This window comes from Lycium barbarum, chromosome 9 (genome assembly GCF_019175385.1).
Source record: "Lycium barbarum isolate Lr01 chromosome 9, ASM1917538v2, whole genome shotgun sequence".
In the NCBI taxonomy this organism is placed as follows: Eukaryota; Viridiplantae; Streptophyta; class Magnoliopsida; order Solanales; family Solanaceae; genus Lycium; species Lycium barbarum.
The window spans coordinates 124,880,316-124,952,404 of NC_083345.1; the positions used below are offsets into that span (position 1 = coordinate 124,880,316).

General features: G+C 34.7%; 4 protein-coding genes, 1 long non-coding RNA gene and 2 other non-coding genes across 8 annotated transcripts in view; 2 read left to right on the top strand and 5 right to left on the bottom strand.

Annotated features, from left to right (window-relative positions):
* Positions 1-12,627: 12,627 nt before the first annotated feature.
* On the bottom strand, positions 12,628-15,125 carry LOC132609893 (uncharacterized). The gene is made up of 2 exons (XR_009570961.1): positions 14,853-15,125; positions 12,628-14,129 (listed from the first exon to the last, which is right to left on the bottom strand). It is a non-coding gene; the product is annotated as an uncharacterized LOC132609893 (long non-coding RNA).
* An 8,832-nt stretch (positions 15,126-23,957) lies between these two features.
* LOC132612503 (small nucleolar RNA snoR114) lies at positions 23,958-24,042 on the bottom strand. Its single transcript, XR_009571857.1, has one exon. It is a non-coding gene; the product is annotated as a small nucleolar RNA snoR114 (small nucleolar RNA).
* Positions 24,043-24,048: 6 nt separating this feature from the next.
* TRNAG-GCC (transfer RNA glycine (anticodon GCC)) lies at positions 24,049-24,119 on the bottom strand. Its single transcript has one exon. It is a non-coding gene; the product is annotated as a tRNA-Gly (tRNA).
* A 5,190-nt stretch (positions 24,120-29,309) lies between these two features.
* LOC132609894 (multiple C2 domain and transmembrane region protein 7) lies at positions 29,310-35,363 on the top strand. 2 transcript variants are annotated; one of them, XM_060324089.1, is made up of 3 exons: positions 29,310-29,573; positions 31,404-31,446; positions 32,165-35,363. In XM_060324089.1, exon 3 carries the CDS (start codon positions 32,209-32,211, stop codon positions 35,215-35,217), a length of 3,009 nt encoding a protein of 1,002 aa, XP_060180072.1. In that variant the 5' UTR covers positions 29,310-29,573; positions 31,404-31,446; positions 32,165-32,208; the 3' UTR covers positions 35,218-35,363. The 2 variants fall into 2 exon arrangements, with proteins under 2 accessions (XP_060180072.1, XP_060180073.1); XM_060324090.1 differs by lacking the exon at positions 29,310-29,573 and adding an exon at positions 30,414-31,169.
* Positions 35,364-54,453: 19,090 nt separating this feature from the next.
* LOC132612326 (alpha-farnesene synthase-like) lies at positions 54,454-56,147 on the bottom strand. The gene is made up of 4 exons (XM_060326615.1): positions 55,992-56,147; positions 55,600-55,885; positions 54,844-55,237; positions 54,454-54,676 (listed from the first exon to the last, which is right to left on the bottom strand). Exons 1-4 carry the CDS (start codon positions 56,145-56,147, stop codon positions 54,454-54,456), a joined length of 1,059 nt encoding a protein of 352 aa, XP_060182598.1.
* A 6,987-nt stretch (positions 56,148-63,134) lies between these two features.
* On the top strand, positions 63,135-68,157 carry LOC132609895 (glutathione S-transferase T1-like). Its single transcript, XM_060324091.1, has 7 exons — positions 63,135-63,340; positions 64,049-64,122; positions 64,224-64,284; positions 65,066-65,119; positions 65,987-66,066; positions 66,868-67,073; positions 67,643-68,157. Exons 1-7 carry the CDS (start codon positions 63,276-63,278, stop codon positions 67,811-67,813), a joined length of 711 nt encoding a protein of 236 aa, XP_060180074.1. The 5' UTR covers positions 63,135-63,275; the 3' UTR covers positions 67,814-68,157.
* Positions 68,158-68,942: 785 nt separating this feature from the next.
* The window catches only part of LOC132609897 (AT-hook motif nuclear-localized protein 5-like), a 12,259-nt gene continuing 9,112 nt past the window's right edge, over positions 68,943-72,089 (bottom strand). Inside the window, exons 4-5 of the mRNA XM_060324092.1 lie at positions 69,567-69,728; positions 68,943-69,460 (exon numbers count right to left, since the gene is read on the bottom strand). Coding sequence (XP_060180075.1) covers positions 69,236-69,460; positions 69,567-69,728 — 387 coding nt within the window. The 3' untranslated portion in view covers positions 68,943-69,235. The remainder of the gene's footprint in view (positions 69,461-69,566; positions 69,729-72,089) is intronic.

The window sequence follows — 72,089 nt, forward strand, 5'->3', positions numbered from 1 at the left end:
GATGCGAACTACTTGATTCACCCAAATTTAGTGCTAAACAAAGGAAATCAACGATTTTTAGTGATGAATATATATATCTACTGACATCCTTAATGGATTAGATAGTAATTTCATGTAATTTCATGGATTAGATGGGCAATTCTAAGTGTATTCTTCCTAAATCGAGTGTTCATTAGAGTGATTTGATGTAAAGTACTTAATTCAACCATATTTAGTGATAAACAATGAATTTAATGTTATTCAGTATAAAAAAAAAAGTTCAATGTGATCAGTATCATGAATATGTTGCAACAATGGAGGAGTTGTTGCAACATATGAGATACCTGCTGCAACATATGAGTAAGTTGTTGCAGCATATGAGATACTTGCTGCAACATATGAGTAAGTTGTTGCAATAATTCAAACAAGGTGATTAATCTGTTGCAACAACTAAGCAACTTGCTTAAACATCTGATCCATCTATTGAAACAGATTAGTAACTTGTTGCAACCTTTTCAACAAGTGTATGATTTGTTGCAACAATTAACTCATCTGTTGCGACATATTTTTTAATTTTTGCAATAATTTAGGCAATTGTTTGATTTTTGTTTTCCAACATGGTGAGTAATTTGCTGCAACAACTAAGTAACTTGTTTAAAAAGATAAGTAACTTGTTAAAACAGATTACTAACTTGTTGAAACAAATTAGTAACTTGTTGTAACTTCTTCAACAGTGTATGCATCTGTTGCATACAACCACCTTAGCTCCAAATACCATAACTAATCAAAATAAATAAGTTCATAAACATCATTCACAAATTTGTAGTTGTTGCAACTGATTGTCTACTTGTTGCAATAAGTGTAGAATTTGTTGCAACAATTACAAATATGTAGGATACCTTCTACAAACAAAACCAAATAACTGAAGCTATATCCAACAGATTTGTAGTTGTTGCAACAAATTGTCTACTTGTTACAATAAATGTAGAACTTGTTGCAACAACTACAAATTTGTTAGATATCTTCTACAAACAGCAGCAAATAACTGAAGCTATGTCCAACAGATTAGTGAGTCGTTGCAACAGATTGTCTACTTGTTGCAAAAAGTGTAGAACTTGTTGCAATAACTACAAATCTGTTGGTTATCTTCTACAAACATAACCAAATAATTGACGCTATGTCCAACAGATTTGTAGTTGTTGCAATAGATTGTCTACTTGTTACAACAAGTGTAGAACTTGTTGCAACAACTACAAATCTATTAGATATCTTCTACAAACAGAAGCAAATAACTGAAGCTATGTCCAACAGATTAGTGAGTCGTCGCAACAGATTGTCTACTTGTTGCAAAAAGTGTAGAACTTGTTGTAATAACTACAAATCTGTTAGATATCTTCTACAAACAAAAGCAAATAACTGAAGTTATGTCCAACAGATTAGTGAGTCGTTGCAACATATTGTCTACTTGTTGCAAAAAGTGTAAAACTTGTTGCAATAACTACAAATCTGTTGGTTATCTTCTACAAACAGAACCAAATAATTGACGCTATGTCCAACAGATTTGTAGTTATTGCAATAGATTGTCTACTTGTTGCAACAAGTGTAGAACTTGTTGCAACAATTAAAAATCTGTAGGATACCTTCTACAAACAGAACCAAATAACTGAAGCTATGTCCAACAGATTTGTAGTTGTTGCAATAGATTGTCTACTTGTTGAAAAAGTGTAGAACTTATTGCAATAACTACAAATCTGTTAGATATCTTCTACAAATAGAAGCAAATAACTGAAGCTATGTCCAACAGATTAGTGAGTCGTCGCAACAGATTGTCTACTTGTTGCAAAAAGTGTAGAACTTGTTGCAATAACTACAAATCTGTTGGTTATCTTTTTACAACCAGAACCAGATAAATACCAGGACAAGAACAAAAAAACTATCTGTTGGATATATTTTTCTAAACCCTAAACCATACTAGGATAGCAGCAGAAAAATCATCTATTTCACTACAAACACACAACAACAACAACAACAACAACAACCTGGATTTTATCCAAACTTTTCCTAAATAAAAAAAAAAAGTCAAAACTTCCCTTCAAGATTTTAAACTTTTTTTTAAAACAAAATTATTTTTTTTGAGGTAGGTGGGGGAAGTAAGAAACAAAAAAAAAAGTCAAAACTTCTTTTCAAGAAAAATCTTTTTTAGGGGGGGGGGGGGGGGGGGTGCAAAAAAATAAAAACTTTTAAAAACTTCTTTTTTTAAAACAATTTTTTTTGGAAGGGTGGGGGCGCAAAAAAACAAAAAGAAAAACTTTTCAATTTTTTTTTGGGGGGATGGAGGGGGGTGGGAGGAGGAAGAGGAGGAGGAGTGGGGACTGATAAAAAATTAAAAAAAAATTGGGGGTTGGGGAAGGGGGTGAGGGGTGGTAGATGGAGGAGTGGGGACTGGTAAAAAAAAATTAATTCTTTTTTTTGGGCGAGGGGGGGTGGGAAGAAGAGGAGGGGGGCTGGCTGATGGAAAAGCAAATAAAAAAACTAAAACTTAAAAAAAAAAAATGGGGAAGAGGAGGAGTTATCGCCTTGGAGGAAAAATCGGACTATTCGGGGGAGCTAGAGTGGGTAAAACAATACTCATTATGGAATTGATTAACAATATTGCTAAAGCTCAAGGGGGCGTATTCGTATTTGGCGGAGTGGGTGAACGTACTCGGGAAGGAAATGATCTTTACATGGAAATGAAAGAATCTAGAGTGATTAATGAAGAAAATTTTGAAATCAAAGGTGGCCCTAGTTTACGGTCAGATGAATGAACAGCCGGGAGCTCGTATGAGAGTTGGTTTGACTGCCCTAACTATGGCGGAATATTTCCGAGTCCACATGGGTGGATATATATATATATATATATATATATATATATGAATCCAAATCTACTGAATCATTCATGTTATGATCGTCTACATCCTGGGTCTTCCCGTTCCGTCATCTGGCTTATGTTCTTCATGTAGCATTCAGACCGAATGACTCTATGAAATTACGTTGATACTTCCACATATTGAATTTTTTTCGAAATATTGGATATTTTGATAGCAAAGGAGTTCTTTCGTCTTAATTAATTGTTTCCGATTCACCGGATCTTACCTCTTTTGAAAGGCGTCAATAAAAAGTAAAAATATGGACTAACTTAAACTAATTTAAAACTTAAATCGAATTTTCTATTCTTACTTATTCCGAGTCTTTGCTAAATACTTCAACTATTGAAATCAAGAAGTTACAATGGGTCAAATGATATGAAAGGGAATAATTACTGGTCTCCTTTGAAATAGGCCCATTTTTCCCCAGGTTTTACCAGTAAATTGAACGGGGATTCCGATTTTTCATTTCCTGAAGTAAAAATGGGGTTCTTATCTTTAAACCTCTCGAGGTATTTTATTGCATGTAAATGAAATGTGGAACCATAAATAGAAATCGAGTATTTTTTGGATTCTTTATTTTATTTTTTATTAAGTTCAACTAATTTCATTTCTTCATTTCTACAGAACAGCCAATTAGCAAATAAAAAATATCAAAACTTTTTTTGAAAAAAAAATTAGGGGGTGGGGGTTTGTGGGGCAGGGGTAGTGGTGGGAGGAGGAGGGGAGGGGCTAGTGAAAAAATAAATAAAAAATATCAAAACTTTTTTTAAAAAAAAAAATTGGGGGGGGGGGGGGGTGGAGGGCGGGGGGACAGGGTTGGGAGGAGGAGGGGGGCTAGTGAAAAAGTAAAAAAAAAAAATCAAAACTTAAAAAAAAAAATTGGGGGGGGGGGGGGGGGAGGGGGTGGTAGGAGGAGAGGGGGTTGGTGAAAAAGCAAATAAAAAATATCAAAAAAAAAATTGAGGGCGGGGGGGTGTGGGGCGGTGGGGAGGGGGGAGGAGGAGAAGGGGGCTAGTGGGTTTTTTGGATTAAATTGGGATTTTTTTGTATTTTGTAAAAGATTAAGAAGTTTGAAAAATTGCATTTTGGACCTCAATCTTCTTAATACCAACTTTAATTGGGTTTTGCTTTTAAGTGGTCTCCATGAGTCACCTATGATAATTTCAAAACTAAAATGTCACCAATAGCTAATTCTTCAAAGAAACTTGTCTTGTCTTGGTGTTAGTAAAGAGCCTGTTTGGATGCACTTATAAGTTATAAATTTAAGAGCCTGTTTGGATTGGCTTATTTTAGGTGTTTTTAAGCACTTTCATAATGTTTAGGTAAAATAAGAAAAGTATTTTTCAGTACTTATTTGTAAGCCAAAACAACAAAAATAAGTCAAAAGTCATAAGCTAGAATTCCTAACTTATGGCTTTTGGCTTATAAGACAAAAGCAATAAGTCCATCCAAACGGGCTCTTAACTTATTGACAACCAGATGACTCAAGAAGCTTAAAAGATATTTTTTAGCCTTTTTAAAATAATTCTATTTTTAGTATTTTTTTCAATTAATTTCAGGTATATAAATTGTATAATTGTTGTATAGACAAAATCTATCATATGTATATAAATTGTATCATTATTGTATAGAATACGTATTCCTACAGTATGCGTTTAGAAAATGTGACATTGTTGTGTAATTTATTTTTAATAAATGTATAATCAACGTATAATTACTAATTATATACATATTTTTAGATATTTCTTGAACGCTCAATCAATGTATACTTACTAATTAAACACACATTATACATGCTTTGGGATATTTTTTGAAGGCTCAATATGAATTTTTTCATCGACCTTTAGTGGCAACTTTTTGATCTTTCATGGCGACTTTAGTCGCCTCAAAAAGTCTAATCTTTTTGTAGTGAACCTTTAGTGGCGACTTCTTGATCATAAAGTAAACACAAAAAAGTCTTGATTTTTTTTTTTTTGGTAGTCAGTAGGTTGATGGGCTAGCGCCTGGGAATGTTTGGGCTGAAAGGTCAACTCGTGGTATTAAGTCCAAACATGGGCCAAACAAATTCCTAATGACTAGGTAGTGTCATTTCCCGAAAATTTATGGATCGTTTGGTCGGCGAGATAAAGTTGAAAATCTTAGAATATTTCATGCGATTATTTTATTGACATAATATATAAACAAGCTCTCAAATTTGGCATCAACCGGCAAGTATGCTCTCTAATTTTTGGTGTGCATAAGTAGACACCTCAACTTGTATAAAGTTGAACACATGAACACAAATGCTGACGTGGCAAATGAATATTGGAAGTATCAAGATGATCATTTCACAAGTTGGAGTGTTCAAGTGACAAAATGGATACAAGTTGAGGTGCCTACTTGTACACACCTAAAGTTGGAGGACATACTTGCCAGCTGAGACCAAGTTTGAGAGCTTCTATACGTATTATTCCTTATTTTATTCTGTGTTTGCTAATGGGTATTATTTAGTCCCACAATTATTTTATTCCACTATTCTTATACTCCTATAATATTAAGCTAGGCATACACAAGGTGATGTGACACATCTCTTGATCACCATTTCTATTTATTTTTTGGCATCTCTTTTATTTTTCTTCACCTATGTACTATTAAAAAAATGTTAAAAAGACACCTCTTAAAGTAATTCTTACGCTACGTTACTCACATTTGCAATTACTCAATATTAAAATCATTTATTTTGTTCCACTATCTTCAGTAGCCTTTAAGACCATCACTATCATTTGAAGTTGAGGCAAATATTAAGACATACGCTTTTCATTGTATTAAATTATTTTGCTATTATGGTCGAGAACATAAAGAGGAAGAGTTGGCAAGTTATGGAACATTTTTCAATTGAAAATCTAGTCAATGCTTTAGTGTAGTTAAACATCAAGAGGATTTTTACGATACATTGATTCAAATGGTAGCTTTAGTCATTACGTGAGTAGCATTACTTCAATAATGTCCTAATTTTTCCTTTTGTTTGGTAATCACCAGGTGATATTTTATTACCTTTCTTAATTTTTTTTCCTTCTTGTTGGGGTTGTAACTTTTTGGAATTTCAGTTTTTCAATCTAGATGGTGCTTTCAATTAAAGGTTCGAGTCTAATAACCACATGTTATATCCTTACGGTTGATGATCAAATGTAGAGCAGCTCGTTACACAAAGTATTGTGTTAGTGGGGTCCGGAAAAAGGCATCTCATGTAAAATTTCTCATTCCCGTTCTATGTAATGCCTTTATAAATGTGGCAACCGGTTTGGCCTTACCGGTTTTAACCGGTAACCGGACCGGTTAAACCGGAACCGGAACCGGTAGAACCGGTTAACCGGTTCCGTTTAACCGTGTAATGGTTTACCGGTCCGGTTCCAATATTTTGGAAACCGGAACCGGTTAAACCGGTAAAATCGGAACCGGACCGGTTAAACCGGTTTAACCGGTAAAAATTTAAAAAAAAAAAAAACGAAAGAGTCGTTGGGCTTAATGGACCGTTGGCAACGGTCCATTTGCAAAAATGGCCGTTGCCAAACGGTCAGTTTTTTAATTTTTGGCCTCCATTTTTTTTTTTTTTAACACTTTAACCCATCCCCACCCCTATATAAACCCTTCTTTATTTTCATTTTGATGCACATCAATTCACTCTTCTTCATCTTTCTCTCAAATCGCAATCTCTCAATTATAGTTACTTTGCAATAATTAGCCACAAAGTCTTATTATAGTTTCAACTTTCAATTATTAATTTTGCAATTATAATATTGTTGGTGGAGTTGGTGATTTTGCAATAATCCGAAGTAGCTTTGGTGGATTTGCAATTCTAGCTGCCTTCACTTTGTTGGAAATTAATCCGGCAATTTGGTACCTTCGTTCCAACTCTATCTTTATTTTTCGCAATTTAATTCTAGCAATTTAATTTGTTGTAATTTATTTTCTTGTGATTTATTTGATTGTGATTTAAATTAATTCTATTTAATAATGTCAAAGAGATTAAGACGTGGTGCCGGTAGTAGTAATCGTATTGTTAGGGGTGCGCTTAATGAGGAAACATTTGTGGAAGAAACACCTAATTTAGGTATTGATGTTGGTGGAAATAATCCACTTTTAGGTCATGAGGCAATGCAACAACATTTTACCGACACTTTTAATGAAGACTTAGATGATGATGATGATGAAACACAACCCCCCGAAAATCCCATAGGAGATACATGTCCTGCACAATCACATACACAAGACAAACCGCCTAGAACTCGTAAGCCAACAGCTAAAGTTTGGAAATTTATGACTACGAATAGGGAAAACCAAACAGCTACGTGTACCCTATGTGGACAAGTATTTAGTTTTAAGCAAGGAACTGGTAAGGATGGTGGAACGGGTACACTAAATGGTCATATGAGAACCAAACATATGGATATTTGGGGAGAACAAACGGGTTCAAATGTGGGGGGGGGGATTCAAATGACGATAGACCCACGAACCGGTAGAAATTTTAAGTATGACAAGAAAAAAGAACGCGTAGAAATAGCTAAAATGGTAGCTTATGATTGTTTACCATTTTCCTTTCCCTCGGGTTTGAGATTTGTTACTTACATTCAACGTTGTTTTAACCCGTTATTTGAGGGTATTCCTAGAAGTACTTGTAGAGCCGATGTTTTAGATTTGTTTAAAAAATATAGATTTTATTTACGCCATGTATTTAATTCTTTAAATTGTAATGTTTGTCTTACCGCTGATTTGGGTCTTAGTATTAACCATTTAGATTTTTTTGCTATTACATGTCATTGGGTTAATGACAACTGGGTTATGCAAAAAAGAATTATAGCTTTTTTATATGACGAAGGAAAAGGTCATCACGATGGAAATTTTTTAGCCGATTCAATGTCTACTATAATGAGATTTTTTAACATTTATAGAAAAACACTTTGTATTGCTTTAGATAATGCTTCTAATAATACAAAGGCAATTGGTCTTTTAAAAAGAGAAATAAACCCTCCTCTAAGAAATATTTTTCATGTAAGATGTAGTTGTCACATTTTAAATTTAATTGTTAAAGATGGTCTTGTGCATTTTGATGATTCTGTTCAAAAAGTTAGAAATGCTGTTGCGTTTCTTTTTTGTAATGCTAATAGGGGAAGAATTAAAGATTTTAAGAATGCTTGTGTGGAAAATAACCTTAGACCTAGGAAAATTCAAGTAGAAATTGAGACTAGGTGGAACTACACTTACATTATGCTACAACAAGCATATGAGTATAGGATTCCCATACAACAAGTTCACAACAAATATAATACTGATAGTGAGAATTGGTTAACTTTTAGGCATTGGGAAGATGTTAAAGAATGTATTGAACTCTTAGAAAATTTTTATAATGCAACTTTTGCTTTTTCTAGACAATTTTATCCCACGGTAACCGGAATTTTAGCCTACTTAGCGGAAATAGCTAGAGTTTTACAAGAGTATAAATATAAACCCGATTATCAAGTGGCTATTTTTGAAATGATAATCAAATTTAAGAAGTATTTTTTCCCATCCCAACTTTATTTATATTGAGTTCCCTTTTAAATCCTTGTTTAAAAGTGTCTTATACTAAAAATTTGGTTAGTCAAATTTATACATTTTTAGAAATTGAAGAGGGAGTTCAACCATCTTTAGCTGAAGCCGATCTCGCTATTGATGATAAGTTTAGAAGAGTTTTTACTCATTATTCTAGTTTGGAAGAACGTGCTACACTCGTTGCTCCACGCCCTACTACTTCTCAGAGTAGCAAAAAGGGCTTGTCGGGTTTAAAAGTTTTACATTCACAGCCAACTTCTTCTTCTACTGTAAACTTTGATGAATTTAACTTTTATTTGATGCAGCCAAATGTGGATATCAGCCAACTGGATGAGGTGGACGTCTTAGCATGGTGGAAGAATTACAAGGCAAACTATCCGGTACTTTCAAGAATGGCTCGAGATATCCTTACGGTTCAAGTATCAACCGTGGCTTCGGAGAGCGCATTTAGCCACGGAAGACAGCAAATTGGAGACCATAGACATTCATTATCCAGCTTTAGCTTGCAAGTACTAGTGTGCATTCGAGATTGGATTAGATCGGAGCGATGCAACCAAAACTCAAAGGCGGAGCAAGGCGAAGAGGAAGAAATTGAAGATTTGATAGCTAGTGGACCGGACCAAATGGAAGACTTTGAAGATATTTCCATGAACGAATATGATGTGGGGGGAATTAACGAAATGGTTCAAAATTGGTGATTTTATTATTGTACTATTTTTGTATAACTCATGTATTATTTGCAAGTTAAAAAAAATACAACTTGCAAATAAATGTTATCAAAGAATGAATAAAATATATGGCTCATTGAGCTTTCTTCTATTTACTTGTGTTCATATTTTTACTTTTATTAAGTTATGAATATACCTAAAATATATTAAGAATATACTTATAAGTATATTAAGTTATATAGTATACTTAAACATATATAAGTATATATAGTATATAAAGAAAAAATAGTATATAAGTATATATAGTATATATAGTATTAAGTTATACACATATATAAGTATATATAGTATATATATTAAGTATATATAGTATATATAGTAGATATGTATATATAGTACATATATTAAGTTATACCTATATATAGTAGATATGTATATATAGTACATATATTAAGTTATACCTATATATAAGTATATATAGTATATAGTACATATATATACATATATATAGTATATATATTAAGTTATACATATATTTAGTATATATATTAAGTTATATAGAGTAATATATATTAAGTTGTACATATATTTAGTATATATATTAAGTTATATAGAGTAATATATATTAAGTTGTACATATATTATATTAAGTTATACATATATATAAGTATATGTAAGTTATACATATATATGTATACGAAAAGCACTATTCTGTATTGCTGACTTGCTGTTAGGCTGTTAGTCAGTAAATATTTAAACTTTAATTATAAAGTTGTATAACATATGAAAATATAGCTACAATATACAAATAAATACTATAATATATATATAATACAAAAAATAAAAAATAAAAAATTAAGCAATCCAAACCGGACCGGTTCCGGTTTGGACTTTAAAACCGGTAAACCGGAACCGGTTAGGCGGTTCCGGTTTTGGAACCGGAACCGGTTAGGCGGTTCCGGTTTTGGAACCGGAACCGGTTAGGCGGTTCCGGTTTTGGAACCGGAACCGGCCGGTTTCCTAACCGGTTCCGGTTGGAACCGGTTAACATGCATATGCCTTTATATGGTTAATTATCACGAAAACACATCACACTTGTTTAGTGAATGCAATTTGTCTTTATATTCAGCTTTATTCTCTCCCTCCCTCTCTCTCTCTTGGTTTGTTTGTTTGTTTTTTTTTTTTTTTTTTTTTTTGTTTCTTCATTGCCAAAGAACTAAACTAAGATTTCAATGATGATTTGAAGGGTACTGAAAGTTATTGGAATAACAATAGCCCGACGATTTGCAATTAAGATTATCGATGATGTAATTTCAGTCATAATTTTTTATGATAATTAACGAGTCCAAAATGCTATGTTCTTATAAATGATGATAAAATTACACTTTTAGTTATGGGAAAAGGTCAAAAATACCCCTCTACTTTGAAAAAAAGGCTAAAAATATCATCCGAACTTATTTTGGATAAAAAATACCCTCTTATCCTTAAAGTTTTCAAATATACCCCTGTCTTGGCGGAAATTATCCCCCCAAATAACCCGAAATCCTTTTTTAAACCCGCTCAATCATTTAAACCCGACCCAACTAAATAATAACTCATAAGATCCCCTTATTCATGCTGGTGGGGGGTGGATGAAATGAAGGTCGCTTTCGAAGTCTTGTGTGATAAGAAGGTGTCACCAAAACTTAAAGGCAAGTTCTACAGAGTGATGGTTAGACCAATTATCTTGTATGAGGTGGAGTGATGGCCAATCAAGAACTCTCACGTTCAGAAGATGAAAGTACAAAAATGAGGATGTTGCAATAGATGTGTGGGCATAATAAGAGAGATAGGATTAGAAATGAAGATATCCGGGACAAGGTTGGAGTGGCCTTGATGAAGGACAAGATGCGGGAAGCGAGGTTGAGATGGTTTAGACATGTGAAGAGGAGATGTGTGGACGCCTTAGTGCGGAGGTGTGAAAGGTTAGCTTTGGATGCTTCAAGAAAGGTAGATGTAAGGCAAAGAAGTATTGGGGAAAGGTGATTAGACAAGACATGACGCAGTTGCAGCTTACCGAGGATATGACCTTAGATAGAAGGTAGTTGAGGACACGGATTAAGATAAAAGGTTAGTAGGTAATAGAGCATTAGTCTCGCTTATCCTTCCTTACTAGTAGTTGTAGTATTTCTCCTGTAGTTTCTTGTCTTTTGTTTTCTGTTATTTGTTTGGTTGTTTCTTGTTCTTCGTTTAGGATACTGTTTTGTTTTAGCTGTTGCTCTTCTTCCTATGTGACCTGCTTTATTATTATTTTTTTCTGAACCGAGGGTCTATCAAAAATAGCCGCTTCTCCCAAGATAAGGGTAAGATCTGCGTAGACTCTACCCTTCTCAGATCCCACTTGTGGATTTCACTGGATATGCTAGTGGTGTTGTTGTAGATAAAAGACTAATAAGAAATTTATGACATTTAGAAATATATCCTTAAAAGTTATCAGATGAAATATTTATTCGCAAATTGTTAACGAGGTCTAAACTAATAGTTGGATCTTGTGCTTCACTCAAAACAATATTTAAATTTCAACTTGTTTTAGAGCTCGTCCGAATTCCCTCTATCTTAATCCAAAACCACTCCAAATCATAAATAATATACTAATTATAACAACTTATAAACATGCTCGAAAAATAAATTAAAACACAACTATTCAAAGTAAAAGGTTGGATTATATACATTTGGATATACAAAATCTTGTTTGTTTGCATTTTGCACCCCCTACCGCTAACGTATGCATTTTTTATTTCGATACTCACCTGTCATAATTTTTTAATAATTTACACCCCATCCTCTTTATTCACTAACCATAAAAGGGTCTTTTTTTTAATTACTTATGACGATAAAATTGGAAACATACAATGTGAATATTCCTATAATTATTTCATGCTCTGTTGGGTGTGTACTCTTCCCTCATCTTCCATATGTTTGTGTGAGTAAAGCCTAACTCCAAAAGAGGAATATCCTTAATAATTTGTGCAAATCATGTTTCAGTGAAGCCAAATTAACGGTAACACTAATGGATCACATGGGATTTATTCCAATTACAAAAGTTCAAAAATTCTATTAGCCCTGAAGCAGAAACAAAATGTATGAATCTTTATATGTTATATCTCATAAGTAAAAGACATACTTACAAAAAACCATGAGTTTTATATACTATAAAAAATCTAGATGACTTACAGAGGGGAAAAAAGAAAAGAAAAGGAGTAAAACAATGATGGGAAAAACAAGTAAAAGAGTCTTAAAAATTTAATCAACATGATGAATATACATGTTAATTTTGTTTTTTTCACAAGAGATCTTTATTTGCAGATGTAAATAACACACCAAATATCTTCTATTCAAATGGGAAAAGGCTAAGTTCACCCATTTCCTCCCAGTTTTAGTTATATTCTCAGCAATCTTCATTCATTAGATTCACAGGAAAACTTGCAGGATTGTAACTAAATTCTCCTAATAAAAGATAAGTATAGAAAATTATAGTAATCCCATCATGTACAGCCATGAATTAACAAACATCAATACAAGAATGGTAAAGTAATAGTTCAAGTGAGTCATTTAGAGAGAAAATTAAATGTTTAAAACAGCCATGTGAAGAACTATTTCGCATTCTCAATGACTAATCCTCAAAGGAGGACATCACACATATATGACATGAATCAATATCATGGGAAGAGCCAAGAAAGTTAGCAAACTTAAGACAAGGGCGTCAGTATCCTTCTGCTTCGTCACGTTAAAAAATTGACTGAGGCTCCATTGATATCATGAGAAAACGGGGACTCTGTCAATTTTGAGCATAATGAAGCAGAAGGATCCGAACGCCATAGCTCTTAAAATTGTTAACTTACTTGGCTCTTCCCAAGACATAGATTCCCGAGATACGAGTCATTCTTAATGACCAACCTTGAAATTAGGACACGAGACATATCATATGAATCAATGTCGTAGGAAGAACCAAAAAGTTAGCAAGCTTAAGAGCGAGGGAGTCGGGATCCTTCTGCTTTCGTCACGTTCAAAATTGACTGAAGCTCCGTTAATATCATGAAAAAATGGACTCTGTCAACTTTGAACATGATGAAGCAGAAGGATCCCAACACCCTAGCTCTTAAGCTTGCTAACTTACTTAGCTCTTCCCATGACAGAGATTCCCGTTATATGCATGGTGTCCTCCTTTTGGGTAGGTTACTAAGAATGACTTAGTTCACAAGCCATTATAAATGGCTAACCTTGGGAATAGGACCCCACACATATTACATGAATCAACATCTCGAGAAGAGTCAAGAAAGTTAGCAAGCTTAAGAGCAAGGGCGTCAGCATCCTTCTGCTTCGTCACGTTCAAAAATTGACCGAGGCTCCGTTGTATCATGAAAAAACGGGGACTCTGTCAATTTTGAGCATGATGAAGCAGAAGGATCCGAACGCCCTAGCTCTTAAAATCGTTAACTTGGCTTTTCCCACGACATAGATTCCCGTTATATGAGTGGCGTCCTTTTAGGATAGGTTACTGAGAGTGACGTGTCAACTCAGACCATTGTGAAACATGCCTTCCTTGATATGACGGAGCTTGATAAATCATACTTTTTACTACTCTAGCTACGCTAGACCCTTCTTCGCCTGTCTGTTCCGATTTCCCCTAAAAAGAACGGGACATATTACCATTCTTTCCGGGCCAGCTACCTCCCACAAGCATAGATATCGAGCAACTCTGAGACATATTACCATCCTTGCACTGATGTTTGCACAATCTGCTTTCCAACTATGTTGCTCGGCCTCTTCCAAAATGTTGCTGGTCCGAGTCTGATCCTCCGAAGGTATTGCATTTTCAGAGGATCTGAGACAGGTACGACAACAGTTTTAGAGAATCCGAGCAATATAGCTTTCCAATCAGGCAAAGTTTTTGTACTTCATGGAAATGAGGTTCTGTGGCATCATTTGTGTCATCAATCCATTTCAAAACACTCTTGTACGGAACCTACAGGAAAAGAGTATTTTATATATCTACTTTGTCTTCTTCAAAATACATCCCATTTACCCTTTGGAAAATTAACCATCAAAGACCCTTTTAGATTAATAAACAGAAAAAGCAATCAAGGTTCTTTAAATTAAACGGAAAAAATTGGAACTTGACTTGAAATAGAGAAATTTCACTTTATGGCTAGCAAAAAATGGATCTTGACTTGACATAGAGCAAAAAAATTGAATCTTGACTTGAAATGGAGAAATTTCACTTTATGGCTAGCCAAAAATGGATCTTGTTCACTTTATGGCTAGCAAAAAATGGATCTTGACTTGACATAGAGCAAAAAAATTGAATCTTGACTTGAAATGGAGAAATTTCACTTTATGGCTAGCCAAAAATGGATCTTGTTCACTTTATGGCTAGCAAAAAAAATCACTTTATAGCTAGCAACAAAAAAATTGAATCTTGACTTGAAATGGAGAAATTTCACTTTATGGCTAGCTAAAAATGGATCTTGTTCACTTTATGGCTAGCAAAAAAATTCACTTTATAGCTAGCAACAACAAAAAAAAAAACTTACTTGCCCTTCAGAAAATTAATCATTAAAGACCCTATTAGCTTGATAAATAGAAAAACAATCAAGGATATTTAAATTAAACATATAAAAAAGATGGATCTTGACTTGAAATAAAGAAATTCCATTTTATGGCTAGCAAAAATAATAGAAGAACTTACTTGCAGAAAAGGAGAAGTGGACCAAAGATTGGGACATTCGATTTACATATAATTTTGAGATTCATTTCTATCTCTCTCTCTCTCTCACACACACACACTTGAGAGAGAGAGAGAGAGAGAGAGAGAGTTAGGTTTGAAAGTGGTGTCACTGCCACTGCAGTTTTTAGCAAGCAAATGATATGTACATGGGCAGTTCATTTTAGATGGAGGCCCAATAATAGGTTTTGCTGAAACCAAGTTACTGGCCCAGAAACTTCATTTGCGGATTGGCCTTTAAACCCACTGGTCTTTGATTTTTGTGCTTGGTCTTTAATTTTTGTAAGCGCTTAAAAAGGTTATCGAAAATATCTTAAGGTTCTGAATTCAAATTCTCGCTCAGTCAAAAAAAAAAATCACAAAGCAAGGCTTTCGCGAAACCTCTACATTAAGGCCTAACTTTTGCCCGAATTGGCCTAATTTTGAGCAAACGTTAGGCCTTAAGGCAGAAGTTTGTTTTGCCTTAAGGCCTAACTTTTGCTTGAATACTCTTAATTTTGCTATGAAACTCTGCTTTGCAATTTTTTTTTTACTGATCAGGGGCTCGAACTCAGAACCTCGGGATATTAGGCGAAGGAAAAAAAAGAGTTAAAGATCAACAATTTGAGAGGTAAAATTAAAGACCACCCCCGAATAAGGCCAATCATGCAAATTGCCTCAGAAACTTTGTTCTATTTCAATGCTGAGGACACAAAGCAAAAAGGTTTTGGAACAATTATGCGACGTAGTCATGGCAAATATTTAGGCTTTATTTATGAAATGTAGCTATATTTCAAAAAATTGTGCGTAACTACTATATTTACGAAAGGTAGCTGTCAACACTGATATAATATGTGTTGATACATGTCCCATATAGCTTAGCTGAATCGATACCCACTTGATACAACTCTTCCTCTCATACAGTTGATACCTGCCTGACACAACAACGGTAGCTATGTTTCGTACATACATAAATTGTAACTGCGTTTTGTAATTACACAAAAACTATAGTATGAAATTTTCTTATTCGACATAAGTCTGATTTTTTTAAAATATTAACTTTTTGATGAAATGGCATTTGGGTCAGATTCATCTTAGTTCTTAATATACCCTATGTTGGATTTCCACATTTGATATGATCCTACTTGACACACCTCATTTCAAGACTTACATCCAAGGCTTAGATATGGAACTTCAAGCTCAACAAGCGGCATGGATGATAAGGATGGAGTTAAAGGCCTTTGGAGGCCCATACAAGCCCCACAATGAGGCCTATCATGTGTGGGAGGTGGCTTGGGAGTTGATTGAAGAAGAAGCTACTAGAAAGGGGACCAAATGTGCAAAGTTGTCAAGCGTGTAAATAGGGACATTTCTGCAAATTAGCTACACTTGCTAACTTGGACAAGATCGGGAGTTGGCTATTTGTGCAAGGAAGGTTATGCTTGCAAGAAGGCCATGCATGCAAGGTTGATTAGAGGGCCATCTATGCAAAGAGGGGCGTGTTTGGCCAATGAAGGCCAATTCTTGAATTGAAGACTCCACTAAGAAGACTAGCCAAACAAGACCCTTACTTCATTAAGGGTAGCACTGTAATTGCCTATTAGTCTTCTTTATTTATCTTGTATATATAGCTTGTCTTTCATTTCATTACTTAGATTTTGATGATGAATATTTAAGTGATGATAGGATTATCATAGTTTGTTTAGCTAGGGTTTAGCTTAGTTTAGTAGATTTAATGGTGGATTCCATTGTTGGTCTTTGAACCTTTAATTCCATTGATTTCATGAAGAGTTGTTCATTTGTGGATTCATTTGACTCACTCTTGCCTTGATTTCAAATAGTATATGTTCTTTTAGGATTGAATTAGATTAGGAGGTGTTGGATTTAATATATCCAAGGTTGCCCATAAATTCACCCTAATTGGGTCTTGCTTTTATCCTCTTTTCTCATCTCCTTTTCTTTTTATCTTTAAATTCCTCGTTTTCGATTGAATTGGTTCTTCCCCAATTCGATTCGTATCAACATTATATTATTCACGTTTCATATCCAATCTTGAGCGTGCGAATAGTATTAGAGTTGTCCACAACGATTTTAGATTGGGTAATTGATCTCCTTATTTAGGGTTGGTTTGGAAAGCCACCCATGTAATTAGAATTGGGTGTAATTACACAATTTGATCTGTTTGTTTGACCACGTAATTATACAATTAGGTGGGAATTTGGTGTAATTGATAGGGTGTATTTACACTCTCCAATTCTCAAGAGGGATTAAAAATTGGGTGTAATTATGTAATTACATGATTACTTTTTAGTTTGTTTCTTTTTTGTTTATTTTTATTTCTTTTATTTTTAATTTATTTTTTATTTCTATTATTTTTATTTCTTTTTTATTTTTACTTTTAAATTATTTTTATTTTTTAAAATCTATTCTTCTTTTTATATTATTTATTTTTCATTTCCTTTTTTCTCATTACCAATCTTTACTTCTTGTGGTTCCATGTAATTGCTAGTATTTTTTATTTTATTCATTTAGCATAACCATGTTATTATTCTAATTTTTTAAACTACACCTCTTTTTGGTAACTAAATGTATTATTTACCACGTGAACAGTTCAGTACAAACTCCCAGACAAATTGAACTACTAGTCTCAAATCTGTCTCATTCAACCAGTACACTCTATCCTCCTATACATAGCTACTTTCAAGGATAGTAATTCATTTGGGCTAACTTGGCAGCAATCTTCCTATTCATGGATGCACGAACAAAAACTTCCTGGATAATCTGTTTGACCAAAGCCTTGTCTTCCTTCTGCCCTTGTGAGAACACCCGAGCATTTCTTTCGAGCCATATATGATAAACAGCCCCAGCTAGACACATCCTATAGATATCTGCCTGCACACTTCGACCAGATGCGTTGCTAGTTGCCCACGATTTCTCTTCTTGCCATCGTCTTACAGTCCTAGTTATGCTTTGCCATTTCAGGAGTTTAGTCCATACTCTCATCGAATAGGAGCTATCAAAAAATAAATGATTATGGCTCTCATCCATGTTATCACATAGAGGGCATGCAGCTCAATCTATTATTCCCCATTTCAATAGTCGGTCCTTTGTGGCCAACCTTTCCATTAACGCCAATTGCAGAATGAAAGTCCATTTTGGGCAGCTGTGGTTGTTGCACGTGAGTCTCCTCCAGTCAACTTTAGGGAACTGACCCCCCATCAAAGTGTACACTTTTTTTTATAGAAAACTTGGCCTGTCGCATAAAAAATTCTTCATCCCATGAGATAGCATCCAAGTATTTTTTTGCATTGATGATCTTATTCATCATCCAGGATGCTTGTTTGCTTTGAGTATCCCACACTGATCCCTGCTTTATGTAGTAAGTATGCACCCAAAGGACCCACAGTTTGTCCTTTTTGGTGCATAAATTCCACAATAGTTTGCAGAGTGCATCCTTGTTCCACCTGTGGATGTCTAATATATTCATGCCACCAGCCACTCTAGGATGACATAATTGTTCCCAGGCTACTAATGCTTTTTTGGATGGATTTATGCTTCCAGTCCACAAATACCTTCTACATACACTTTCTATCATTTTGATGAGTTTCTTTGGCAGCAAGAATATCTGGGACCAATAATTCTGGATAGCCAACAGGACACTCCTGATAAGCTGAATTCTACCAGAATAAGCAAGAAATTTGGAAGTCCAAGAATTTATTCGGCCCATCATTTTCTCCAATAGAGGCTGGCATTGACTGATAGTGAGCTTTTTGGTACTCAGCGGTACCCCGAGGTACTTGAAGGGTAGATCTCCCTTTAAGAATCCTAGTTGATTGAGAATGATCTCTTGTTCCAAGTCGGGAACCCCTCCAAAATATATAGCACTTTTTTCATCATTGGCTTGTAGTCCCGAGGCTTTTGAGAATTCAGCAAAACACTCCACCAGTAGCTTACCAGACCAAATGTCGCCTCTACAGAATAGTAACAGATCATCTGCAAAACTTAATTGGATAATATTAAGCTTTTCACACTTAGGATGAAAATTAAAATTTGGTATCCTTCTCAACCTCTTCAAAATTCGTGTAAAGTATTCCATTACTAAGACAAATAGGTAGGGTGATAATGGATCACCCTGTCTAAGTCCTTTTTTTTTGCAGGAAAAGGCTTAACAGGATTTCCATTAACCAGCACAGAATAGGAGACAGTAGTAACACACTGCATGATCCATCTCACATAAATCTCAGGAAAATTCAGACCTTGAAGAACTTGTTCCAAGAAAGCCCATTCAACAGAGTCATATGCCTTCCTCATATCAACTTTAAGCATACATCTTGGAGATATGTTCTTCCTTCCATAATGTTTAACCAGTTCATGACTTAGCACAATATTATCCACTATGCCTCTGCCAGGGACAAAAGCTGACTGGTTCTTGTCAATAATCCCATCCATCACACTTTGCATCCTCTTGGTTAACACCTTTGAAATGATTTTATATAGCGTAGTACAGCAAGCGATGGGTCTAAACTCAGTTACTTTTGAAGGATTTCTAACTTTGGAGATCAAGGTAATATTAGTGCAATTTATAGCTTGGTACATAGTACTTGTAGCAAAGAAGTCTACCACAGCATCATTAACATCTTGCCCCACCAGTTTCCACGCCTTTTTAAAAAAACAAGCATTCATTCCATCACAACCTGGTGCCTTTGTATCTCCTATGGCAGCAAGGGCCGCTGAAATTTCAGCCTGAGTGACCGGTTGAATAAGCATTTCCTGTTGTTCCTTATGCAGTACTGGCCCATCTCTCACTGTTACGGGATTAATAACAGGTAGTACAGCAGCAGCAGACCCTAGAAGCCCTTTGTAATACGCAGAAATTTCCTCTTCAATTTCCTCCTGTTTCTGAATAATATCCCCGGAGTTGGAAATTAGCTTCTGAATTCTATTTTGCACTACCCTATTCTTCATACTCGCAAAGAAATAAGCATTATTAGAGTCGCCTAATTTTAGCCAATTCACCCTAGATTTTTGTTGTAGTATACTCTCTTCCACACAACTCCATTTTTCAAGTTCTTGCCTTGCAAATCTTTCCTGAACAAAATGGTCTGCATGATGATCAGTCCTCATATGTTCCTGCAATTCCTCCAATTTAGCTCTTGCAAGTTTTATTTTGTTATCTACATTCCTGAATTCCTTTGTATTTAGCCCTTTAAGTCCCTGTTTGACAACCTTCAGTTTCATTTATACTCCTTGCATACCATTCTTTTGTGTTGGTTGCTTCCATGCTTCTTCCACCACTGGTAGGAACTCTTTATGATCAGCCAAACAATTAATGAATTTGAAGGATTTAGTCATTCTTCCTCTATGCATTTGAAACTCAATGCTTAAAGGAGAATGATCAGAGAAAACCGGGTCCATAGCCATTACCTCTAGCTGAGTCATGTGTGTCATCCATGCTGCATTAACCAGTGCCCTATCAATGATGCTAAATACATGGGAATTGGTCCACGTAAATTGCCTACCAATTTGTTTCAGCTCAACCGTGCCAGTATCAAGCAAGTAATTTCTAAAATCAGCGATTTCATTATCGTGGACAGGATTGCCCACTATTCTATCTCCCACACTTGCCACTGCATTGTAGTCCCCCATAGCCAGCCAAGGTCCTTGGCAAGTACCATGAATTTTCCTCAGTTCAGTCCACAAGGTTTTCCTGTCAGTAACTGTGTGCAGTCCATAAATAGCACTAAATTCAAATTTAATATCGATGCTGTTGATCTCAATTAGACCATGGATCAGTTGATCAGTCATGTACTGAACTGCAAAGCTTATTCTATTAGGATTCCAGTAGATTAGTATCCTGCCTCGATCACTGTAGGCAGAGTTAGCACACCAATCCCATCTACTATCTAATTTCTTCATGATCCTGGGGATCTTATTCTCCTTTAATCTATGCTCTATAATAACTAAGAGAACAATATCTTTCTCTCTAATATAGTTCTTTAATTCTTTTTGTTTATAGACTTTATTAAAGCCTCTTACATTCCAAGAGGTAATCTTCATAGAGAACCATTAGGTGGTCTGACTCCTGTCCCCTTCATACCCTTTTTATGCCTTTTACCAACAGCCTGGTCCTGATGTTCATCCCCAGTCAGAGGACTAAAGCTCCCCAAGGTAACAACATGAGGATTCTTATCAGCCATCTGAATATTTTTAGTCCCAGACTTGTGCTTAACTACTTGCCATGGAACCTCATCAGCCGGAACAGTATTAGCGGACTTCTCCTGTTGCTCATTAGTTTCTACTCGAACAGGTGGATTTATCTTTGGAGCAACCACCTCTGTAGATCTATTAGCCTCTTTCGGGACCAATATAGCGCCACTATTTCCAGGTTCGTCTGTTGTATCCTTATTCTGCCATATCTGCTTCATTTTGGCAGCCTTATGTTTAGTTGGTTTAGGCTGAGCAGCCTCATTCTTTGGACACTTATGCCCCACCATTAAGCATTTAGAACAATATAAGGGTTCCCAATCATATTCCACCCTCTGTGAAAATGTACGACCCTTAGGGTCCAATACTGTTATCTTCTTAGGAAGCTCTCTAGTAATATCAATCTCCACAAGTACTCGAGCAAACGAAATCCTCTCCACCTTGCTGGTGCATTCATCCGCAAACAATGGGTTTCCCAACACACTACTAATTCGGCTCAATGATTCAGGGTTCCAACAACTTAAGGGTAATTTTGGATATCTGACCCATAAAGGAATTGTTTGTAAAATTTCTTTATCAAACTCAAATTCTGGTGACCACACCTTCAAAATCATAGGCTTGTTTCTGAGCATGTAAGGTCCTGCTGTAAGGACATTATCCCTTTCCTCAATACTATTAAATTTTATCAGAAAGTACCCATCATTATGGTAGTAGGCTTTGGGTTTGGACACAAAATTCCATTGAGTAGCCATAAAACGGTCCAAGGTTGCAAATGTCGGGGAATCCCCCACAATATACAGAATAAGAGCAGTCTTCCACTTTGCTATCTCTGAATCAATCGAAGCTTGTCTTAGAGCTGCAAATTTCTCGCCATTCTGAATATTAGGAGGGATAAACCCTAACGCCACTCCTCGAGCTGCTAAATTGTTACCTGAGAAGAAATTCGCCCATTTCTTTGGTTGTTCAGTAGGTGGGTTAAGCTCCAATTCCCTCGCTGTCGTTTGCTGTTGAATCTTTGGACTCCCCTGCACTAAGGCTTCCATAGCAGCTCCACCTTGCATAGGGCCAGGATCTGTTGAATCGCATCTCACCGGAGTTGGCCTCGGCGCAATTTGAGTAACCGGAGTCCTACGTGGCTCTTTATTCGCAGAGGGCATCTACCCGATCTGGCCTTCCTGATTCAGTTCTCCCACTGGTGCGATCCCAAGGGATTTGCAGATGGCCTCCATCGTCCCCCGCGCATCGGCGTGTGGTTGTTGATCCTTTTTCGGTCTCCCTCGTGCCATTTTCCTGCACGGCGCACGTTAACACTAACTTACGCCGAGAGAAGAGAGAGGAGAGAGCCAATAAAGTCTTTTGAAAATCCCATATTACGTTACTCGTTATATGTCAAGTTTGTTAATGACACATTCTTTTCAATATTTTCCCTTTCTTTTTGCATTATTTACTTAAGTTACATTGAAACTTACTCATGTAATGTTAGAATTTGACATAAGAGTATTATGTTAAACTTTTTCTTTTGGATTTTGAATTCAGGTTATATTTTCATTTTTAAGTTATTTGCTTTCACATTGCATGTTGTTTATTTTTCACTTACATTTGATGGATTTTTGGTGTCAAACATTTGAATAATGTTATGACATTATATTTATTTATATTAGATTTTTGTCAAACATCCAATCCATGACGTTCTCACAAAAAAAAAGTCTTCTTTTAAGTTTTATAAATAATTAGAATTAAATATGATTAATTTGAAATATAATATTTCAATTATTTTTTACAAGATTAGTTACAAATATATGATTATTAATTAATATATCTTCAAGAAACAATGTGTTATTAAATAACTAATTTAATATCATTTATAAAGGCAAATGTTTTTTAAATATAAATTTTAAATTGTTTATAATTAAATTTTATTTTTAAATTAAACTAACTGTGTAATTACACTTGTGCAACCAAACATCACGCTTGTAATGACACTGTAATTACATTATGACAAACAAATAAACTTTTGTAATTACACTATTGTGTAATTACTAGGCGGTGTAATTACTACCCTTATAATTACGCCACTTCCAATTACCAGGTTGCTTTCCAAACAGGTCCATAATCTTTGAGCAATCATTCTCATGGGCTTCCTTTTGGATTGAATTAGCCTTGGTGTCCATTTCTTTTAACACAATATGTTCGACTGTTAGGTGACTTTTCTTCTAGAAGAATATGTTTACAATCTCTTAAATGAGGTTATATTACAAAAAGGTCAAGATAGCATCTCAGAAGACAAAGTTCTGGTTTTGAATGGCATTGCAATCTATAAATGAAAATATTTCTTCGTACTTGACACAAGAAAAGAATCAAGCTCTTATAACATAGTAAGTAACACTTAGAATATAGAGGTGAGGTGCGCTCATGAGCAAGTCTCGTTCCAAATATCATCGCCATATGTCCAAAAATGTTTATATCTAAGAATTTAAACTATTAAATTATGTGATTTCTTCCTATTCGTCTAACTCTTGGTGAATAACACAATGCTGGTGAAAAGTAACATGTATTCAAAATAAAGAATCGAGATACGCTTGCGAAGTCAGCCCAAATACCATTGTTACTTATATAACAAGTAGCAAGGAGACTAGATCGTGGAGATTTTATAGAAATGAAGCAACGGCTAATACTTCTCATTTTTCTACTCGATTAGAGTACTATTCTGATTGCTGTTAGTTAGACGTTATGCTACTCAAATTCTTCAAAAGTGTAATTGGTTTAAAAAAAAAAGTGAATTTTTTGAGGATCCGACACTGGTACATGTCATTTTTGAAATGATACAAAATTTTATCAAAAAAGAATTTACTATATAAAAAGAATAAGTAGTAAATTAAAAAGAGAGAGCTCAGAAGCACAAATTTTCATCTGATATCAGATGTGTGTGACGACCCATCGTTCACAATTAATGCAGGTAGCATCACTGCTCTCAAATTGCACCAGCCGGGAATCGAACCCGGGTCTGTACCGTGGCAGGATACTATTCTACCACTAGACCACTGGTGCTTGCTGAAGAAGAAAGAGGCATAAAAGATAAACTATAATGTGGAACATCAAACTACCATTGGACTTTTTTTAGTTTTACATCAAACTAATTTTTTTCCCTTCTCTCAACAATAGATGGTTTACTTGATTAACCTTTCCAGTAAATTATGATATTATGTGCTAAGAATAACTTAAATTTCATAAGTAGGTCAGAAGTGAGTGAATTACAAGCTTTTTGTATAAATATAGTGATAAGAATAAATTTATTCGTGAAATGAATATGGCGTTCTATAAATGGGACACAAAAGTACTATTCACACATTAATTAATTTTTGTGTGAACGTATTTGGCTGGATTTGGAAGTTAGGACAATTTTTACTAAAGAAAACCATGAGAAGAGGACTTTGAGGGGCCAGTAGTAGGAGTAACATATATGGTTGTGTTTGAGTCTTTCATTCTTAATTAAAGATCTCCGCTTTGAGGCTTGAGATTGAACAATATCCCGATAGGGAGCAATTTCTTTAATGGGTGTTACGGGTTATCGTGGATTTATATGATTTCTCTGCCCTTAATTAAAAATCTCAAATTCAAGCCTAGGAATAGATGAAGATAAAAAATCTCAATTTGGAGTCTTAGGATAGATGAAGATCTTGATAAGGAGCACTTTCTCTTAGGGGTCGTTTGGTTACTAGTTTACAATCTGGCATAACTAATATATGTTTAAGCTAAGTTATGAGTGTTGGGTGTGCGAACAAAGTACCACATTGATAGCTAAAAAGAAAAATTAGCTATTTATAAGGAGTTTGATACTCTTAATAATGTGAGGCCTTATGGAGAAAACCGTGTGGGCTTGACCCAAAGCGGACAATATCACATCATGTTAAGAGTATCTTTGGGTCGTTTTAGCCCAACAACTGGTATCAGAGCCAATGGTTTGGCGGGACGAGCATGAAGATGGCGGAGTGTGGCGTGGGGCCCGGCTTATTGCCTTTGCATGTCTATGGGCCGGTTTACAACCTTTACCCGTAGCTTTGAAGACGCATACACAGCCTTTGGGTTTCGATGATCGTAAATACTTTGACAGTGTGGGTGGCACACAGACATGTGAATCTCTGATCCGTGATATGATAATGAGCCACGTGGAACTTAGTTTGAGGGGGAGATTGTTGGGTGTGAAGACGCATACACAGCCTTTAAGCTTCGGTGACTGTAAATACTCTGATAATGTGGGTGACACACAGACATGTTGCAATGCGAAGGGCAAAATTTAAAGACCACCCCAAAAGAAGGGCAATCCGCGCAAAAAAATGATATCACATCATGTTAAGTCTTTGGACCGTTTTAACCCAACAATGAAAACATCTATATATTTGTTAATAATACAAGATAGAAGATGAAATAATTATTCAACTCTAATGAGCAACTGAACAATCTCGTAACGAAATTTACCCCACGTCGGATTAATCAAAACAGTAAATTATGGTGATAATAGTACATATTACTAGCTTTCTCGATAAGTGAGACAATGTGTGCATGTGGGACCACGTGACAGGCCTTTAATGTTAGTCTGCAAGTACATTTAATACATAGTATTGACATTTTCAATTGTCAATTCCTAAGTTCCCCTTATGATCCTCCCCTTTTATCCCCATATTTGATAACGATGCCCAACAAATAAAGATAATGAGCGATGGAGACCTCATTATTCCCCTCTAGATCTTCTGTTTAAATTCTCTTCAAAAGGTAGTGAAATTTAAACTTTAATTAGAAATTCATTGGAGCCTTTAGTAACATTGCTTCCTATTGAGAATTTTTATTCATTTTACTATTTATTAACTCATAATCAGATTTTTGTAATTAATTATTTGTAATTTGACAACTTAAAACAAAATTTTCAAACGTAAAGAAACGAATATTGGACCTCACTCAACTCAGAATATCCACCACGAGTTGACGATTTTTCGATCTCCACTTTTTGGGAGTGGAAGTGCTTGGTCACTAGAGTTCCTTTTCTTCAAGAAATTTAGTTGTATTAGCCTTGAAATTGGTCTAACATTTTGTTATGAGCTGCTTGGACAAAAATGGATGGAAGATCGACGACACATGTGATTGATCATAGCAATTTATATATACAAAAAAAAAACTATATAAGACTTCGACACTATCATATCATTTAAAATTTCATTAAAATTGCGTTCTATTGTAGACGTAGATCAATAACTTGTAGTGTTAAAGTGATTCGAAGTGGTATGATTAGAGGTGGAGTCAGAGATCAAGGTATGGGTTCGGCCGAACTTAATAAATTTGGTATAAAGTTTGTCTTTGTCTTAAGAAATTTATTTAATATGTACAAATTATTAATTTAAAATAACTCAATAACTTAAAAGGACTATAATCCTAGATCCATAGACTTCAAATTCAAACTCCGCCCCCGAGTATGATGTAATAATGAACAAAAATGTTCCAAATATTTGTCCTCAAGAATAGGAGCTTGCTAAAGGTGACATCAATGCTTTCATTTATCGTGGACTTTAAAGTTTCATCAAGTACTAGTTAAAGAAACAGACACTTAATTATATCACTAAATGTCAAATGCAAATGAACATTTTACACTAAACATAAGTGTGTGTATATATACATGCTAGTAATTGAAAAGAATGAGAGACATGCTAAAGTTGGCTAAGTTACTTTAAACATGTAGCAATGGTTTTATGTCCATTTAAACTTTAATTAATTAATAATAAAAAGAAAATAAAAAGCTTATAGAGTGAAAAATAAAATAGAGAGAAAACAGGCTAAAATAAAACCCATGCCAAAATTAAGGTGTATGGACCATGTAGCTATCAATGAGGACCATTACTTAGGTGGACCTACTTTCAGTTACCAGTGAAGGGATTTTGTAAGTCCTACTTCCCACTTACAAAAATTTACACATACCCAATGTTTATATAAGATCAATGAATATAAGATAAATATTTTAAATTATCACGTAATTAAGATTAATTGATATGTATTCTCACTTTAATCTAAAACTATAATGGTTAAATTTATTGATTTAGTGTAAATATTGGATGTGAATAAATATTTACCTCTTCTTTCCCCGCTCACATCCCAATTAATGGCCATATTTTCAATAAGAAAATTCGAAATACAAAAATAAACATACGTAACAAAGCCAATGGAATTAAACATATAGTACATATAAATATATAAAATATTAACCTATCGATACAGTGAAGTTTTGTGACAGCTGAGCTGAGTGTCAATTGACTTCTCCTTTAGATTGCTCCGCCACTCCCTTTATTTCATTTTATGTGAATTTATTTGATTGACACTTTTAATCTTGAACGTGCTAATACTTGTGTTTATGAAACTTTTGAAATTTATAAATTTAAATATTTTATAATAGTGTAGTTATAAAAGCTCATCAATAAGAAAATAAGAAGTGTTTTTTTTCTTATTTTCAATATATAAAATATGTGTCATTATTTTCTTTAAACAAACTAAAAAGATTAGGATCACACTAAATAGAAAAGGATGGACTACTATACTAGAAAACAAAATGGGGTTAACATAAATTAATTGTACAAAAGTCTTTTATTGGGGAGAGTTGAGGTCAAAATTTGATTTAACGCCATCATTTAACTTCAAACTGCACCAGAAAGAAAACAAAAGTACTACAGTAGGTCATTAAGACTATAAAAGAAGGGATAAAAAAAAAAAACAATGTTGCAGCTTCATGTCAATTGCATGAGCACTTTTTTTTTTCTTAACAAACAAAAAACAGACAACTTTGTAAGTACTCTTCTTCTCCTAATAAGTATCACTTTAACAAAAATTCCGTATATTAAGAAATTAATAATATAATATAAAGTTATTAAATTGTCCCTATATAACAAAAATAAATTACTTATTTCTTTTGATTAGAGCATGCACAAGTAGTAATTTTTTTAATATTGAAAATCCAACAATACCAAGTTGCTATATGACTTTTTCAATCATCGTTTAAATGTTACTTTATCTTGTCAGTTTTTGTCTAAAGATAGAGTTGGAAAAAACTAACAAATTTATATCTTGATTTCCTAAGATGACGCTTATTATGGACAATTTTTTTTAACTAAGGTGATACTCCCTCTGTCCCATAATAAGTGTCACCTTAGCTAAAAACACGCATATTAAGAAACCAATGATGAAGTGTAAAGTTTACCAAATTACCCTTATGTAAAAAAAATTATTTTTTCCTCTTGATGATTAGAGCATGCACAAGTAGTTCATCTTTTGACATTGAGAATCCAACTATCATTATTTAGAGTACAACTATTTCTTTTGCCTCTTACTAATCGTTCCATAGGCGAAAACTTTCAGTTTCACGTGAAACTCAAAATTTGACATTGTGAATTCAAATTTTGGCTTGAAATAAAAAAACTTGTCATTTTTTATCTAAGGGCAAAGATGAAAAAAACTAGTCAATATATGCATTGGTATCCTGATGTGACATTTATTATGGGATAAAAAAATTTGGTTAAAGTGATACTTAGGAGCCGTTTGGACATGATTTCATCTCATGAGATGAAATCATGTTTGGACATGCAATTTGAATTTCTTGAGTTGCAGTTTCTTTTTAATAAACATAAAAACCCCACAAGTTGTGAAAACCATCAAAATTTTTCCAATTCTTATACAATCCTACCAAATGAGTAAATCATAATTCGTAATAAAATTAATATGCTACTAGAAGGCCTTTCTAAAAAATACAACATCAATTGATCAAACTTTAATTCAATAAAAAGGAAAATTTAACATGAATAGTAATGTAACTACTCTTTAATATAATCCTCCCACGTGGTACGAACAATATATCTACCAACTTATGGGTCTTTTTTTACAAAGTATAAATATATGCGTCAAATTTTACATTTATATTTTTTAAAATCATGATTTCAAATCCCGAATTATGCCTTTTTGGATGATTTAAAATTTCATTTTATGAGATGAAATCAGAGATGAAATCGCATGTCCAAACGCTGATTTCATCTCATGAGATAAAATCACATGTCCAAACGCTGATTTCATCGCATGATATGAAATCACATGTACAAACCCCAACTTATTATGGGACGGAGGGAGTAGTACAAAATAGTTGTGGACCTATTTTAACTCGAAAACAGTGTCAATTCAATCTCAATATTGGCTCTCTCAGATTCTATCTTTATCTGTTAACAGTTCACTCCCTCCAAAAATTTAAAAAGGAAAAAAAAAAAAAAGAATCACATGTGTCCCTTACCCTTCCATTAAATTCTTGTATTAGACTCTAATCTATATATATACACACATGACACAATAATGTACTATACATTAATGCAAAAAAAAAAAAAAGTTTCATATTCACTGCATATGGTTGCATTCTTGATTTTCTCTTTTGATTCTATGTAATGGTGGTGAAATCTCATAGATTTAAGCTTTGTAAAGAAAAGGGTATGTTTTTTTTTCACAACCCCTTATCTTTTTCTTCTTGATTATTTAAATTTTGGTGCTTTTTGAGTTACATGACTTGTGATGCCAAAAAAAGTTTTTTTTTTCTTTTTGCTACTATTTGGTTCAAGAAAGACTCATTTGCCTTACCCCAAAAATGCAAGAGTTTATTAGATGGTTGTTTCTCTTTGTTATTATTCCTTTTTCAAGTTTTTTTTTTTAATATATTCAGGTACTAGCTCAATTGGCCTTTTGAGTTTCATGGCAAAAAAAGGGTAACTTTTTTATGCTAAGAATTTTTTCAAGAAATGCTCACTTGTCTTACCCCATAAAATGCAACATATTTTTCTAGCATTATAAGCTCAAGAAATTAGATGTTTGTTTATGTTTAAATTCCCATCAAGTTTGGTGATTTTCTTAAAACTTAGTCACTAGCTCAAAAACCCATAATTTGCTTTTTGGGGTTCATGATTTGTGATGCTAAAAAAAGTAGTAATTTTTATGCTAATTTTTGTTCATAAAGCTCACTTCATTTCCCTAAAATGCAAGAATTTTCAAGCTCAAGAACTTAGATGTTAGTTTTTTTTACTTTCCCTTGTTTAGTACTCATTTTCGCTTTGTTATTTTTCAAAATTTGTCAATTTTCTTAATATTCAGGCACTAGCTCAAAAACCCAAAATATGCTTTCAAGTTTCATGATCTATTATGCCAAAAAAAAAAAAAAATTAGTTGCTGTATTTTGTTTCAAGATATGTTCACTTGTCTTCCCTAAAATGCAAAAAAAAAAAAAATTAGTTGCTGTATAGTAGTTTTTAATAAATTATGAAAGATCTTCTGTTTTTAGCTAAAGTTGAAATCTTGAAAAGTAGTAATTATTATAGTAGCATTTTGTTTCATCACTTTGAATTTGATCCTAAAGTTGAGTCTTTTTGTTTGCATCAAAGTGTTTGTGGCTTTTCTTTTTGTAATTTAGTTGCATGGATAATTACCACTTTCCCTTTTTCCACTTTTGTCAACATCAAAGAACTTTATGTATTTTAGTGGTTTATGGTTAGATTTTTAGTTGAAAATGACAAGTGCATGTGTCTTGAGCTATTTTTAAGGAACTTTAACTTCAAGCATGCTTTATGAATTTTTAAATTTTTTAGTTTTATATTACAAAGTTTGTAGATCTCCACACTAGGCTGACCAGCACATGGTATTCAAAGAGAGTTGACCTCTTTCTTTTATTTATAATCTCAAATTAGTTCACTGCATCTTTTGAGCTTTATGTTTAGTTTTTTATAATAAATTATCATATACCTGTAGCTTGTTAGATGAAAAGTGCCAAAAAAAGAAGAAGGTGAGAGTATGCAAATAGAATGATTAGATCTTATCTAGTTGCTGATTTTGTTAAGTGAGATTTTTTTATTTTAAGTGCTTCCTTATAGTTGTCTTTATTAGGGACCAGTACCTGTCTTCGTTGGTAGGCTTAATAGGTAGATACTGTTAAATCAATTTTTTTTTTTTTATGACATGCGAACCCGCAGCCGCTACCCTTCGGGTGTGCACAGGGTAAACCCAGCTTATGTGCAATAGCTCGCAAACCACACAGAAGAGGTAACCCGCACTGTTAAATCAACTTTTTAAATATATACTTGAAGACTGTTTTCCTGTATAGAGTCTGCATGATTGTTTTCGAAGTGCTGGTAATTAAATGTTTTTTATTTTAAATCGGATTTACTCGTTTGAAATATCTCTGACTTAGATTTGTTAATGATTTGCACAATGATCAGGTTGTTTGAAGTTATTTAAAGACTGCTATTTGTACTAACTAAGCTTTGTTTCTTGCAGATCTGATTTCCAGTTAGAGAAGTGAATAATTCTTCTGCTTTTGGTAAGTTTCAGTATTATATTTTTACCATTTTGGCCATTTCGTTATAGAAGGTGGGAATATGGATTAAATCACATTTAGAAGTGACTTTCTTTTATGTTTGTTTCTCTCTTTCTCTTTTTCTTTGTGGTGGGGGTGGAAATTGTGCGTGTTTGTTGTTTCTAACGATAGGTTAGTCATGTTTAGCAGTGTTTCTATCACATTCGAAAGATATCTTTGTTCTAGGATAATTTTCTAGCATATTTAGACGAGAAGGTTGTAAGTTCTGCTGGAATTGTTCAATTAGTTCTTCAGATTTATGATAAATTTGCTTATCTGCAAGTTCGCTACTATTTTTTTTCAGTCTTTTGTGAACTTATCTTGTACATTTGATCAATTTATGATACCATTGTGTGTTAAGTTGCTTCCTGCATTCCACACCAGATTTTCATTGAGACTTCAAGTAATGTATTGAGATGAAATTTTTATGATAGTGCCTTGAAGTGAAATCCATATCCAATTTTAAGAATTTATCCGCTCCCTTATTGCATCACGGGTCATTTCTGTCGAACTTCTTGATGTTTATTGGTTGAATAAGTATGATCAGTTTAGGTCCATCTCATTTGTTGCTTAATGACTTGCTTTTTGTTCCTCTTCTTCAGTTCTCAACCTTTATTTAAATGTTTTCTCTCCTTCGCTCTCTTCAGATACATAGTAATTTTTTTTTATTTAAATCTCTCAGGTACTGCTGCCATCTTTAATTTCCGTAACGAGAATTGTTCGAAGATGATTTTAAACAATTTGAAGCTAGGCGTTGAAGTGGTTGGTGCCCATAACCTTTTGCCGAAAGATGGTCAAGGTTCATCGAGTTCTTTCGTGGAACTTTACTTTGACGGGCAGAGGTTCCGCACTACCATCAAGGAAAAAGATTTAAGTCCCGTGTGGAATGAGACTTTCTACTTCAACATCTCCGACACTTCCAACCTCCATATGCTCGCTCTTGACGCCTATGTGTACAACAATGTTAGACCTACTCAGTCCAGGTCCTTTCTTGGGAAGATTACTATTAACGGGACTTCCTTTGTACCTTATTCGGATTCCGTTGTCTTGCATTATCCTCTTGAGAAGCGAAGTATCTTTTCACGTGTGAGAGGAGAACTCGGCCTTAAAGTGTATGTTATTGACGATCCTTCCATAAAGTCATCTATGGATACTCAGGTTCACAGCCATTCAGCTCAAACTCCAGCTCCAAAAATCCCGAGATCTGAAGTGAGACACACTTTCCATCATCTTCCCAATCCAAATCACCCACAGCAGCAACAACAACAAGCAGCTCCTGCGGGTCCCGCTGTTCCCTTGAATCATGAAGGAGCAAGATACATTCCCGAGCAAATGAAGGTTCCAGAAGTACCACAGCCGCCACCTCAGCTCGTCCGGATGCATTCTTCCACAATGGCACAACCCGTTGACTATGCACTTAAGGAAACGAGTCCGTTCCTCGGAGGGGGTCGAGTTGTGGGCGGTCGTGTTATTCGTACGGACAGGATGTCTGGTTGTACTTATGATCTTGTTGAGAAGATGCACTTCCTTTTTGTTAGAGTTGTTAAGGCTCGTGAGCTTCCCGCTATGGATATTACAGGGAGCGTCGATCCTTATGTTGAGGTCCGCATCGGGAATTACAAAGGAATTACGAAACACATTGAGAAAAATCAAAATCCTATGTGGAATGTAGTGTTCGCCTTTTCTCGGGAGAGGATGCAAGCGTCCGTGCTTGAGGTCGTAGTTAAAGACAAGGATCTTATGAAAGATGATTTTGTAGGCCTGTGCCGATTTGACCTCAATGAAGTCCCGATGCGGGTCCCACCCGATAGTCCTCTAGCTCCGGAGTGGTACCGGCTTGCAGATAAGAAAGGAGAGAAGATAAAAGGGGAGCTTATGCTTGCTGTTTGGATCGGTACACAAGCGGATGAAGCTTATCCAGATGCATGGCATTCCGATGCAGCTTTATCTGTTGACACGGTTGCATCCACTCTTATACGTTCGAAGGTCTATCATGCACCACGGTTATGGTACCTCCGTGTTAATGTTGTCGAGGCACAAGACTTGCTTCCGACTGAGAAAACTCGTTTCCCGGACGCTTACGTGAAGGTACAGATAGGAAACCAAGTTTTGAAAACTAAGCCGGTTCAGGCTCGGACCTTCAATCCTCTTTGGAATGAAGATCTCCTGTTTGTTGCTGCTGAACCGTTTGATGAAAATCTCGTCCTCTCGGTAGAGGATCGTGTGGCTCCGGGTAAAGACGAGATTATTGGGAGGGTAATCATCCCTTTGAGCATGGTGGAAAAGCGTGCTGATGATAAAATGATCCATTCTCGTTGGTTTAACTTGGAAAAGCCCGTGGCCGTGGATATTGATCAGCTTAAGAAGGAGAAATTCTCGAGTAGACTTCATCTCCGAGTCTGTCTTGATGGAGGTTATCATGTCCTTGACGAATCCACTCATTATAGTAGTGATCTTCGCCCCACAGCAAAACAGCTATGGAGGCCCCCAATCGGGATTCTTGAACTCGGAGTCTTAAATGCTGTGGGACTTCATCCTATGAAAACACGAGATAACAAGGGGACATCGGATACATATTGTGTAGCAAAGTATGGTCACAAATGGGTTCGAACTCGAACCATTGTTGATAATCTCTGCCCAAAGTACAATGAGCAGTACACTTGGGAGGTTTTTGATCCAGCTACGGTTCTCACTGTGGGTGTGTTCGACAACAGCCAACTCGGAGAAAAGGGTTCATCAAATGGTACATCCAAAGACCTAAAGGTCGGGAAGGTTAGAATTCGTATCTCGACACTTGAAACAGGCAGAGTTTACACACATTCATATCCACTGCTTGTCCTTCATCCTACTGGTGTTAAAAAGATGGGTGAATTGCATTTGGCGATACGTTTTACATGCACATCATTTGCTAACATGCTTTACAAATACTCACGTCCTCTTTTACCGAAAATGCATTACGTAAGGCCTTTTACTGTTATGCAACTTGACATGCTAAGGCACCAGGCAGTTAATATAGTTGCCATGCGGTTGGGACGAGCAGAGCCCCCTTTGAGAAAGGAGGTGGTGGAATATATGTCGGATGTGGATTCACATTTATGGAGTATGAGGCGTAGCAAGGCCAATTTTTTCCGTTTGATGTCGATTTTCACGGGATTATTTGCTGCGGGAAAATGGTTCGGAGATATCTGCATGTGGAAGAACCCGATCACAACAGTCCTTGTGCACGTTCTCTTTCTTATGCTTGTGTCGTTTCCGGAACTCATTTTACCAACTGTTTTCCTATACATGTTTCTAATAGGAGTGTGGAATTACCGTTACCGGCCTAGGTATCCTCCTCACATGAACACAAAGTTATCGCAAGCCGAGTCAGTGCACCCTGATGAGCTTGATGAAGAGTTCGACACATTTCCAACTAGCCGTTCCCCTGAACTGGTGAGAATGAGGTATGATCGGTTGAGGAGCGTTGCTGGACGCATTCAAACAGTAGTTGGTGACGTGGCAACTCAAGGAGAGCGACTCCAGTCGTTACTGAGCTGGCGTGACCCCCGTGCTACGGCCCTCTTTGTTACATTTTGCCTTGTTGCTGCATTGGTATTGTATGTGACGCCGTTCCAGGTGATTGCTGCCCTGATAGGTATCTACATGATGAGACATCCGAGATTTCGACATAGGCTGCCTTCTGTGCCAATCAACTTCTTCCGTCGGCTGCCAGCTAGGACAGACAGTATGTTGTAATTGTTCCCTCTATTGCTTTTTTATGTAGTTTGCTCGAGCATCAGAATGGACTTATTTGGGAGGCGTAGTTGTTGTTGTACTCGAGCATTGGATGTGGGTACTAGATTTATATTCCGGACCATATAAATAATTCTCATGGCCTGCTACATCTATATGTATAATAAGATCCATTCCTACAATCTTTTTTTCCAATTATGATTTGTATGCATCTTTGGGAATACATGAATCTCAAGCTGTTTATGGCTTTTCTTCAATAATAGTCATGACACCGTTGTATGCATATATTTGCAATTGCATGAGTGGAGATGAGAAAAATGAAATTATGAACCAAACGATTAAGAAAGAACAAAACCAACTCCAAAGGGTGGTGTTATACAGTTCTTGCCTTAGAATGGGCAGTCACAAGAATTTTGATTTAAGAAAATTGACTGTTTGGCCAAGCTTACACTTCGGATGAGACCAAGAACTGAAAGATGTTTATCAAAGAGAGGCAGGGACAGTAAGAGCCCGTTTGGATCGGCTTATAAGTTGCCTATAAGTTGTTTTCAGTTTTTTTGAGTGTTTGACTGACCAGCTTAAAATCATTTTGTGCATAAAATAAGCTCAAAAAAATAATTGAGCCCTTTTGGCTTAGCTTATCTAAAATAGCTTATAAGCTGAAAACAGCTTATAAGCCAAAAAAAAAATAAGTTAGCCTACCCCAACTTATTTTGTTTTTTGCTTATAAGCTGTTTCAAGCTTATAAACTGTTTATTTTAAGCCCATCCAAACAGGCTCTAAAAGAACTCAAGAAAACTGAATGTTGGCTTTTATTAGACACTCCAGACCCCCAGTTACACAGGATCTAATCCTCCACGAAAAGTAAGAAGTTCTCTTTCCTTCTGCTTGCAAAAAAAGTTATGAGATTGCTTTTGTTTGCGTTAGCGATCATCAAACCTGTGACAAAAAGCATGTTTTTTGTTACCGATGCACAAAGAAAATATTTTGTTGCGAATGAACAAGATATTGAGGAATTGTCCATACGTAAAATCAGAATTATTGATACGGGCCTTTTCCGTGCAAAGCCTCTTTCAGAATATGTGGAAATAGGAGGAGTCCGACGCCAAAATGGCACGTTTTTGGACCTTGAAGACAAAAATGGTATGTCTTCTTTTTTTTTTATATACCAAAAGGGGCTTTTCGTTGGTTATCCAACGAAATGTTAACCCCATTTAACATTTCCGTCAAATGTAAAAAAATAAAATAAAATTGTATTTCGTTACATACCTGGCGAAATACAATTTTTTTTAATTTTTTTTTGTATTTCGCTAGGTTACTAGCGAAATGTAATTCATTTTTTTTCCTTTTTTTTTAAATCCGCTTTTTCGTGTTTTTTTTTTTTAAGTTTCCTAAAATAAAATTATGAAAATATAAATTTTTTAGGACACAAAAAAATCAATTTTCCTGATTTATTGTTTCAGATATTTTAATTAATTAAAAAAAATCCATTTTTTCATTTCTTTTCAAAAAGCAGGTTTAAAAAATGAGATTCATTTTTCCTGATTCTAAAAAACCATTTTCCAAATTTTAAAAAAATAAATTAATTTGCCAGTAATAAAATGCCATAATTTACATATTTTTTTAATTTTTTTTTTAGTATTGACCGTTAGTCAAACGGCATAAATGAGCCAAAAAGTTGAATTGAGGGGTATTCGTAGCAAAATAGATGAATGAAGTGTATTTTTAGACCTTTTCTAATAGTTCAGGAGCATTTTTGCCATTTTCTGTTAAATTGTTAACAAAATATTTGGGAGTTGACTAAAAGTACACCACTTATGCAAACATAATGCTCCATGTAAGAGAACGTATATAGTTTTAGGTCCAAACCTAAATGTAATATACTATTTTGATCCTTTTCTCGAAAACTAAACTGTAACGGCGCGGTTAAGTCCAATAACACAGTAAAATACTACGTTAAAGATTATTTTTTGTATAAAGCAGTATTTTACTACAATAGTTTTGGAAACTTTAGGCTTAAGTGTTATATTTTTGTAAGGTTATTTTAGAACTTTATATGTCGAGAAAATTAGTCAGCTTTATTTTCAAAAATTGAAACCACATAAGTGAAATTGACATTCACAGCTACATTACTCCGAAATTTTTATGTTGAAGTCTATTGCGTATCATCATATTATAAGTAAAGAAAACTGAAAATTTCCGGCCAATTTGGGGGGAAATTAAAATTGGAAGGGAAAAAAGAGGTTTTCTAGAAAATCGGCCCGACCATGGCGGTTTGCGCTGCTAGATCTCGTAAAAATATGCAAAATAAAAAAAAATTGCATAAATCGGATATCCGAGCGCAAAGTTATGACTGTTTAAAGTTTCACCAATTTACAACTACTCTTTCTCCTATATTTTTTAACTATGTTTTTATCTAATTGAATTAGATTTATATTCAAAATAAAGTTATGTCTTGATTAAAAAATAACACGCTTGAATCAAAACCTTAAAAAATAAAACACTTAAACCTAAAGTTTCCAAACAAAACTTACTTCAGACACCTTTTCAACCCCTAAAACGACGATCTGAACATCTATGTATCCTTGATGTATTGAGCTTACATTATTGTACGCAGAAAAAAATATCAGGTTCTATATAAAATATTGACATTTCGGAATCTTGACACACGACTAATTGTTGGTCAAAGTATGGAAAAAAAAACACTAAGTGTTGCCAATTTTTTTTTTATTAAAATAAGATGTTGCGATCTTTTTATGAAAAAAAAACACTAAGTGTTCCTTACTGGCAATTTTTTTTTTTTTAAATCTGGAAAATGTTTTTTTTAGAATCAGGAAAAATGAATCTCATTTTTTAAACTTGCTTTTTGGAAAGAAATGAAAAATTGGATTTTTTTTAATTAATTAAAATATCTGAAACAATAAATCAGGAAAATTAATTTTTTTGTGTCCTAAAAAATTTATATTTTCATAATTTTAATTTAGGAAACTTAAAAAAAAAAACACACGAAAAAGTGGATTTTTTTTTAAAAAAAATGAATTACATTTCGCTAGTAACCTAGCGAAATACAAAAAAAAAAAATTGTATTTCGCCAGGTATGTAACGAAATACATTTTTTTTTTTTTACATTTGACGGAAATGTTAAATGGGGTTAACATTTCGTTGGATAACCAACGAAAAGCCCCTTTTGGTATAAAAAAAAGAAGACATACCATTTTTGTCTAAAAGGTCCAAAAACGTGTCATTTTGGCGCCGGACTCGAAATAGGAGCGGACAAGGAAGAACAACCATTTGACTTTAACACGTGTATGAGATGGCGGGTTTGACTAGGTGACATAATGAAACTCTATCGAATTGCAAATTTTGAAATGATGGTTCCACCTCGTCCTTGGCCTCGAAGAGTGGTGAGCAACACAAAACTTTAATCAATTAAATGGCATGGTATTAGAGTAGGAGGCTTTCCTTTGGTATAGAAATCCACGGAAAACATTGTGGTATAGATAAAGTTAGAAAAACGGAGAAAGCTAGTTCATTTTCTCCTCTAACAGTGTATGTTGTTGCACTCCATAGGCAATGAAGTGATAGTTATGTTTTTCTTTTTTGCACCCAAGAGTAAGGCTTAGCGGTCAATAAGCAGGTGGAAAACAGGTAGACCACTAAAATCTCAGGAAACAAAATTTTCAGGCGTTGTTTTTCCATCCGTCTAATCCTTAGTAGACACTATTACCTAAAGGTAACCTATATTGGAGTGAGGTAGCAGGAGCCCGGTAAAAAAGTTGAGGTGCACGCAAGTTGGCGCAGACACCACTACTTAATAACAAAAAGAAGTCAAAACTTATATTGGAGTGAGGTACATGAGCCTGGAAAAATAGTCGAGGTGCACGCAAGTTGGCGCAGCCACCACTATTTTAAACAAAAAGAAGTAAAAATTTAAATTATACTCTCACTAATCTCACACATTTTTTTTAGTATGATAGCATAATGATTGAATACCTTAAAATAAAACGACGCAGACTTAAAATTACATGAAAGGAAGTTTTTTCAAAAGGTCCATAATTATTTGTAATCTATGTGAAAACACAATAAGCTTGAAACAAAAGATTCATATGAATAGTGTTTTGCACTCGTATTTTACTATCCTTTAGAAGAGCCAGTTTAACAGGCACCTTCGTCGTCCGTTTGTGGGCCCAAAAAAATATTATGGGCCCACATATTTTTTTATGACCTGCTTTTTAATAAACCCACTTCAGCTGCTTTCACTTCTAAAGGGTAGAAGATTATATTACCTTCAATCCACAATCAATCCAGAAACTTCTACAAGTACAAGTAGTAGAAGCTACAAGCTTCACCCAAAACTCAATCCAGAAAATTTTCAGTCTCTTCACATACAGTAAATCAAGAAGCTTCTCATCAATTTATACCACCAAAAATATAGTATAATTTTGCTCAGGCTGGTGCTGCAATTTTCAGATATCAGGTATTAATTTTTGAACTCTTCTAATTTGAGCATCGTTTCTTCTTTTGATAGCATTTTTTAAAGCTTCTTCACCATTTTTTAAAGCTTCTTCAACTTTCTAATGTAATAAACGAAATTATGGAAAAGAAATGATAGCGTACTTACAGTTACAGGTGAAGAGTTTGTTGGATTAATTTGTAAAGAAAAGAAAGTTTTAGGGCAGAAAGGAGATAAAGTAGAAATATAGATAAATCCAACAACTCAAAAAAGAAGAGAAGAAACTGCAATAGTAGATATAGAGTTCTTGGTGTATATATCCATTTTCATTCTTTGGGAATATTGTTTTAGTGGATTTTGAATCTTTCGCAAAAGTGCAATTTTTTTGGGGTTTTGCCTTTTTGTTGACTATTCTTCAAATTTTTTGTACTCTTCCCTTGATTATTGTTGTCATGAGTTCTTTAGGCGGAGATGTGGGATTGTTTTACTCTAATTTTCTCTATATAAATCATATACTCTACATAGTCCGCTAATTTCAGAAGGTTAGCACACTATTTATTCTGTATTTTGCTTAATTTTTTTGGGGATAATATTTGGGTAAAATAGAAGAAATTGAATGTTTGAAGGAAAATTCTTCAAGAATGGTGAGCAGGAAGGTATGTAATTTTTTTTCTTTTCAATTTGTTAATAGGAGTATCAATATGCTATATGTGCTTCCTGATTCTCTGTTAGGAAAAACTAAAACAACATGTTAATGAATGCAATTTTTCATTGTTCTCTTAGAAGCATAGAGGCACTTTAGTCATGTAAAGATCAGCAACATTATTTCCTTTGAGAAATAAGACCTTCAATCTTTTTAGAAAATTATATGAAAATTGAGATGACAGGAAATTAATGAGAATAAACATAATGTAGTTTTAACCAGTTAAAGCAAGAAAAGTCCACTAGCAAGTATATCTGATAATGGTATTTATGTTGTTTCCATGTACTTCCATGATTTGAGCATGATTCTTCTTTCTCCTTACTTATGCCATGTGACACTACATTTTGCAACACTTAGGAGAAGGTATCTGATTATTGTATGGTGTGCAGAGGCATTGATATATCTATTTCATGGCGTTTTGTTATTAAATCAAAATAGATTTACTTCTTTTGGATGCCCCTTTATAATCTCTTCCATCCTTACTATTGGTGCCTTGTACTAATCTGCTCCTTGCAATGTATGTCGATGCGTGTCGCCCAATAGTTATTTCTCGGATTACTGCTTTAAATATTTATTTTGATGTACAAGTGGAGTCTTAATATGTCCAAGAATGAAAAGTTACCAGCTTCAAAAAATATGTCCAAGAATGAATAGATTGTTAAGTGAGTTGGAGGAAGGAGTGGAAACAATTTTGGGCTTATAGGACTCAGTCTGAGGTCTCTGCTCCTTCTTTATGCTAAATTTTTTTTCTATTATTCCTTGTGCTTTGTAGATACCTAAATAGAGTTGTAGTTGAGGTTCACACAACTCGGCCAGCTCAGGCTTGATCATTTGGAGGTTTGTGTTCTTCTTAGACGGTGCTGACTGTTACTTCCTTCACTTAAAACATCTTTCTGCTTTTGCATTTTCATTTATGTTTAAATGTTTGAAAATGGATCGACATGGAATGCATGACAGGTAGTTGTAAGTTGTTAAGTATTCGATCCTCTTTACAAGTTCTTTTGAGGAAAAAAGGTCATAGTTTGGATGAAACTCTCACATACTCTGTATTTTCATTTAGTTGGATAAGCAGCCTTTTACAGTTGATTAGTTTTCATTAATACAATAGATTTATGTTAATGAATTTGGAACGAACTAACCCAATTCACAAAATGAGAGGAAGTATATGTAGTATTTTCAATCAGAAAATGGAGTTCTTTTCCTCTAATAAGAATAGACATCGAAGTAAATTAGAAGATTTATGAAAAAAAATGACATGCGTATAACCAATCAATATGTTAATTTCCTCTTTTTTATTGTGATATCGAGATAACTTTACAAATGCCAATTTTGGTTCATAATTTGTCCATTCGCGGATGTTGCATGGAAAACATCACATGAAGAGTATATAAAGGTTGCTGATATTGAAAATGTCTGAAATAGTTGAAGCATATGCTGGTCGCTCCTTTATCATATTTGTTTTTGCAAAAACTTTTAGAAGTTTAATCATCTTTTACACGATTAAAAAACTTGCTTAATTTTTGAAGGTGATAATTCAGGGGCTAGAAGTGCCAAAGGAGCCATCTTATCTTTGATAATTGGTATAAAATTATTCATCTGCACGTACTTAAGAGCCTATTTGGATTGGCTTATTTTTGGTTCTTTTAAGTCAAGATAGGCCCATCCAAATGGGCTCTTAAAGCATTTCTTCTGGAGTCGCATCTATAAGTATATTTTCTTTTTCCTCTTTCGATGATATCTGGTCCATAAATTTGTTGACCAAAATCAGTAGATGTGTGCATTTTCATTTTTATTTTATTTTAGCTTCTTGGTATATCAGGGAAATTGTAACATCCATTCAGGACTGTTTGAGTATTTTGGAGTTGGAGAGTTAGGCTTGAAGGAGAAAGAGTTTAGGGCAAAACTTTGAGCTCAATTTTAAAGTTAATATTCATTTTAGACTATTCTTCAAATTTTTTGTACTCTTCTCTTGATTATTGTTGTCATGAGTTCTTTAAGCGGAGATGTGGGATTGTTTTAATCTAATTTTCTCTATATAAATCATATACTCTACATAGTCCGCTAATTTCAGAAGGTTAGCACACTATTTATTCTGTATTTTGCTTAATTTTTTTGGGGATAATATTTGGGTAAAATAGAAGAAACTGAATGTTGGAAGGAAAATTCTTCAAGAACAGTGAGCAGGAAGGTATGTAATTCTTTTGCTTTTCAATTTGTTAATAGGAGTATCAATATGCTATATGTGCTTCCTGATTCTCTGTTAGGAAAAACTAAAAATCTTCAGGTTTTTTTTCTAAGATATTGTTGTAGGGAGTGACAACAGGCTATGTGATAGAGAAATTTTTAAAAAAACAATATGATGATTCCTTATTGCAGAGGAGATTCACAAATTTAACTGTAGTTAAGATACAAATTACAGCTTCAAATAAATTTCATGACTGAACTACGAATATAAAGTCTGCCCTTTTTTTTTCGAGGGGTCGGCACTGTTTGATTTTCCAGAGAAAGTCTTATGAATTCAAGAAGTTTTTTCCTCAAAAGGTTCATTCTTCAATTTGTGGATGTAATTATTTAAATTTCATGTCTTTTATTTCATTTAGTCGGAATAATTTTGAAGAAAGTCCACCACTTCAACTATGAAGAGGTAATTTGTGTGTTCTATTCACGCTGTTGAACCATGAATAGCTCATGCTATGTGTTTCTCCGAATAGTCATATGCCTTACTGATAGTTTTGTACCTTTGAAAGTATCGCCATTTTGTTCCTATCATTGTTAACTTTTTTTTTTGGTTCTGATGTTATATGCTCCGGTATGATGATAAGTAGTTGTAATTGATATTTCATGCTATATCGTATCAGATGTGTGCGGTGTACGAATAAAAGTTTAAACTTACAATTGAACTTGTATAAATTTTGTGAAACATTTACAAACTGTTTTTTTTTTCTTTATTTCCTTGCCACAGGAATTTCCTCCTGATGCTATCCAACCTCTTGATAATCCCTGCTGGAATTGGGAACAGAGACATCATATATGTTGGTAGGGCATCAAGGACTGAGTTGATGAGTGTCACTCTACCCCTCAAGGACAAATATTGGCTTTTCCATCTGGCTAATTTCCTCTCAGGCCATCCATGCTATGGCAGGCATGTTGCGAATTATCTCTGGTCAGCCTCCTCCTTAGATCTTCCTATTTTCTGTTAAGCAATGGGCTAAGGTAGAAGTAGTTCTAAATGTTGTTTGATTCAAGGTTTTTCATTATTCTCTTAGAAGCATAGAGGCACTTTAGTCATGTAAAGATCAACAACATTATTTCCTTTGAGAAATAAGACCTTCAATCTTTTTAGAAAATTATATGAAAATTGAGATGACAGGAAATTAATGAGAATAAACATAATGTAGTTTTAACTAGCAAGTATATTTGATAATGGTATTTATGTTGTTTCCATGTACTTCCATGATTTGAGCATAATTCTTCTTTCTCCTTACTTATGCCATGTGACACTACATTTTGCAACACTTAGGAGAAGGTATCTGATTATTGTATGGTATGCAGAGGCATCGATATATCTATTTCATGGCGTTTTGTTATTAAATCAAAATATATTTACTTCTTTTGGATGCCCCTTTATAATCTCTTCCATCCTTACTATTGGTGCCTTGTACTAATCTGCTCCTTGCAATGTATGTCGATGCGTGTCGCCCAATAGTTATTTCTCGAATTACTGCTTTAAATATTTATTTTGATGTACAAGTGGAGTCTTAATATGTCCAAGAATGAAAAGTTACCAGCTTCAAAAAATATGTCCAAGAATGAATAGATTGTTAAGTGAGTTGGAGGAAGCAGTGGAAACAATTTTGGGCTTATAGGACTCAGTCTGAGGTCTCTGCTCCTTATTTATGCTAAATAATATTTCTATTATTCCTTGTGCTTTGTACATACTTAAATAGAGTTGTAGTTGAGGCTCACACAACTCGTTCAGCTCAGGCTTGATCATTTGGAGGTTTGTGTTCTTCTTAGACGGTGCTGACTGTTACTTCCTCTACTTAAAACATCTTTCTGATTTTGCATTTTCATTTATGTTTAAATGTTTGAAAATGGATCGACATGGAATGTATGACAGGTAGTTGTAAGTTGTTAAGTATTCGATCCTCTTTACAAGTTCTTTTGAGGAAAAAAAGTCATAGTTTGGATGAAACTCTCACATACTCTGTATTTTCATTTAGTTGGATAAGCAGCCTTTTACAGTTGATTAGTTTTCATTAATACAATAGATTTATGTTAATGAATTTGGATCGAACTAACCCAATTCACAAAATGAGAGGAAGTATATGTAGCATTTGCAATCAGAAAATGGTGTTCTTTTCCTCTAATAAGAATAGACATCGAAGTAAATTAGAAGATTTATGAAAAAAAATGACATGCGTATAACCAATCAATATGTTAATTTCCTCTTTTTTATTGTGATATCGAGATAACTTTACAAATGCCAATTTTGGTTCATAATTGGTCCATTCGCGGATGTTGCATGGAAAACATCACATGAATAGTATATAAAGGTTGCTGATATTGAAAATGTCTGAAATAGTTGAAGCATATGCTGGTCGCTCCTTTATCATATTTGTTTTTGCAAAAACTTTTAGAAGTTTAGTCATCTTTTACACGATTAAAACATTGTTGAACGTGAACCATGTTTCTCTACTTATAAATTTCTCCTACACTGACTGTATTATTTGTCAAAATGATGTTTGTAGGAAGAAATATCCTTCATATTCATCAATGAATATACTTAAATTACGAAGACTTCTTCTTTGTGCACATCTTTTCAAATATACCATATTCTCCCTGTGCTTGATAATTGTAATAAGATAAATTCTTTTATGATATCAATAAGTTCAATCTGAAACCAAAGATGTTCAGCCCCTCTTTTGAATACAAGTTAACTGGATCATTAAGGTTGGTGCTTTATATACTTATATTCTTGCAACAGGCATCTTGTGATTGTTACTTTAATACTTATATTCTTGCAGCAAGCACGTTGTGGTTGTTATTATTGCAACGTAATAATCTTAATTCTTACTCTCTTATGCTCTTTTGGGGTTAACAGTCTGTGTTTGGGATGATATGTGGTTTGTTGTTGATAGTGCTCTTTAAGCAGTGATCACCATTAATTTTGGTTTCTCTCTGGTACATTGATTCATTTCACAAATTTTCACTTATCGTGGAAATTACATTCTGAACTTAAACAAGCATCAACATTTTGCATGTATTATCTTGCTTTGGTGATGGTGTGAGACAACCTGAGAAGCTTATGCTTTTCACGTTTCAGTATCCGAGAGCAAAACTGTCACCTGTGACAGTGGTAACGACCGAACTGTCATCCCTAACAGTGGTAACAAAACTGTCTCTAGCATCAACATAAAGTTGCTTATGTGGTCCTTGAATTACGAAGCAAGCTTAAGACGTCTAAATGTGTTGTATTAGATAATTCAACTTATACTCTTTAGTAAAGAAGCTGAGTTAGTTCCATTGATTCTGTTCTGAAAATGTCCTTTTTAGTTATGTGATAACTCAATTTATTCTCTTTTAAGAAGTATTAATAAATTTTCGTAGCAAACACGAATATAATAAATTTTAGATACGGAGCACAAACTACAATGTTATATTAATCGTATTTTGAACATAGTATATATATATATTATCACTATCTAAACACAACTACATATACATAGATACACTATAATCCGAAGTGTTGGGCCCGTGCGCAGCACGGGCATAGACCATCTAGTAACTTTATAATAAGTGTGGATCTTAAGGACGACGAAGGTAGTCTTGTACTTTTAGTTTGAATCCAGCTATAGTGTAGTGCTTCTAAAGAGTCCACGTGTCATTGAGGTGTCCCCCATATGTTCCATTATCTGGTTCTTTATTTCTCTCCTTTCATGTTCTATCAATGTGATCCCAATTAATATGTTTTGTCCTTCCAGCAACCTCAAGAATGCAACTGTATAACTTTTTCCACAAATGAATGCATATAGTATGAAGCATATTATGTTCCTAATATTTAGTTTAATGATATTTTCTTTATTTGGATAATCTTACTATGCAATGGAACCACCATGAAATTACCTTGCCAATTAATGTTGGATCTCATTTGTACAATGATGTTGGGAAAATGCCCGTACTATGCACGGGCACGAGCCATCTAGTTTCTTAAATAAACATGATAATCCTTCATATTTTTAATTAGTATTCTCTAGACAAGTGTATGTCTGATTATCATATTTATAAATATAGGACGAAAGGAGAATTGTTTCATAGATGAAGGAATAGTCCGCGCAAGCGCGTTCCTCCATCATCTATGGATTAAAGTTTGTTTCTTATCTTGTTTTTCCCCTTGTTTTGATATCTTTTTAGTTGAAGAGGAGTAAACTAGAGCAACGGTAAGAATCGTCGTTATATAATCAGGATGTCATAGGTTTAAGTTATGAAAACAACTTCTTGCAGAAATGTACGGAAAGACTTCATATAGAAGTGGTTGCAACATATTAGTATGTGACGAATTCATCCCAATCCGTTATTTATGACGTGGAACATAGATTTATGAGTGAAGATCCATTAAAATTTTAGCAAATATTTGATTTGTAATTTTAAAAGTACTACGATCCCTCTGTTCCTATTTATGTGACAGTTCAGATTTTCGAGAGTTAAATATGTTCCTATTTATGTGACAGTTCAGATTTTCGAGAGTTAAATGGTTTAATTTTGACTGTGAATTTAGACATTTTTTTTTGTTTTTAAAATAAATTCTATAGATTTGGAACTACATAAGTAGTTTGGGTCACAATAATTAATAATTTAAAATATTGAATAGGCACATAAGGAAATAACGTTAAAAAAAGCTTGTTTAACTCTCGAAATTCAAAAAGTGTCACATAAATTGGAACGGAAGGAATATGTAACTTATAAGTAACATAAATTATGCAACTTTAAATCTTAGATTCGCTGTTGATTGTGTACAATAGACCCAATATCTCACCAATCCCAAACTTTATAGCGAGAGCTCAATACATGAAAGCTTCATATCTTTCTTGTTCATACATATATATACAACAAATTCTAGAAGGCTTGGAGAGATTGTCACATGATATGTAATAGGCTCAACCAAGTTGAACAAGACTTGATCTTGGGTTTCGCCATCTTGAACCCCAAATTGGTACATGACATGCGCCATTCGTGCTTCATTTATTACATGCTTAACAAGTTTTCGATGTGATGTAGAAAGGGTATTGAAATGGTAATTGATCTTCTTCCAAGAATCCATAATTATGCTTTCGATATGCTCTCGAGCTACCTCCTCTGAGTCCGGCGCCAAAATCCATATGATACAAATATTGTTAAAAGAACTAGCACATATCAAGTGGTCGGGGGGGGGGGGGGGGGGGGGTGCATTTGAATAGAAGGAAAAAAAAATGAGGTAGAAGTTTGAGATTATACCGTTGAGGTACCTTGGTCATTGCAAAGTCGAATTATAACCGAAGTATGGTAAATAATTTCTTTGCAATTTTTGCATAAATCAATGGTTTCATTTGTTATTTCATTTGTCAGACCAAAAATCACATGAAAGGAAAGTAATGGCCCGGATGAGGAGGTCCACCCATTGTCAAGATACTCTTCAAGTGTTGGTATATGGCCTTTGTGATACCAGGTTTCTTCCACCAGCAAGGCTTTACAGAAGTTGACCCACTGAATTGTTAAAACATCAGAAGACTTTGGTCAAACATGCATGAAAAATCATAGGTACAGGAAAAATTCGACTTTTCCAAGTATAGCTTAATTTTTTATGTGACGACAAATTGGCTTTTTTAGGAATTGATGTGGTGCTCTAACATAAATAGGCGATAAATAATTATAACATTGACAGAGAATACTAGTTTGAAGGCAGTAACCTAGCAACTTAGGTTGATACTCCTACATATTTTGGAACCACGTTTCTTAAATTAGCTTAGGCTACATTATTGGGTAATTTGCACCACATAAGGCCCACTAACGGGGATGCATTCCCTATCTACAGGGCCAGAGGGGGATTCACATGAAAGTTGTACGATAACAATGTACCGATTTTTTTATTCACCAAAATACCCCTGCCACCTCATTAAAATGAGATCTTTCAAGCACTTTTTGGTCTATTACCTAAGTTCTCCAATTTCCCCCAAACTTCATCCCTACAATTCCCAAACTCCCATGTCCATTTCCATGGTGTTTCACTGTAGTTCTCCAATACAAAATCTAATCAATATCACTGTTATAATATGAAATATAACCAAATCTAACCATTTTCACTGTTGTAATCGGAAAACGAAAACCCAACTATCAGAATTTAAGACTTTTAGGCACTTCAGTCTTGGCCTATAAAGCATTAGAACATATGTTATACTACTATATATGAAAGACCACTTTAGTACTAACCACTTGTTTTAGATAAGGTAATGCTGAAGGGCCACCCTTTTGTTGTTGAATTTCAACAGATATCTCTTCCATTGTATCATGCAATGCTCTGAAACAAATCTGCATACACTATTAGATTTCATGGTATTTCTGAGAAAGAAATGGAGGTGAAGAAGACGATGGAGACAAAAGAATTCTCTGTCAATGAAAACAAAGGTGGACAAATCAGGACCATTGATCATTATCATGATGGATTTAATCTGGACCATACAATTATTTCTTGAAAAGAACATCCACTTTATTTCTTGTAAAGAGCATGCACCGAAAGTTTCCAAGCCCATGCCTGTCACATAGAAATATCATTGTTAGCTAGTGGGTTATACATCAACCAATAGGAAATAGACAAATTGTATAGAAAGTACTTTATTCTTATTTCTTTATTTTCTACAATACTTGTATAAATATAGAGGTGGACAGTGACTGAAATCATCAAGGAAATACATGAAAAATTCCCAAATATTCTTTTCGTTTCTTTTTTAGTTTTTCAATATGGTATCAGACCTCCTATAGATCCTTCAAGTTTTTTTTTTTTTTGCTTTGTTTTCCTTATTTCCTTGATTTTTATCTTGTTTTCTCTCAATGGCAATTGATGAAATTGCTGTTGATGTTAGAGAGAGTACAGGTTCTGGGTCAATTAATCCCAGTAATCCTTACTTTCTTCATCCTTCAGATGCCCCTGACATAAGCCTAGTCAATTCCATCTTTGATGGAAAGGGGTATGGAGGTTGGAGACGATCAATCTTAATTGCTCTTTCAGCCAAAAATAAACTTGGCTTCATTAATGGGACTTGTCTAGCCCCAGCTTCTACTGCTGCTGATTACTGTGCTTGGAGTAGAACCAATGACATGGTAATATCATGGCTGCTCAATTCTCTTTCTAGAGAGATTGGGGCCAGTGTTATCTACTCCAAAACTGCTAAAGAACTTTGGACTGATCTTGAGGATAGATTTGGACAAACCAATGGTGCTCAATTATATCACCTGCAAAAAGAGCTTAATGACTTAGTACAAGGGTCAAGTAACATAGCAGGGTACTTTACAAAAATAAAGATGTTATGGGATGAACTTGACTCTTTGAACAGCAATGTTATTTGCTCATGTAACTGTACCTGTGATGGAAAGGCTAAACTAACTAAATCTAAGCAAAATGAGAGGTTAATCCAGTTCTTAATGGGTTTGAATGAAACTTATGGACCTGCTAAGAGTAACTTACTGATGCTTTCACCTCTACCTAGTGTGCACCATGCCTATTCGTTGATTATTCAGGATGAACAACAAAGAGAAGCTTATGTTAACTTTCCTGTTCATTCCTATGCCTTTTTGGCTGCTAATCAGTTTGCTATGCCTCGCAATTTTAACACTATTGATACTAAAGTAAAGAAGAACAACTTAATTTGTTCTAACTGTAAGAAGCCAGGACATTCAGTGGATAAGTGCTACAGAATAATAAGTTTTCCAGCTGATTTTAAATTCACCAAACCTAAGAAATTTCAGGGAATTCTGTGAGGGAACAATGTTGTGACCCATGCTGAAGAATCTGCACATCAATTTGGGCTAACTGGTGAAGAGACTCACAGGGCACCCCAGCTTACATCAGATCAGTCTACTCAATTGGTTCATCTTCTTGAAAGGACCAAGATGGATAGTTCAGGTGCTTCAAGTTCAGATGCCCATGCTCTTGCTGCTATCAGTTCTGGTAAAATTACAAATAAATCATTCTCTTGTATGACATATGTTAATTCTACTTCCTGGATTCTTGATACAGGAGCCACTCAACATATGTCTTCAAATTCTAGCTTATTTTCCTCTCTTAAACTTTTACCCTCACCTATTGATGTCAATCTTCCTAACTCTTTTAAGGTTAAAGCTACTCACTCAGGCGGTGTACATCTCTTTCCTAAGCTAGTTGTGCATGATGTTCCTTTTGTTCCCTCTTTTCATGTGAATCTACTTTCAGTTCACAGATTATGCAAGCAATTCAATTGCTTATTAATTTTCTCAACCATTGGTTGTATCATGCAGGGCCCTTTAGTGAAGAACCCACTGGATTTTGGTGAAGCCACTGATGGTCTTTACTTGCTACCTTATGAATCTTCCCAGTCTACAAGTCCTATCAAGAAGTCCTTAGACATTATTCCTAGCAATAGAGTCTCTCAACGTATTTCAGTTTCTAGTTCAGTACCTACTACTGTTTCCTTTTCTAGTTCTAATCAAACCAATGTAATGCTTTGGCACAAGAGATTGGGGCATTTTCCAATTCCTGCTATGAAATATATAAGTTCTATTCCTTTTTCCAAATTCTCTAATTGTTCATGTGATGTTTGTCCATTAGCAAAACAGTCCAGATTGCCCTTTCCCATAAGTGAAGTGAAAACTACTTCCATTTTTGAATTAATACACATAGACACCTGGGGACCCTATAAAACACCCACTCATAATGGTTACAAATATTTTCTTACCATAGTTGATGATTTTAGCAGAGCAACATGGACATATTTACTTAGTGCAAAAAGTAATGCCTTCACCCTTTTAAAATATTTCTTGGCCATGGTTGATAGACAGTTTCATCCAAAGTTAAGATAATTAGGTCTGACAATGCACTGGAATTAGGTGGGGGTGCTACTGCTTCTCAATTTCTTGCTTCTCAGGGTATTATCCATCAAACCTCATGTATTGCCACACCTCAACAAAATGGGATTGTGGAAAGAAAGCATAGGCATCTACTAGAAGTTTCAAGGGCTCTACTTTTTCAATCCAAACTACCTATTTGTTATTGGGGAGAGTGTGTGTTGACTGGTACTTTTTTAATTAACAGACTTCCATCTAGAATTCTTAAGGGACTTACTCCTTTTCACATTCTTTTTAAAACTGCCCCTACTTATAACTTCCTAAAGTGCTTTGGATGTTTATGCTATGCTTCAACTATTTCACATAATAGATCTAAATTTGACCATAGAGCTACCCCTTGTGTATTCATTGGTTATCCCCATGGGAAGAAGGGGTATAAGTTATTAAATTTGGACAGTATGAAAATCATAATTTCTAGGGATGTGGTTTTTCATGAAACCATCTTCCCTTTTTCAATTAAATCCAATCCTCCTCCTATATTTCCTATTACTAATATTCCATTTGACACTTCATCATCCACTATTCCTCCATCATCCAGTTCTACTCCCATTCCTCCACCTGTTCCCACTACACCTACAATTCCTCCTAGTCCTCCTCTTAGTCCACCTCATCTTGCTAATCCTACTTCTTGTCCAGATTCTGTCCCTATTCCTACTGATCAAACCAAAAAATCAGAAAGAATTCACAAGCCACCCACTTATTTGTCTGACTATGATTGTAATTCAGTGATTGTTACTGACCTGACAAATTCATGTTTCATTCCTCCTGTTAACCCTTCTATTTTTCCCTTTGCTGCTTTGTCTACTTGCAATCAATCAGTTTTGAATTCTATTTCTCACATTAGTGAACCTCTCACTTTCTCTCAAGCTAATCTTAATCCTGGATGGCAGCAAGCTATGGCTTCTGAAATTAATGCTTTGGAAACTAATAAAACTTGGGATGTTGTTTTGTTACCAACAGGAAAGAGAGCACTACCTTGAAAATGGGTGTATAAAGTGAAACATAAATCTGATGGTTCCCTAGAAAGGCTAAAGGCTAGGTTGGTAATTCGAGGTGATATACAAAGGGAAGGAATAGATTTCAATAAGACTTTCTCACTGGTTGTCAAAATGACAACCATCAGATGTTTATTAGCAGTTGATGTCAATAAAGGTTGGCCAATTTCACAATTGGACGTGAATAATGCCTTTTTACATGGCACTTTGGATGAGGAGGTGTACATGAAATTTCCCCTTGGTATGACACCTCCAAGTCCTAATCATGTTTGCCGACTTAAGAAATCCCTATATGGTTTGCGCCAAGCATCAAGGCAGTGGTATGCCCGTCTTGCTGGTGCTTTGAGTTTTAAAGGTTTCTCATCTTCATTCAACGACTATTCTTTGTTTTTCAAAAAAACAGGTGATTCAATTTCAATTGTCGCGGTTTATGTTGATGATATTTTGCTCACTGGCAACAATCCTACTGAACTACATGATCTCAAAACATTTTTAGATGCAGAATTTAAGGTAAAAGATCTAGGTGACTTACATTATTTCTTGGGTCTCGAAATTGTGCGAGAACAACAAGGGTTCATCATTTGCCAACGCAAATTTGCCCTCGAATTGCTTGCTGAGTTTAATTGTGACCATTTGCCCTTGGTAACCTCTCCTCTTGACCCTTCTCATAAGCTCAGTGCTCATACGGGGAAACTCCTTACTGATCCAACTGCATTCAGATGATTAATAGGTAAACTCAATTACCTGACACATACAAGACCGGATCTTTGCTATGTTGTTGGCCATTTAAGCCAGTTCATGCAGGAGCCTCGTTTACCCCATTATTCAGCCGCCCTTCGAATTGTGCGTTATCTCAAAACAGACCCAGGGCAAGGCTTATTCATGCCTTCTGATTCATCTTTATCTCTTTTAGCTTTTTGTGACTCCGATTGGGGTGCGTGTCCCGACACCCGAAGATCTGTAAGTGGGTATTTCATCAGTCTTGGGGGTTCAGCAATTTTGTGGAAATCAAAAAAGCAATCCTCCGTGTCTCTTTCATCTGCTGAAGCGGAATATCATTCCATGAGACGTGTGGTTGCAGAGATTACTTGGCTCAATCGTCTTCTTCACGATCTTTCCGTTCCTCCCACAGTTCCGATTCCGGTTATTTCTGATAGTCAAGCTGCAATACATATCGCTCGAAATCCCGTTTTTCACGAGCGTACCAAACATGTTGACATCGATTTCCACTATGTTCGGCAACAATTTCTCTCTGGCCTAATCTCACTTTCATTTGTACCTTCTTCTTCTCAACTTGCAGATCTGTTTACTAAACCATTATCTGGTCCTTCTCACTATTCTATACTTGGCAAGTTGGGTCTCTCTTCCTTCCCCTCCAACTTGAGGGGGGGTGTTGGATTTCATGGTATTTCTGAGAAAGAAATGGAGGTGAAGAAGACGATGGAGACAAAAGAATTCTCTGTCAATGAAAACAAAGGTGGACAAATCAGGACCATTGATCATTATCATGATGGATTTAATCTGGACCATGCAATTATTTCTTGAAAAGAACATCCACTTTATTTCTTGTAAAGAGCATGCACCGAAAGTTTCCAAGCCCATGCCTGTCACATAAAAATATCATTGTTAGCTAGTGGGTTATACATCAACCAATAGGAAATAGACAAATTGTATAGAAAGTACTTTATTCTTATTTCTTTATTTTCTACAATACTTGTATAAATATAGAGGTGGACAGTGACTGAAATCATCAAGGAAATACATGAAAAATTCCCAAATATTCTTTTCGTTTCTTTTTTAGTTTTTCAATATACACTCTGGTAGACATTGTACTTCATTTGGATCCCACCTAAATGTGAAAAATCTCATTTTATGATTATTATGCATTTAAATAGTAACTACTTAATTAGTTTTAAATTGACATGTATTAAATGTTGAATTTAGCATGTGAGGACCTACTTCTCTATGGCACGAGTGAATTGCTCCACGTCGGGTAATGAACCATAAATATCATAAACATCATCTATAATTAAAATTAATTGAATCACTTTGGTGAGCCATATTCTCATGCTTCCATGTTGAGGCTCAGAGGCAATTCCTACAGCGTAAAAGAAGCTTTCTACTATCCTGTCCCTTGTAAAGGACAAATCTTCAACTATGCAAAGATTCCTCCACCATCTGTTTAATTCACAAGAAAAAAGAAAAAATCAGATTAGAAACGACAAGAAAATCTAGGTACAAATATTCGATGAAATAGTTAAGGTGAGTGCAAAGACACGACCATTTTGAAAAATAAAAAGATAAGAATGAATTTTAAGTAGTTATTATTTGGCAAGTTTTAATACCTTATCACATCTTTAAGATCTTTTTGGCGTGTGGCTTGAATAATATTGAAGTTACGTTTTGCCAACTTCAACAACATTGGATTTGTGTAACATTCTAGTTCATCTTGAGCACTAAGGTGTCTTCTAACATCGTACCATCTCACTCTCAATGCCAACGGATTGCACTTCAAGCTATTGCTCAAATTATATTCCTCATTAGTACTACTAAATCTGTCAACATTTGATTTAGATAAATTCTTGAGGTTTTTGGTTGAGAACATTCTTATGTCGTTCAGTAAGTTTTCATCATCCATGCTCAGATATGATCCTTCCAAAAGCTCCAATAATGTTTTGATATCTGAGACTTTCTTTGTCATGAGTTTCCCTTTGCCAGCGAACAAGTCCTTTAACATATCTGTAGTACAACAAGGAAAGTATATAAGAGAATCAAAAGGGGAAAATAAACATATTACTCCCTCCGTCCCAAAAGGATTATCTTACTTTCCTTATTAGTTTGTCCAAAAAAGATTGACACATTTCTATATATATAAATAATTTAACTTTATGAAATGATTTATAGCCACACAAACATCTAAGACTTGTTTTGGACAACACATTTCAAAGATCTTCCTTTATTTTTTAAACTCCGTACCAAGTCAAATTAACACAATCTTTTTGGGATGGATATAACCACATAAATACGCCTCTGGTTTAGACATATATAGACACATAATTAAGGGTGAAATATTTTATAGTAATAATTAAGTTGATGATAACCTTGTGAAGCATGGTAGCCATGTTCCCTGAGGAGCCTGAAGCACAATACAGTAGCATAGAGATCCTCATCATGATCCTTTGAACTTGAATAATTAGCACCACTGTACGTGCACTTAATTATCTTTTCCAAAGCTTCCTTAGTTTCAACCTCAAAGTAACTACCGAGGCTCAATTTGTCAATTCTGTCAACAAGCTCTAGCAGGGTCAGTGGACTAATTGTGTTTGAAAACGTGCAACTGATCACTTCCTTTTTTAGCTTCTCAGCTTCAACTTTGTACTTCTTTTTCTGCATGCATGCATGAGCAATAATTATTACTACTACTCTAGTAAATTATAAAATTTAAGAAATGATAATAAAAGATTAACGATAGGATTTTGAAATTAATACTCACAAAATATTCACTTGTAAGAGAAAGTAGATGATCATATTTCCAAATGTTTGGTTTATAGGTAGATATCCTCCTTTCAGGATGACTTTGCTTCTCTATAGTATAAAGTTTTTGTGGCTGCATGGTCGAAATAATGGACATAATGTTTCTGCAAGCCATGGTTTGAGATAATTTCATATTTGCAGGTATAGAGGATATATATAAGAACCATTTTCATAGTGGCAGGTATAGAGGATATATATAAAAACCATTTTCATAATGGCAGGTATAGAGTATAAGAACCATTTTCATATTGACAGGTATAGAGGATATATATAAGAACCATTTTCATACTGGCAGGTATAGAGTATATTTTCATATTGACAGGTATAGAGGATATACTATATAACTATATAAGAACCATTTTCATATTGACAGGTATAGAGGATATATATAACTATATAAGAACCATTTTCATATTGGCAGGGTATAGAGGATATATATGAGAACCATTTAAATAAGCATGAAAAAAATGTGCGAGAATGTCATTCAATTATTTGCTCTAGCTTTGTCGTTAGCAGAGTGCTTGAGGAGGAGTCCTTTTCATATATAGTACGTACGAGGTAATATGGAGTACATTTTTTTTTTTTTTGGGGGGGGGGGGGGGGGGGAATGCCCTTCAAGGCACTGGCCTTTAATTTTTGTCCCTCAAATTTGAAATCTTTAATTTTTATTCTTCGTCAAAAAATTTGTGGGTTCTGGGTTTAAATTCCCGCTCAGTCAATTTTTTTAAAAAAAAATCACAAGGCCGAAGTTTGTAGCAAAATTAGGCTTTTTCAGGCAGAGTTTGCTTAAGGCAAACCTCTGCCTAAATAGACCTAACTTTGTCTGCAAATCTCTGCTTGAATAGGTCTAATTTTACCTGAATAGGCATAATTTTGCTACAAACCTCTGCCTTGCAATTTTTTATTTTTTTTTACTGATCCGAGATTCGAACCCAAAACCTCAGAATATTAGGCGAAAGACAAAAATTAAAGAAAAACAATTTGAGGGACAAAAATTAAAGACTAGTGCCTTTGAAGGGAAATCGTGCAAATGACCCTATGGAGTATTAGTAATAAGTCTAGAGCTGTCAAAATCGTTTGGCCCAACCCAGCCCTAGTGGGCTAGAGAGTTAAATGGGCTAGGCCGGGCTGACCCGAAGGGCCTTTAAAATGGCAACTCAATCCAGCCCTAAGCGAGCTGCGGGCTAAGACGTGTTGGCTCTTCAATAAAATTTTAAAGTAAACTGAAACATAATAAATGGGAAAAAAACGTGACAATGATCTTCATTTGCAGCCACGACACACTATAAAAAATGCATCAATTCAAAAGCTTCAGTAATCTCACGTGTTAATAAATTAAAAGAATAGATTACTAAGGAGTAAGCAAGATAGCTGTTAGAAAATCACCGACCATTATAATTTAATAATTTGTAAGTCTTCACTTTACTAATAGGTGTATAAATGTCACACCCCGAACCTGGGCCTAGACGTAACACGGCACCCGGTGCCTGACTGCATGTGACCGAGCGAACCAACTGGCTGGCTGAATCAACATGTGATACCAAAACATAACTAATTCATAAAATAAAACAAACACATGCTGATTAACTAAACGTCTGACTGAAATATCATAATGCGGAAATACTTAGACAATCTGAACATATCTGAAAGTAGCCAACATGGCTAAACCAAAACAACTGAACGACTGAGTATAACTGTCTACAAGGCTAACATAATAAATATCTGACTGTCTGAACTGTGTCTATGAAGCCTCTAATGAATACAAAAAGGTAATTGTCTAGAAAGCTGTGAGAACTGCATGACTGATATCGCCCCGAAGGAAACTGGGGCTCACCACAGTAGCTGATACGAACACTCCTAAGTAGCTGGATCGTCAACCTGTATGTCGTTACCTGCATCGCGAGATGCAGGCCCCCAAGCAATAAAAAGGGACATCAGTACATTTGAATTGTACTGGTATGTAAAGCAACTGAAGCAATAAAATACTGGAACTGAAACTGAAACAGAAACTGAACTAAACAGGAAAGCAAGAAGCTGAAGTACTCCCTGTTCTGGATGAAGAATCACCTGTAAAACTGTAAATATAACTGTGGCCTAGGGCCCAAATAATGTGCACAAAAACTATGGTCTCATGCCCAAGCAATATGTATGCATAAATTGTGGCCTAAGGCCCAAAAATACAGATACAGGTGTTCAACATTAACAATTTACAAGACTGAGACTGGCTATAGCTGATAGCATGATAACTGTTTCTGATTATGGGACTCATGCAAATAATGGGTTATACACTGACTAAGACTCATGTGATAACAATGCATAAGTCTATAAAGATTACGTGCTGAGTTCATGATGTTCAAAGTGACAACCATGAACGAATTCTGTAACTGCAATCCTAGAAGATAACAGTTCTATATCATATCACGAAACTAGGGCTAAACTATATTCTGAGTCAAATTGCTGACAAGTATGAAGAATGAGGCGTAGGGAGAATCATGAATATTCCCTAACGTAGATAGTTAGCCTCACATACCTTAATTCCAGCCTTTGAGCGTAATACAATGTTCGTCAACCCTTTCAACTTTGATCTATATCAATACAAGTCAAAGGGATTTTATATTAGTAATAATATTCATGCTTTGGTTATCTAAGCATTTTATCAAACACTTAGTGGGCATAAAGCTCCACAATCTCCATTAATGGTGTTTCTTCACCCAATTCTCATTCTATTACTTCTAGGTGATTCTACAATCTCAATTAGATGTAATTAACATCATTCTCCATCACCCATATCATTATAACAATCTCAAGTCAACAATTCAAAACCCTACTATAGTTCGTGTAATTCTCTTTACTAAACTCATTTGTTATTCTCCCAAGAACTCATCAATTCACTATTATGAATGATTATAGTGTAGAAACATTACCTTTTTGACGTTCAATCCTCTTGATCCTAGGGTTTCCACGCCCAACAATAATGTTCCACTCACAACTCTATTGATTAGAAGGGTTTACTCAAGTTAGAAGGAGATTAGGGACTTGAATTCAACCTAGAATCATGATAAAACTTACCTTATAGGGTTCTTGAGGCTTGGGACTTGTTCTCCCTGACTTTAGGGTAATTTTTCGTGACTAGGGGTGTTACGAAAATAAACCCCAAGGTTAAATATAACTTAAAACGCGAAATCCCGACTTTTAACCCGAAACCCGGACCTGTTATGCGATGGGTCCGCGACGCACGTGCATCGCGCGACATTCTGCAGGTCGATACGTAGAGAGGGTGTTTTTGTGCGATCGTCACGCGTCGCGGGGCCATCGCATGCGCCCTCACACGCCCTGAAAAGCGACGTGTGTCAGTTCTATGCAATGTTCGGTAAAATGGTCATAACTTCTTGTACAGATCTCTGTTTTCTCTCCACAATATACCGTTGGAAATTTATTTCAAGGAGCTACAACTTTCATGTTTTAAGTATTCTCAAATTCCCAACGGAGTTTCATGAAATTTGACCGTAAGGCAAACGTATCAAAAACTTAGCCGATTCTATAGAATTTTAAGTGCCTTACTATTAGCCATATTGAGACGATCATATCTCCTTGCTCCGATCTCTCATTGGCCTGGTCCATATATCGTTAGAAAGGTATTTCTACATACTACAACTTTCATTAATGGTACTTTCCCAAATTCCCAACTAATCAAGGATTTATGGCTGCCCGAAGTAGGCCTATCAATCTTTTCGCAAAACGTTCAAACCTTCAGCTTTTCCACTAAAGATCTATTGACATGAGTCTAACCTTAGTTCTAAAATACGGGGTGTAACAATAAAATACTTGAAAACCAAGAGAAACAACTAACTAGTATTTTCTAGATGAGTGTCGAAAAAAATACAAAAGCCAAGATAGGTGTTGAGTTGTACAAGATTAGATAGATAAGATCATAAATGATGACTGCATTCTATAAGAGGTGTAAATAAAACAAGAGGAGGTCATTGAAGATATATGATTTGATCATCATGTCATACGTAGGCATACAATTCAGTGCTTCAAAAATCATAATGAGTGAATATCTCAAAATTGGACAATATAAACTTAAAATTACACGAAAGGAAGTTATTTCAATATGTTCATAATTATCGTAATCGATATGAATGCATAATACACCTGAAACAAAAGATTCATATAAGCAATATAAACTAGTTAAGACTAAAACTTAATCATATTATCACGATCTTCTAGTGTTTGTATTCATATATAATCTTTGAAATCTCTACGTATGTAAAAGTTAAAAATAATTAATGATAAAGAACCTTATGATTATTAAATTATCACGGTGACAACCTGTACATGTATCCTGATATATCAGTAGCTAGGCTCCAAGTATCAATAATTCCCCACTTTTTATTGGCTATTTTTAGCCTTGATTGAGGCTTAAGGGCTCTTATAAATAAGATGCCAACTTTAACTTTTCAAAAAGTAGAATACTACGAATTAATTTGAAACGAAAAAGTGTTATATAGTAAAGGAAAAAAAAAAAACTTCCACTTCAATCGCAGGTGAAATTCTCAACTTTGTGATTGAAGTGAAAGACGTTCTACTTTTTCTATTTTAATGATGGTGGTGTTTAAGTTTTCATGTGTTGCTTTTTATGTATTATGATGGAGCATCGGAATGAGCTTGTTTGGGACTCGTAGTTGTTGTTGTACTCGAGCATCGGATGTAGGTACTAGAGTTATATTCAGGACGATATAAAATAATTCTCATGGCCTGCTACATCTATATGTATAATAAGATATATCTATTCCTACAACTTTTTCCCTAATTATGATTTATATGTATCACTGGTTTTGCATTTCTAAGATTGCCCATACATGAATCTCAAGCTGGTTAATTTATGACTCTGATTTAAGAAAATTGACTTTTTGTTAATATGCTTATTTTAAAAAGCATTTTTAATTAAAAATGCTTTTCGAAAAAATACATTTTGATAGTAGCAATTTGTGTGTGGTTATTAATTTGTAAAACGCTTATGCCAGTATTATAGCATCAATTTGTGGTTGGCCAAGATTTCAAAAGTGGTACTAGAAAAAACTATTTTTTTCAGCTTCTAAAAATAGTTTCTGCTACTACTTAAAAATATTACTAATTTTTCTTCTAAAATCTTGATCAAACACCTCAACTATCTAAAATAAGCACTTCTGTTCAATTCCAAATAATTGAGGGACATTTTTTTTTTTATCCTTTTCCTTAATTTCTAATCACTTTATTGACTATTATTAGCCGGCCCTTATAAACAAAGGTGCCAACTTTAACTTTTCAAAAAGTTGGACAATAATAAGTAGTTAATTAGAAACGACAAACTATTATAGTAATAAAAAAGGTGCCAACTTTAGCTTTTCAAAAAGTTGGACAATAATAAGTAGTTAATTAGAAACGGCAAAGTATTATAGTAACAAAAGAAGTTTCCTGTATAGTAATAAAAGAAGTTCAGATGAATTGTTTAACTTAGGGGTCGTTTGGTACACGGTATTAGCTGAGATGTCCCAGCACTAACTGTGAGATTAATTTTGTATCATGTTTGGTAGAAGGTACCTTGTACTAAACAAAGTATAAAGTGCATCTCAAACTTGTAGATGTGATATCCCATCTTATCCCATAAATCCTGAGATTATTTTATCCCATCTCTTAGATGGGATAAATTAGTCTCAAGAGATGGAATAAATTAGTCTCAGGATTATAATTCTAGGATAATTCTGTCTACGTACCAAACGACCACTTAGTGATTAAGGTGAAAGGTTCTACTTTTTCTTTGTTAACGACGAATATGTTCGGGTTTATTTGTGTGCTTCTCAACTATTTTATTGATTATTTGTTATCTCCACCCGCACAAATATCTCTATGTTTGATATTTTCTCCTATAATGAAACAAATAATCCAACCGCGTTAGTCATTTCATCAAGTACTCGCCGATTGATAGTATAAAGATCCATGATCAATCTGAAATACTACTTTGCTTACCATTTTTATCAAAGTACCAATTGATACTCATTAAAAGATTTACTTTTAACTATCTAATAAGAATATTTTTTAAGCCGTCATTGTGTATTAAATTTACAATAAAAAATATTATCGAGAATAAAATGGGTCACACCTTAGCTGTCATTAGGGGTGTACATGGACCGGGTTGATTCGGGTTTGTTAAATATCAAACCAAACCAATTGTGTTGGGTTTTTAAATTTATAAACCAAACCAAACCAACAAAAGTCGGGTTTTTAGGTTTTTTTCGGGTTTTTTTGAATTTTTCGTATTTTTTCCTGTAAAGTCTTCATACAAAACATATAACTTGTGTTTCAAATATCTCTTTAGTCTTAGTAAGATACAACTATCTAATAAGGTGTGTTTTAAGAAAATAACATAACATGTGAGATGAGTGATGACATTATACTAAAATATTCAACAAGGTAATGAAATCGCATAAGATCATGTGAGTCATGTTTCCCTGAGGTGCTCGCATGAGTTCAATATTTATATTTTTGAAATGTTAAAGCCAAATTTTGCAGTAATTAATGTAATTGTTCCAATTTACTCTTTGGTATATTTTATATTTTGAAAGGTTAAGGCATGATGTAGCCTACATGGCTAATGTGGTTTAGCTTTTTCCTTTCTCGACATGGCAGTAGAAAATGTTTTTGAAAAGAAAGACAGATTTAAAGAGTGAATGGATTTCCGTGTGATTATGAATGATTATTCAAACGACAAAAAGTGGATCTTTTATTAGCATCTTGGTTTTGATTTGAAATAATAAGCTAAAAGATCAAAACTATGAAAAAGTTTTAAAAATATTTATAAATTACATTTCAAATAACCTTTTATCTATAAATATTTTTTAAAAACTTGTATACATGTAATGTCGATTTGGTTTGGTTCGGCTTGATTTTTTTTAGTTAAAACCAAACTAATTATGCTCAGAGTTTTTGTTTTCCAATACCAAAGGACTAGTCGGATTTTTTTTCTCGATTTAATTAGGATTATCGGTTTGGTGCGGTTAGTCGGTTTTCTTTATAGGTGCCACTTGCCTCCACTCCCACTATATATATGTAATATTTTATCTCATTAATGATTTTAACTCCCAACAATTAGGAAATTCAGAACATATCACACAGTTCTGCTTACAACAACAAACTCAACGGCCAACGGCGGTGACTTTTCCGGCGACAGAAAGAGAAAGAAAGTTAGAGAGAGAAACAAAAGATGTCGCTGAAATTATACGTAGATCGCGTGTCTCAACCTTCACGCGCACTTCTTATCCTCTGCAAGTACGTCTTTCTTTTTTTCGCAACTCTTTTTAGATCACTTTCATTAGCTCTTTTTCATCATCTACTATGTACACATGCACATAATATTAAAAAAAAATGATCATAAGATTTTACAATGATCAAGGGGAACCCTTTTCGCCCCTCTAGCTTCGCTCATGTATGTATATTAGGTTGAGTCAGTAGCGGAAACAAAATTTTGACAGAAGAAATTCAAAATATAAAGAAATAAACACGGAAAGAAAATAAGAAATTTTGACATCTATATATATATATATAATTGAACTTTATATTTATAATATAATTTTTCGGGAAAGGATTCGAATGAACCTCCTTGCCCACCCTCCAGCTAATCCATGGGTTGAGTATAAAGCAGTGGGTGTGGGTTCTCCATTTTAGTTCATGTGATGATATCTCTATTTACTTATGTCTTAAAATGAATGCCACCTAATTTATTTAGAAATACTTTAATTTTTAATTTATTTATTTTCATTTTATTTCTAATGAGATGATTTATATTCACACAAATATCTATGTTTTATTTTAGATCATCAAAAGTCTTCTTTTTACTTAATCTTGTGATCAGTCAAACACTAGCACATAAATTGGGACGGAAAGAACTAGTTAAAAGAAAAAGACTTTGTTGTTTGATAATTCAAAAATCTGATTCATATCATGAAATGTTTTTTTTATGTTTGATGTTGTAATTAGGTCAAATGGTATTGAATTTGAGGAAGTCCCTATTGAACTTGCCAAAGGCCAGCATCGTTCTCCTGAATTTGCAGGTTCGTTATTTCAAATGTTTTAATAATCTTTACTATAACGTATTTTCTCTCTCTCTCTCTCTCTATATTTGTAAAGAGTATTGTGATTTTTTCGTCTGCAGAAATCAATCCCATGAAACAAGTACCAGCTATCGTGCACGGAACGTTTACGCTTTTCGAAAGGTATTTTCTTGTTTAACTAAATACTACTCCTTAGTTCACTTTTATTTGTCAATTTTTGACTTTGCACGCCCTTTAAGAATTAATAAACGAAGTATGTATTTTATCATAATATTCATATTAATTGGTGGATAGTTTCATTGGACTTGGAGAATGAATTGAAAATGAATAATTAATGTTAAGGATAAAATAAGAAGAAAAAAGGTTTGTCCTTTCTTGACGTGCTATAGTGAATGATTAAAAGTGAAAATTTATTTTTAGTATAATCGACAACTAAAAGTTAGACGAACTCAATAGTTTTTACTTAGATCCTGCATTTGTATTAAATAACTTATTAAATGTATATAAATATTTAATTGCGAACCCAATTACTACAATGAGTTGTTCGGTAGCATGTTTAGTACCTATAAACTTTAAATTCTGGCTTCGCCTCTAATTTTATGTGGGATGTCAAAGGAGTCAAAATTTGAAGTTTATGGGTTTCTGAATTTTCCACCAAACCAATGGCGAGCTCGTTTTAGTTCTGAGTTCGCAATGAAATATTTATACATATTTAATGAATTTCCTAATACAATAGTGTATGAAAAAAAAAAAAAAAAAGATACTTGGTTCATTGATCCGATCCATACCTAATATTGTAGCTCCGCCCCTGAACACCTTATTTCTCCTTAATTAATGCATGTTAACAAAGGCAAATTGTAATAAAAATGTCAATTGGGTAATTTATGCCTTGTTTTATTTTATGCCTTTTGGAAGCTCTCACAAGATTTGTGTGATATTGCAGCCATGCTATTCTTAGATATCTAGCTTCAGCTTTTACTGAAGTTGCTGATCATTGGTAAGTTACTTAATTGCTTTATATTCTAAATTAATTCCGAGTTTTAATTATACTTCCACTTTATATGAAAAAACTTTAAACTCCTTAAATCAGCCTCCAATAAATGATAATTGGAGAAAGAGCATAGTTATTCATTAAACTCTTTATCACTTATGAGCACATCACTAGAATGAGTTAATTTATGCAGGACTTGTTTACTTGGGAGTAGGATTTAACGTATATACATCGATTATAGCAAGTTGTTTACTTGTTTGTCTTGTTTTCTAAATTACCAAATGTTTTGAGTTTAAGTTGAAGTAATTTTTAGGCTATCAAATTATTCTTACCTGTCGTAATATGTAATATATCTTAGTTTTGAGATTAAGAATTCAACATTTTAAATAAGCTTACCTGTAAATATCTCTTGAACGATCTGATAGGTGTAAAAAATACTTTGCACTGACGATATATATAACTTAAACTCATATTTTTTGTTTTTCACCACATGTTTGTACCTATATTGGGGATTCGACTAATTTTGAATTTGCTCCATGTAAAACCTATTGAAGGGGAAGCACTTCCGACTGATTTTTTTTTTTTTTTTTTTGTCCTGAGGCTCAAACCTGGGACCTCCGGTTAAGGGTGGAAGGATCCTACCTATATCTCCCACCACAATTCTTGATTGGTTAAGTTTCCAATTTAAGCTTACTATAGACAATTACCTATCGTTGCAAGTTACTTTAATCTGATGGTGTAAAAAGTTTTATATTATCGGTGTAGAGAAGTTAAACTTTTGGAAGTAAACTTGAGAGCCTTTTATAGTTTTACTTCTCCTTAGAATTGTATATTGTAGTCTACTTCTGACTACTACAACTTTGGTCTTTGAAGGTATCCAACTGATCTGCACAAACGAGCAAAAATAGAATCTGTTTTGGATTGGCACCACTCAAATTTACGCCGTGGTTCAGGTGCTTTATATTTAGTTATTAAAATTAAACACTGAACATCGAACATCTATTAATTTACTTATTTTGCATCTAGTTATGCGAGATTATAATGAAGATATTGTTTATGGGGTTGAATATATAATAATAACATGGATTATTATGTGGTGAATAGTGACGCCTAATTAAATTATTATGCGGTGATTATAACAGTACATGGATTGTTATTTGTTAAGTACTACCGATTGCCTACATTTAAGGGCATTTTTTCAAATATTGCTAATACATACACGTATTGTTATCATACTTTCCATCGCGTTTAAAATAATACATAGATTCTCATACAAGATATATCAAAATTAGTAATACGTCATTGATTTCCGGTATTAAACTTTGCATAACTTATGCAGAATTTCATACTAGAAATCAAATGTTGTACTAGTTAACGACATTTTATGTGATAATGATGGGCCGCGCACAGTAGTAATAGACATTTGTGTGGCTATAAATCATCCCATCAAAGTTAAATGAAAAAAATTGAAGTACTATTACTAAACATAGAAATGTGTTATTTTTTTTTTTAACATGCTAAAAAAAGATACACGTCAAACTTCTCTATAACAATCATCCTCTATAATAACATTTCACTATAATGGCCAAGTTCTTTTTGCAACCGATTTTTCATGTTATGCTATATTATATATGTTCTCTATAACATCATTTCGCTAATAACAGCCAAAAAATATCTGGACAAACGAAACCGTCTCAGAGAGATTTGATTTTCCAATAAGTTATGACTTTTGTAACAAATGCTTTTGTTTTCAGTTGGTTATGTTCTTAATTCTACATTGGCACCTGCTATTGGATTGCCTTTGAATCCACAAGCAGCAGCACAAGGTGAAAAAATCCTTTTAGCATCTCTTTCAACTATTGACACCTTTTGGCTTCAGAAAGATGGAACCTTTTTGCTTGGCAATTCCCAGCCTTCAATTGCAGATCTTAGCTTAGTGTGTGAGATTATGCAAATTGAGGTAAAAAAAAAAATCTTCATATCTCTAGTTTTTTTTCTTACCCGGTATTCAATAGTATTTGTTTTGGGTTCGACTAATCTGGACTCGTGTCGGGAAGTCTAACTTTGAGGGTTAAACGCTCCCTACAAATAGGGTAAAACAGATATTTTGTGTCTATATATAGATTGTTAAGTCCATTTTATAGTTAAACACATTTATTACTGTGTAAGTTGACATCATTTTAGTGTCGGAATTATTCCTTGCTCCGCTACTGTTACCTACTATAATGGTAAAGTTATGAAATTATTTTGTCACATTAAAATAGCTGAACTTAACCCACCACTATAACAGTAGAGTCGGTGAATTTTGCCTGCTATAACGACAAATTCTTCCCATCAAGGTGGACTTACGGTTATAATGAGTAAAGATCAATTACTTTAATGCAATAAAACCGGTTTTGTTACTATACTGTTGTACTTGGTAAACTGCAGTAATTTATAAAAATCAGTTTTGTTACTTTATTATTATAGTGAGTGAAGTTCAGTAACCATACGTGAAATTAGCCAATCAGATCTTATAAAAAATTGCAGGTTCTGGATGAGAAGGATCGTGACAGGATATTAGATCCACACAAGAATGTTTTGAAGTGGATTGATGAAGTAAAGAATGCAACAGCACCTTATTTTGATGAAATACATACAACCCTCTTCAAAGTTAAAGAGATGCTGCATTTGAAGAAATCTGCAGGAGAAAGCAGTTAGAAGCTCGGACTCTACAAAAATATCGCCTTATTTGTGTCAGATCCTCCAAGTGCTACGCATTTCTGTAGGATCCAATACGGGTGCGATAACATTTTTGTAGGTCCCGACCAACAGAGGTTAAAACATGATCAAGCAGCAGACCATATAATATATATTTTGAAATGCTAAATAAACTTAATGCAGATGATAAGGCTTATAATATTTCAGCAGTGTGGACTTTGGTGTAATTTTGGTTTGGAACCTTTTTTCTTGCTGTAAGCTAGGCTTTGTGGATTATGCTACTTTCTTTGAGAGATCCAACTCAAGTGAATAAAAGCTGTTTTGCCTGCTTTGTTTGTATAAAATGTAATTGTCATACCAAAGAGTATAAACCAAATTACGAAACTGTACAGTAGTGGGATGGTTGGATCTGTCATCCATATTACAAAGGTCTCAAAGTTTGAATTCTGAAAATGAAAAAACTCTTGGTAGAACGTGCTTTACTCCCTTAGTGGTAGCTGGGCGAATGAAATTAATCGGATCAGTGAGTTACGAATACCAAATGCCTAAAGTAAAAAAATGAAAAAAATAATGAAAGCTTGACAAATCTGAATTAATCAGACCAACCAATGAATTTCAAAAATCAAAGAACACACAGTTCTCTCGTAGGAGAGAAATCAAGAGCATAAACGAGGAACCCCCTTCCCCGTTGCACGCAACTACGTGAGAAAAGAAGAAGATACGAGTACTACTGATAGAATAACAACTGAACAAGTTTGGACTAGTTAAAAGATTTGTAGTTTAGTCATAGCTAAGCCATGTTTGAACTAGTCCTCCAAGCTTATATTACTCTGACTCTCTAAAAATATTGCCACTCATATCAAATCCGCCAAAAAGGCATCGCTTTTGAAGGATGCGACACACACCTAGTGGCTTTTTTGAAGAGTCCAAGAAACATGAACGGCAAATACTAGTAAATGCAACATCTTTCCTCGCAAGAATCTTGTGGCAGATATCGTGCACTCGGAATACAGAGATTTATATCAATGAAAAAACTAACTTTGCTGGAAACTTGAAACCATCTTGGCCAAAACTTTATTCTTACCTTGCCAATTAGTACTCTAATCAGATACTACAGTAACAAAAAAAAGAGGCAAAAAGTTCATTCATCAATTATGCTAAAATAACATATGGTCCATCATCACACTTAAACCTTCTAAAGACAGCAATATTACAATCTAACTTCCATCATTGCTACTTTAAAGAACCTAAAAAGAGGATACATTTGTTACATTGAGTGTGTTAGCACAATCCCTCATCATCTGCTAAATGGGCAGCTAGTTAAATGGCTCGAGCTGATCTCTCCTCCCGCGTTTCATTTACAACAACAGCACATATATACAAACCCCGTCATCATGTGTCCATTGAAGCAAATCTTAATAATCATCCACGCGTCAGGTCAATCTCGGGCTGGGAATTTCTTAGTTCCGGCGGCCTTGAAATTGGAGGCCAAACACCGGTTGCTGAATTCGGATCTTGACTCAGAGTAGTAGTAGCATTTACCGGTATAGACAACTTTTCGGCAGACTCTCCCTCGCCGCCTTTAGTATTACTAGTCTCTTGTTTGCTCTTTACCTTTGGACCATATACAAAGCTGCATACAACCACCTGTAAACAAATTTTAATTATTATTTGCTTGTCGCATAAAACAGAGGAAACATATAGTACTTCTTATCTCCACGCCAAAGGTAGATAACAAGAGCAACTTCATTACCTGTACAGGGCTGGCTGCAATGAGCCTACCACCAACAGCCCCCCCGAGCACATGCCCATCAGGGCTACTAACCGAGATACTTATACCACCCGTGCGATCACGTGGGCCACCACTTTCAGAGACCAAGTACGAGCCAGACAAGCAAAGTATCTCAAAACGACCCTGCACAACATGATGAAACATATAAATCTCAGTTTAGTCAAAGCACGACATTCACCAAAAGAAAAGATTGTGGGGAATACAAAATTAAACTTTTTTTTTTTTCGAATGGTAAAGAATTAGTAATAAATTAAAAACAGAAAGCTCAGCAGGCACATACAAAATTAAACTTTAAAAATTAGTTCTTCAATTCTTGTTAGTTTTGTTCATATGGTCAACACCAACATTCTTGTTAACTTAGTTTATACGGTCAAACATCATTCCTTAAGAATTATAGGAAACTATTAGTAAGGGATAGGCATTCGAAGTCCAATAACATATGGCTTCTAGGGATTTGCACAACACATGATGTGTGAGTTAGGCATGCATCACGAGTTAGCATTCTGCCACGGACAAAAACCAGGTATTTAAGTAGAGAAGGGTAGAAGAGCATGCCATTATCTACCAAGTTTCAAACGGTGCACCAAAGTGGCCCTCGCGAATTTCTCGGTCAAAAGGGCAGCCCGGTGCACTAAGCTCTCGCTATGCGCGGGGTCCGGGGAAGGGCCGGACCACAAGGGTCTATTGTACGCAGCCCGGTGCACTAAGCTCCCGCTATGCGCGGGGTCCGGGGAAGGACCGAGAATTTCTCGGTCATCAGAACTAAAAATAAAAGACCAATTTAATTTGAAAGATTACAGTACCAAGGGTGGTCTGTCAAAAGATTGAAAGAAAAACACTTGGCTCATAGGTTTTTAATAGTTGAAGAACATAACACATCAGCTGATTTTATCTCAACAATCAAAAGTCAAAACAAGTATATTGCAGGATCGCTTTAAACGAATTATAATAATTTGTGAAGTCAAATATACAAGGGGAAGAATTATGCATAAACAAACTGAGATATTTTTAGCAAAGGAGATGAGAACAAGAAGTGTGCATTTAGGATCTCTTACAACAACAACAACAACAGCCCAGTGAAATCCCACATCTTGGGGTCTGGGGAGGGTATAATGTACGCAGACCTTACTCCTACCAAGGTAGGATGGCTGTTTCCGAGAGACCCTCGGCTCAATAGAAGCATAAAAAGGGGGTCAGATAAGGTTAAAAGATTTAAAACGATATTGCAATGAAATAATGCAAGCGACACAGTAAAACAGGATAATCAAGGAATTCAAAGCGATATGGAAAAGCAAATCACGAAAGCGGCACAGATAAAATAGAGTAATCAAAGTACAGAAAGTAGCAAATAATAACATAAATCAAAGCACAAGAAATTATAATGCGCTAATGTGCCTACTAATAAGGAAAGATAACGAGACTTATATACTAGCCTTCTACCCTAATGTGGGTCCTCCACACCTTCCTATCTAAGGTCATGTCCTCGGTAAGCTGTAACTGCGTCATGTCCTGTCTAATCACCTCTCCCCAATATTTCTTTGGCCTACCCCTACCTCTTCTGAAACCATCCATGGCTAACCTCTCACACCTCCGCACTGGGGCATCTATGTCTCTCCTCTTCACATGCCCAAACCATCTCAGTCGCATTTCCCGCATCTTGTCTTCCACCGAGGCCACTCCCACCTTATCCCGAATAGCCTCATTTCTAATCCTGTCGCTCCTAGTGTGCCCACACATCCATCTCAACATTCTCATCTCGGCAACTTTCATCTTTTGAACGTGAGAGATCTTAACTGGCCAACACTCCGCCCCATACAACATAGCCGATCTAACCACCACTCTGTAGAACTTGCCCTTCAGTTGTGGTGGCACCTTCTTGTCACATAGCACTCCTGAAGCTAGCCTCCATTTCATCCACCCTACCCCAATACGATGTGTGACATCATCGTCAATCTCCCCGCTGCCTTGCATGATAGGATCTCTTACAAGAACTGAAAACTAAACACTTAAAAAGTCTAATGACTGAAATTTACATTGTCTAGAATTTGAAACAGTTTATGAACTGGGCGACATGCTATAAACTAACTCGAGTCTTAGATTCGTATAACTATTAATTGGCAATAAAAGTGTTATATTTTAAAAGAAATGTATATTATAGCAGTCAGTGATAAATAAACAAATAAACAATCTAAATACTCTTAACTCTAAACAAGTAGTTATATTTTATTACTCCATCCGTCTCAATTGATCTAACACTGTTTGACTGTACACGGAGTTTAAGAAAGAATTTTTTTAAAAAAAAAATCGTGGTCTAAGTTTGACATTTATCGACTCAAAAACGCTCGAACTCGACAACCTCGCCGAAACCACAAGATGACATTTTCTCTCTCTAGAAAATGTGGTTCAGAGTTGGTACAAATTATGACTAATCATAAATTGGTTATGGTAATGTTCCAACCTGTTAAAGATGCGCTTGTGAATCCA

Bases quoted from the DNA above. Each gene is read 5' to 3' on its own strand.
- LOC132609894 (XM_060324089.1), top strand. From the start codon at position 32,209: ATGATTTTAAACAATTTGAAGCTAGGCGTTGAAGTGGTTGGTGCCCAT.
- LOC132612326 (XM_060326615.1), bottom strand. From the start codon at position 56,147: ATGGCTTGCAGAAACATTATGTCCATTATTTCGACCATGCAGCCACAA. The intron at 55,238-55,599 runs GTTATCATCAAC...GTTGTACTACAG, and splicing joins TGGCTACCATGCTTCACAAG to ATATGTTAAAGGACTTGTTC. The intron at 54,677-54,843 runs GTATTAAAACTT...TGAATTAAACAG, and splicing joins GATCTTAAAGATGTGATAAG to ATGGTGGAGGAATCTTTGCA.
- LOC132609895 (XM_060324091.1), top strand. From the start codon at position 63,276: ATGTCGCTGAAATTATACGTAGATCGCGTGTCTCAACCTTCACGCGCA. The intron at 64,123-64,223 runs GTTCGTTATTTC...TTTCGTCTGCAG, and splicing joins TCGTTCTCCTGAATTTGCAG to AAATCAATCCCATGAAACAA. The intron at 65,120-65,986 runs GTAAGTTACTTA...TGGTCTTTGAAG, and splicing joins ACTGAAGTTGCTGATCATTG to GTATCCAACTGATCTGCACA.